Genomic DNA, 72,089 nt, shown 5'->3' with positions numbered 1-72,089 from the left:
GACAGATAAATGAACTTTGCTTTGAGGAGGAAATATCCTTTGATGTAGGAGTACAGGCCTTCATCATTGGATAAAGTACTGACTCAGTGGAAGGACCAAGTAGTTGGACTATGGAAGATGGACAGAAAAAGGAACTTTGCTTTGAGGAGGAAATATCCTTTGATGTAGGAGTACAGGCCTTCATCATTGGATAAAGTACTGACTCAGTGGAAAGGACCAAGTAGTTGGACTATCGAAGATGGACAGCAAAAGGAACTTTGCTTTGAGGAGGAAATATCCTTTGATGTAGGAGTACAGGCCTTCATCATTGGATAAAGTACTGACTCAGTGGAAAGGACCAAGTAGTTGGACTATCGAAGATGGACAGCAAAAGGAACTTTGCTTTGAGGAGGAAATATCCTTTGATGTAGGAGTACAGGCCTTCATCATTGGATAAAGTACTGACTCAGTGGAAAGGACCAAGTAGTTGGACTATCGAAGATGGACAGCAAAAGGAACTTTGCTTTGAGGAGGAAATATCCTTTGATGTAGGAGTACAGGCCTTCATCATTGGATAAAGTACTGACTCAGTGGAAGGACAGGGTAGTTGGACTATGGAAGATGGACAGAAAAAGGAACTTTGCTTTGAGGAGGAAATATCCTTTGATGTAGGAGTACAGGCCTTCATCATTGGATAAAGTACTGACTCAGAGGAAAGGACCAAGTAGTTGGACTATCGAAGATGGACAGCAAAAGGAACTTTGCTTTGAGGAGGAAATATCCTTTGATGTAGGAGTACAGGCCTTCATCATTGGATAAAGTACTGACTCAGTGGGAAGGACCAAGTAGTTGGACTATGGAAGATGGACAGCAAAAGGAACTTTGCTTTGAGGAGGAAATATCCTTTGATGTAGGAGTACAGGCCTTCATCATTGGATAAAGTACTGACTCAGTGGAAGGACCAAGTAGTTGGACTATAAAAGATGGACAGAAAAAGGAACTTTGCTTTGAGGAGGAAATATCCTTTGATGTAGGAGTACAGGCCTTCATCATTGGATAAAGTACTGACTCAGTGGAAAGGACCAAGTAGTTGGACTATCGAAGATGGACAGCAAAAGGAACTTTGCTTTGAGGAGGAAATATCCTTTGATGTAGGAGTACAGGCCTTCATCATTGGATAAAGTACTGACTCAGTGGGAAGGACCAAGTAGTTGGACTATGGAAGATGGACAGAAAAATGAACTTTGCTTTGAGAAGGAAATATCCTTTGATGTAGGAGTACAGGCCTTCATCATTGGATAAAGTACTGACTCAGTGGAAAGGACCAAGTAGTTGGACTATGGAAGATGGACAGGAAAAGGAACTTTGCTTTGAGGAGGAAATATCCTTTGATGTAGGAGTACAGGCCTTCATCATTGGATAAAGTACTGACTCAGTGGAAAGGACCAAGTAGTTGGACTATGGAAGATGGACAGCAAAAGGAACTTTGCTTTGAGGAGGAAATATCCTTTGATGTAGGAGTACAGGCCTTCATCATTGGATAAAGTACTGACTCAGTGGAAAGGACCAAGTAGTTGGACTATGGAAGATGGACAGAAAAAGGAACTTTGCTTTGAGGAGGAAATATCCTTTGATGTAGGAGTACAGGCCTTCATCATTGGATAAAGTACTGACTCAGTGGGAAGGACCATATAGTTGGACTATGGAAGATGGACAGATAAATGAACTTTGCTTTGAGGAGGATATATCCTTTGATGTAGGAGTACAGGCCTTCATCATTGGATAAAGTACTGACTCAGTGGAAGGACCAAGTAGTTGGACTATAGAAGATGGATAGAAAAAGGAACTTTGCTTTGAGTAGGAAATATCCTTTGATGTAGGAGTACAGGCCTTCATCATTGGATAAAGTACTGACTCAGTGGGAAGGACCAAGTAGTTGGACTATGGAAGATGGACAGAAAAAGGAACTTTGCTTTGAGGAGGAGATATTCTTTGATGTAGGAGTACAGGCCTTCATCATTGGATAAAGAACTGACTCAGTGGAAAGGACAGGGTAGTTGGACTATGGAAGATGGACAGCAAAATGAACTTTGCTTTGAGGAGGAAATATCCTTTGATGTAGGAGTACAGGCCTTCATCATTGGATAAAGTACTGACTCAGTGGAAGGACCAAGTAGTTGGACTATAGAAGATGGACAGAAAAAGGAACTTTGCTTTGAGGAGGAAATATCCTTTGATGGAAGAGTACAGGCCTTCATTGTTGGATAAAGTACTGACTCAGTGGGAAGGACCAAGTAGTTGGACTATGGAAGATGGACAGAAAAATGAACTTTGCTTTGAGGAGGAAATATCCTTTGATGTAGGAGTACAGGCCTTCATCATTGGATAAAGTACTGACTCAGTGGGAAGGACCAAGTAGTTGGACTATGGAAGATGGACAGAAAAAGGAACTTTGCTTTGAGGAGGAAATATCCCTTGATGTAGGAGTACAGGCCTTCATCATTGGATAAAGTACTGACTCAGTGGAAGGACCAAGTAGTTGGACTATAGAAGATAGATAGAAAAAGGAACTTTGCTTTGAGTAGGAAATATCTTTTGATGTAGGAGTACAGGCCTTCATCATTGGATAAAGTACTGACTCAGTGGGAAGGACCAAGTAGTTGGACTATGGAAGATGGACAGAAAAAGGAACTTTGCTTTGAGGAGGAGATATCCTTTGATGTAGGAGTACATGCCTTCATCATTGGATAAAGTACTGACTCAGTGGAAAGGACAGGGTAGTTGGACTATGGAAGATGGACAGCAAAATGAACTTTGCTTTGAGGAGGAAATATCCTTTGATGTAGGAGTACAGGCCTTCATCATTGGATAAAGTACTGACTCAGTGGAAGGACCAAGTAGTTGGACTATAGAAGATGGACAGAAAAAGGAACTTTGCTTTGAGGAGGAAATATCCTTTGATGTAAGAGTACAGGCCTTCATTGTTGGATAAAGTACTGACTCAGTGGGAAGGACCAAGTAGTTGGACTATGGAAGATGGACAGAAAAATGAACTTTGCTTTGAGGAGGAAATATCCTTTGATGTAGGAGTACAGGCCTTCATCATTGGATAAAGTACTGACTCAGTGGAAAGGACAGGGTAGTTGGACTATGGAAGATGGACAGAAAAAGGAACTTTGCTTTGAAGAGGAAATATCCTTTGATGAAGGAGTACAGGCCTTCATCATTGGATAAAGTACTGACTCAGTGGAATGGACCAAGTAGTTGGACTATGGAAGATGGACAGATAAATGAACTTTGCTTTGAGGAGGAAATATCCTTTGATGTAGGAGTACAGGCCTTCATCATTGGATAAAGTACTGACTCAGTGGAAGGACCAAGTAGTTGGACTATGGAAGATGGACAGAAAAAGGAACTTTGCTTTGAGGAGGAAATATCCTTTGATGTAGGAGTACAGGCCTTCATCATTGGATAAAGTACTGACTCAGTGGAAAGGACCAAGTAGTTGGACTATCGAAGATGGACAGCAAAAGGAACTTTGCTTTGAGGAGGAAATATCCTTTGATGTAGGAGTACAGGCCTTCATCATTGGATAAAGTACTGACTCAGTGGAAAGGACCAAGTAGTTGGACTATCGAAGATGGACAGCAAAAGGAACTTTGCTTTGAGGAGGAAATATCCTTTGATGTAGGAGTACAGGCCTTCATCATTGGATAAAGTACTGACTCAGTGGAAAGGACCAAGTAGTTGGACTATCGAAGATGGACAGCAAAAGGAACTTTGCTTTGAGGAGGAAATATCCTTTGATGTAGGAGTACAGGCCTTCATCATTGGATAAAGTACTGACTCAGTGGAAGGACAGGGTAGTTGGACTATGGAAGATGGACAGAAAAAGGAACTTTGCTTTGAGGAGGAAATATCCTTTGATGTAGGAGTACAGGCCTTCATCATTGGATAAAGTACTGACTCAGAGGAAAGGACCAAGTAGTTGGACTATCGAAGATGGACAGCAAAAGGAACTTTGCTTTGAGGAGGAAATATCCTTTGATGTAGGAGTACAGGCCTTCATCATTGGATAAAGTACTGACTCAGTGGGAAGGACCAAGTAGTTGGACTATGGAAGATGGACAGAAAAATGAACTTTGCTTTGAGGAGGAAATATCCTTTGATGTAGGAGTACAGGCCTTCATCATTGGATAAAGTACTGACTCAGTGGGAAGGACCAAGTAGTTGGACTATGGAAGATGGACAGAAAAAGGAACTTTGCTTTGAGGAGGAAATATCCTTTGATGTAGGAGTACAGGCCTTCATCATTGGATAAAGTACTGACTCAGTGGAAGGACCAAGTAGTTGGACTATGGAAGATGGACAGAAAAAGGAACTTTGCTTTGAGGAGGAAATATCCTTTGATGTAGGAGTACAGGCCTTCATCATTGGATAAAGTACTGACTCAGTGGAAAGGACCAAGTAGTTGGACTATCGAAGATGGACAGCAAAAGGAACTTTGCTTTGAGGAGGAAATATCCTTTGATGTAGGAGTACAGGCCTTCATCATTGGATAAAGTACTGACTCAGTGGGAAGAACCAAGTAGTTGGACTATGGAAGATGGACAGAAAAAGGAACTTTGCTTTGAGGAGGAAATATCCTTTGATGTAGGAGTACAGGCCTTCATCATTGGATAAAGTACTGACTCAGTGGAAAGGACCAAGTAGTTGGACTATCGAAGATGGACAGCAAAAGGAACTTTGCTTTGAGGAGGAAATATCCTTTGATGTAAGAGTACAGGCCTTCATCATTGGATAAAGTACTGACTCAGTGGGAAGGACCAAGTAGTTGGACTATGGAAGATGGACAGAAAAATGAACTTTGCTTTGAGAAGGAAATATCCTTTGATGTAGGAGTACAGGCCTTCATCATTGGATAAAGTACTGACTCAGTGGGAAGGACCAAGTAGTTGGACTATGGAAGATGGACAGATAAATGAACTTTGCTTTGAGGAGGATATATCCTTTGATGTAGGAGTACAGGCCTTCATCATTGGATAAAGTACTGACTCAGTAGAAGGACCAAGTAGTTGGACTATAGAAGATGGATAGAAAAAGGAACTTTGCTTTGAGTAGGAAATATCCTTTGATGTAGGAGTACAGGCCTTCATCATTGGATAAAGTACTGACTCAGTGGGAAGGACCAAGTAGTTGGACTATGGAAGATGGACAGCAAAAGGAACTTTGCTTTGAGGAGGAAATATCCTTTGATGTAGGAGTACAGGCCTTCATTATTGGATAAAGTACTGACTCAGTGGAAGGACTAAGTAGTTGGACTATAGAAGATGGACAGAAAAAGGAACTTTGCTTTGAGGAGGAAATATCCTTTGATGTAGGAGTACAGGCCTTCATCATTGGATAAAGTACTGACTCAGTGGAAAGGACCAAGTAGTTGGACTATCGAAGATGGACAGCAAAAGAAACTTTGCTTTGAGGAGGAAATATCCTTTGATGTAGGAGTACAGGCCTTCATCATTGGATAAAGTACTGACTCAGTGGGAAGGACCAAGTAGTTGGACTATGGAAGATGGACAGAAAAATGAACTTTGCTTTGAGAAGGAAATATCCTTTGATGTAGGAGTACAGGCCTTCATCATTGGATAAAGTACTGACTCAGTGGAAAGGACCAAGTAGTTGAACTATGGAAGATGGACAGAAAAAGGAACTTTGCTTTGAGGAGGAAATATCCTTTGATGTAGGAGTACAGGCCTTCATCATTGGATTAAGTACTGACTCAGTGGAAAGGACCAAGTAGTTGGACTATCGAAGATGGACAGATAAAGGAACTTTGCTTTGAGGAGGAAATATCCTTTGATGTAGGAGTACAGGCCTTCATCATTGGATAAAGTACTGACTCAGTGGAAAGGACCAAGTAGTTGGACTATGGAAGATGGACAGAAAAAGGAACTTTGCTTTGAGGAGGAAATATCCTTTGATGTAGGAGTACAGGCCTTCATCATTGGATAAAGTACTGACTCAGTGGGAAGGACCATATAGTTGGACTATGGAAGATGGACAGATAAATGAACTTTGCTTAGAGTAGGATATATCCTTTGATGTAGGAGTACAGGCCTTCATCATTGGATAAAGTACTGACTCAGTGGAAGGACCAAGTAGTTGGAGTATTGAAGATGGATAGAAAAAGGAACTTTGCTTTGAGTAGGAAATATCCTTTGATGTAGGAGTACAGGCCTTCATCATTGGATAAAGTACTGACTCAGTGGGAAGGACCAAGTAGTTGGACTATGGAAGATGGACAGAAAAAGGAACTTTGCTTTGAGGAGGAAATATCCTTTGATGTAGGAGTACAGGCCTTCATCATTGGATAAAGTACTGACCCAGTGGAAAGGACAGGGTAGTTGGACTATGGAAGATGGACAGCAAAATGAACTTTGCTTTGAGGAGGAAATATCCTTTGATGTAGGAGTACAGGCCTTCATCATTGGATAAAGTACTGACTCAGTGGAAGGACCAAGTAGTTGGACTATAGAAGATGGACAGAAAAAGGAACTTTGCTTTGAGGAGGAAATATCCTTGTATGTAAGAGTACAGGCCTTCATTGTTGGATAAAGTACTGACTCAGTGGGAAGGACCAAGTAGTTGGACTATGGAAGATGGACAGAAAAATGAACTTTGCTTTGAGGAGGAAATATCCTTTGATGTAGGAGTACAGGCCTTCATCATTGGATAAAGTACTGACTCAGTGGAAGGACCAAGTAGTTGGACTATAGAAGATGGACAGAAAAAGGAACTTTGCTTTGAGGAGGAAATATCCTTTGATGTAAGAGTACAGGCCTTCATTGTTGGATAAAGTACTGACTCAGTGGAAAGGACCAAGTAGTTGGACTATGGAAGATAGACAGAAAAAGGAACTTTGCTTTGAGGAGGAAATATCCTTTGATGTAGGAGTACAGGCCTTCATCATTGGATAAAGTACTGACTCAGTGGGAAGGACCAAGTAGTTGGACTATGGAAGATGGACAGAAAAAGGAACTTTGCTTTGAGGAGGAAATATCCTTTGATGTAGGAGTACAGGCCTTCATCATTGGATAAAGTACTGACTCAGTGGAAAGGACCAAGTAGTTGGACTATGGAAGATGGACAGCAAAAGGAACTTTGCTTTGAGGAGGAAATATCCTTTGATGTAGGAGTACAGGCCTTCATCATTGGGTAAAGTACTGACTCAGTGGGAAGGACCAAATAGTTGGACTATGGAAGATGGACAGATAAATGAACTTTGCTTTGAGGAGGATATATCCTTTGATGTAGGAGTACAGGCCTTCATCATTGGATAAAGTACTGACTCAGTGGAAGGACCAAGTAGTTGGACTATAGAAGATGGATAGAAAAAGGAACTTTGCTTTGAGTAGGAAATATCCTTTGATGTAGGAGTACAGGCCTTCATCATTGGATAAAGTACTGACTCAGTGGGAAGGACCAAGTAGTTGGACTATGGAAGATGGACAGAAAAAGGAACTTTGCTTTGAGGAGGAAATATCCTTTGATGTAGGAGTACAGGCCTTCATCATTGGATAAAGTACTGACTCAGTGGAAAGGACAGGGTAGTTGGACTATGGAAGATGGACAGCAAAATGAACTTTGCTTTGAGGAGGAAATATCCTTTGATGTAGGAGTACAGGCCTTCATCATTGGATAAAGTACTGACTCAGTGGAAGGACCAAGTAGTTGTACTATAGAAGATGGACAGAAAAAGGAACTTTGCTTTGAGGAGGAAATATCCTTGTATGTAAGAGTACAGGCCTTCATTGTTGGATAAAGTACTGACTCAGTGGGAAGGACCAAGTAGTTGGACTATGGAAGATGGACAGAAAAATGAACTTTGCTTTGAGGAGGAAATATCCTTTGATGTAGGAGTACAGGCCTTCATCATTGGATAAAGTACTGACTCAGTGGAAGGACCAAGTAGTTGGACTATAGAAGATGGACAGAAAAAGGAACTTTGCTTTGAGGAGGAAATATCCTTTGATGTAAGAGTACAGGACTTCATTGTTGGATAAAGTACTGACTCAGTGGAAAGGACCAAGTAGTTGGACTATGGAAGATAGACAGAAAAAGGAACTTTGCTTTGAGGAGGAAATATCCTTTGATGTAGGAGTACAGGCCTTCATCATTGGATAAAGTACTGACTCAGTGGGAAGGACCACGTAGTTGGACTATGGAAGATGGACAGCAAAAGGAACTTTGCTTTGAGGAGGAAATATCCTTTGATGTAGGAGTACAGGCCTTCATCATTGGATAAAGTACTGACTCAGTGGAAAGGACCAAGTAGTTGGACTATGGAAGATGGACAGCAAAAGGAACTTTGCTTTGAGGAGGAAATATCCTTTGATGTAGGAGTACAGGCCTTCATCATTGGATAAAGTACTGACTCAGTGGGAAGGACCAAGTAGTTGGACTATGGAAGATGGACAGAAAAAGGAACTTTGCTTTGAGGAGGAAATATCCTTTGATGTAGGAGTACAGGCCTTCATCATTGGATAAAGTACTGACTCAGTGGGAAGGACCAAGTAGTTGGACTATGGAAGATGGACAGAAAAAGGAACTTTGCTTTGAGGAGGAAATATCCTTTGATGTAGGAGTACAGGCCTTCATCATTGGATAAAGTACTGACTCAGTGGAAAGGACCAAGTAGTTGGACTATGGAAGATGGACAGCAAAAGGAACTTTGCTTTGAGGAGGAAATATCCTTTGATGTAGGAGTACAGGCCTTCATCATTGGGTAAAGTACTGACTCAGTGGGAAGGACCAAATAGTTGGACTATGGAAGATGGACAGATAAATGAACTTTGCTTTGAGGAGGAAATATCCTTTGATGTAGGAGTAGAGGCCTTCATCATTGGATAAAGTACTGACTTAGTGGAAGGACCAAGTAGTTGGACTATAGAAGATGGACAGAAATAGGAACTTTGCTTTGAGGAGGAAATATCCTTTGATGTAGGAGTGCAGGCCTTCATCATTGGATAAAGTACTGACTCAGTGGGAAGGACCAAGTAGTTGGACTATGGAAGATGGACAGAAAAAGGAACATTGCTTTGAGGAGGAAATATCTTTTGATATAGGAGTACAGGCCTTCATCATTGGATAAAGTACTAACTCGGTGGGAAGGACAGCAAAAGGAACTTTGCTTTGAGGAGGAAATATCCTTTGATGTAGGAGTACAGGCCTTCATCATTGGATAAAGTACTGACTCAGTGGAAAGGACAGGGTAGTTGGACTATGGAAGATGGACCAGCAAAAGGAACTTTGCTTTGAGGAGGAAATATCCTTTGATGTAGGAGTACAGGCCTTCATCATTGGATAAAGTACTGACTCAGTGGAAAGGACCAAGTAGTTGGACTATGGAAGATGGAGAGCAAAAGGAACTTTGCTTTGAGGAGGAAATATCCTTTGATGTAGGAGTACAGGCCTTCATCATTGGATAAAGTACTGACTCAGTGGAAGGACCAAGTAGTTGGACTATGGAAGATGGACAGAAAAAGGAACATTGCTTTGAGGAGGAAATATCTTTTGATGTAGGAGTACAGGCCTTCATCATTGGATAAAGTACTGACTCAGTGGGAAGGACCAAGTAGTTGGACTATGGAAGATGGACAGAAAAAGGAACTTTGCTTTGAGGAGGAAATATCCTTTGATGTAGGAGTACAGGCCTTCATCATTGGATAAAGTACTGACTCAGTGGGAAGGACCAAGTAGTTGGACTATATAAGATGGACAGATAAATGAACTTTCCTTTGAGGAGGAAATATCCTTTGATGTAGGAGTACAGGCCTTCATCATTGGATAAAGTACTGACTCAGTGGGAAGGACCAATTAGTTGGACTATGGAAGATGGACAGAAAAAGGAACTTTGCTTTGAGAAGGAAATATCCTTTGATGTAGGAGTACAGGCCTTCATCATTGGATAAAGTACTGACTCAGTGGGAAGGACCAAGTAGTTGGACTATGGAAGATGGACAGATAAATGATCTTTGCTTTGAGGAGGAAATATCCTTTGATGTAGGAGTACAGGCCTTCATCATTGGATAAAGTACTGACTCAGTGGGAAGGACCAAGTAGTTGGACTATGGAAGATGGACAGAAAAAGGAACTTTGCTTTGAGGAGGAAATATCCTTTGATGTAGGAGTACAGACCTTCATCATTGGATAAAGTACTGACTCAGTGGAAAGGACCAAGTAGTTGGACTATGGAAGATGGACAGCAAAAGGAACTTTGCTTTGAGGAGGAAATATCCTTTGATGTAGGAGTACAGGCCTTCATCATTGGATAAAGTACTGACTCAGTGGAAGGACCAAGTAGTTGGACTATAGAAGATGGACAGAAAAAGGAACTTTGCTTTGAGGAGGAAATATCCTTTGATGTAAGAGTACAGGCCTTCATTGTTGGATAAAGTACTGACTCAGTGGGAAGGACCAAGTAGTTGGACTATGGAAGATGGACAGAAAAATGAACTTTGCTTTGAGGAGGAAATATCCTTTGATGTAGGAGTACAGGCCTTCATCATTGGATAAAGTACTGACTCAGTGGGAAGGACCAAGTAGTTGGACTATGGAAGATGGACAGAAAAAGGAACTTTGCTTTGAGGAGGAAATATCCTTTGATGTAGGAGTACAGGCCTTCATCATTGGATAAAGTACTGACTCAGTGGGAAGGACCAAGTAGTTGGACTATGGAAGATGGACAGAAAAAGGAACTTTGCTTTGAGGAGGAAATATCCTTTGATGTAGGTGTACAGGCCTTCATCATTGGATAAAGTACTGACTCAGTGGGAAAGACCAAGTAGTTGGACTATGGAAGATGGACAGAAAAAGGAACTTTGCTTTGAGGAGGAAATATCCTTTGATGTAGGAGTACAGACCTTCATCATTGGATAAAGTACTGACTCAGTGGAAAGGACCAAGTAGTTGGACTATGGAAGATGGACAGCAAAAGGAACTTTGCTTTGAGGAGGAAATATCCTTTGATGTAGGAGTACAGGCCTTCATCATTGGATAAAGTACTGACTCAGTGGAAGGACCAAGTAGTTGGACTATAGAAGATGGACAGAAAAAGGAACTTTGCTTTGAGGAGGAAATATCCTTTGATGTAAGAGTACAGGCCTTCATTGTTGGATAAAGTACTGACTCAGTGGGAAGGACCAAGTAGTTGGACTATGGAAGATGGACAGAAAAATTAACTTTGCTTTGAGGAGGAAATATCCTTTGATGTAGGAGTACAGGCCTTCATCATTGGATAAAGTACTGACTCAGTGGGAAGGACCAAGTAGTTGGACTATGGAAGATGGACAGAAAAATGAACTTTGCTTTGAGGAGGAAATATCCTTTGATGTAGGAGTACAGGCCTTCATCATTGGATAAAGTACTGACTCAGTGGGAAGGACCAAGTAGTTGGACTATGGAAGATGGACAGAAAAAGGAACTTTGCTTTGAGGAGGAAATATCCTTTGATGTAGGAGTACAGGCCTTCATCATTGGATAAAGTACTGACTCAGTGGAAAGGACCAAGTAGTTGGACTATCGAAGATGGACAGCAAAAGGAACTTTGCTTTGAGGAGGAAATATCCTTTGATGTAGGAGTACAGGCCTTCATCATTGGATAAAGTACTGACTCAGTGGGAAGGACCAAGTAGTTGGACTATGGAAGAAGGACAGAAAAATGAACTTTGCTTTGAGAAGGAAATATCCTTTGATGTAGGAGTACAGGCCTTCATCATTGGATAAAGTACTGACTCAGTGGAAAGGACAGGGTAGTTGGACTATGGAAGATGGACAGAAAAAGGAACTTTGCTTTGAGGAGGAAATATCCTTTGATGAAGGAGTACAGGCCTTCATCATTGGATAAAGTACTGACTCAGTGGAATGGACCAAGTAGTTGGACTATGGAAGATGGACAGATAAATGAACTTTGCTTTGAGGAGGAAATATCCTTTGATGTAGGAGTACAGGCCTTCATCATTGGATAAAGTACTGACTCAGTGGAAAGGACCAAGTAGTTGGACTATCGAAGATGGACAGCAAAAGGAACTTTGCTTTGAGGGGGAAATATCCTTTGATGTAGGAGTACAGGCCTTCATCATTGGATAAAGTACTGACTCAGTGGAAAGGACCAAGTAGTTGGACTATCGAAGATGGACAGCAAAAGGAACTTTGCTTTGAGGAGGAAATATCCTTTGATGTAGGAGTACAGGCCTTCATCATTGGATAAAGTACTGACTCAGTGGAAGGACCAAGTAGTTGGACTATGGAAGAAGGACAGAAAAATGAACTTTGCTTTGAGAAGGAAATATCCTTTGATGTAGGAGTACAGGCCTTCATCATTGGATAAAGTACTGACTCAGTGGAAAGGACCAAGTAGTTGGACTATCGAAGATGGACAGCAAAAGGAACTTTGCTTTGAGGAGGAAATATCCTTTGATGTAGGAGTACAGGCCTTCATCATTGGATAAAGTACTAACTCAGTGGAAAGGACCAAGTAGTTGGACTATGGAAGATGGACAGAAAAAGGAACTTTGCTTTGAGGAGGAAATATCCTTTGATGTAGGAGTACAGGTCTTCATCATTGGATAAAGTACTGACTCAGTGGAAAGGACCAAGTAGTTGGACTATCGAAGATGGACAGCAAAAGGAACTTTGCTTTGAGGAGGAAATATCCTTTGATGTAGGAGTACAGGCCTTCATCATTGGATAAAGTACTGACTCAGTGGAAAGGACCAAGTAGTTGGACTATCGAAGATGGACAGCAAAAGGAACTTTGCTTTGAGGAGGAAATATCCTTTGATGTAGGAGTACAGGCCTTCATCATTGGATAAAGTACTGACTCAGTGGAAAGGACCAAGTAGTTGGACTATGGAAGATGGACAGAAAAAGGAACTTTGCTTTTAGGAGGAAATATCCTTTGATGTAGGAGTACAGGCCTTCATCATTGGATAAAGTACTGACTCAGTGGAAAGGACCAAGTAGTTGGACTATGGAAGATGGACAGAAAAAGGAACTTTGCTTTGAGGAGGAAATATCCTTTGATGTAGGAGTACAGGCCTTCATCATTGGATAAAGTACTGACTCAGTGGAAAGGACCAAGTAGTTGGACTATCGAAGATGGACAGCAAAAGGAACTTTGCTTTGAGGAGGAAATATCCTTTGATGTAGGAGTACAGGCCTTCATCATTGGATAAAGTACTGACTCAGTGGAAAGGACCAAGTAGTTGGACTATCGAAGATGGACAGAAAAAGGAACTTTGCTTTGAGGAGGAAATATCCTTTGATGTAGGAGTACAGGCCTTCATCATTGGATAAAGTACTGACTCAGTGGAAAGGACCAAGTAGTTGGACTATCGAAGATGGACAGCAAAAGGAACTTTGCTTTGAGGAGGAAATATCCTTTGATGTAGGAGTACAGGCCTTCATCATTGGATAAAGTACTGACTCAGTGGGAAGGACCAAGTAGTTGGACTATGGAAGATGGACAGAAAAAGGAACTTTGCTTTGAGAAGGAAATATCCTTTGATGTAGGAGTACAGGCCTTCATCATTGGATAAAGTACTGACTCAGTGGAAAGGACCAAGTAGTTGGACTATGGAAGATGGACAGGAAAAGGAACTTTGCTTTGAGGAGGAAATATCCTTTGATGTAGGAGTACAGGCCTTCATCATTGGATAAAGTACTGACTCAGTGGAAAGGACCAAGTAGTTGGACTATGGAAGATGGACAGCAAAAGGAACTTTGCTTTGAGGAGGAAATATCCTTTGATGTAGGAGTACAGGCCTTCATCGTTGGATAAAGTACTGACTTAGTAGAACGTACCAAGTAGTTGGACTATGGAAGATGGACAGAAAAAGGAAATTTATTTTGAAGAGGAAATATCCTTTGATATTGAAGGACAAACCTATATTATAGGATAAAGTACTTTCTCAGTTGGAAGGATCAGGTAGCTGGACTATGGAAGATGGGCAGAAAAAGGAATTTACTTTTGAAGAGGAAATATCCTTTGATGTAGAGGTACAAGGCTACTTTATAGGATAAAGTACTTTCTCAGTTGGAAGAATCAAGTAGCTGGACTATGGAAGATGGGCAGAAAAGGGAACTTTGTTTTGAGGATGAAATATCCTTTGATGTAGAGGTACAAGGCTACATTATTGGATAAAGTACTGTCTCAGTTGGAAGGATCAGATAGCTGGACTATGGAAGATGGACAGAAAAAGGAACTTTGTTTTGAAGAGGAAATATCCTTTGATGTAGAGGTACAAGGCTACATTATAGGATAAAGTATTTTCTCAGTTGGAAGGATCAGGTAGCTGGACTATGGAAGATGGACAGAAAAGGGAATTTTGTTTTGAGGATGAAATATCCGTTGATGTAGAGGTACAAGGCTACATTATAGGATAAAGTACTTTCTCAGTTGGAAGGATCAGGTAGCTGGACTATGGAAGATATGTAGAAAAGGGAACTTTGTTTTGAGTAGGGAATATCCTTTGATGTAGAGGTACAAGGCTACATTATAGGATAAAGTACTTTCTCAGTTGGAAGGATCAAGTAGCTGGACTATGGAAGATGGACAGAAAAAGGAACTTTGTTTTGAGGAGGAAATATCCTTTGATGTAGAGGTACAAGGCTACATTATAGGATAAAGTACTTTCTCAGTTGGAAGGATCAAGTAGCTGGACTATGGAAGATGGACAGAAAAAGGAACTTTGTTTTGAGGAGGAAATATCCTTTGATGTAGAGGTACAAGGCTACATTATAGGATAAAGTACTTTCTCAGTTGGAAGGTGACTACCATCTTTCCAGTAATATATATGAACGCTAATTAATTATACATATTTCATATAGTGTCTATGACCTCATAAAATAGGTTACGATGTTTCACTGACCTCACATATATAATCGAAGTGATTCTTTCTGAGTGGGCACACCTTAACGTGGTGAAAGGGTTTGCGTATCGTCATGATCAGCAAAGCTGTACTGGTCACTGGTCAGGGACACTTATACTAGGTTGGTCTGCAGTGAACGGTCAGGCGGAAATTTCCTTTTATCATCTATAAGAGGTGGTCAACATGTTGAGGAAAAATTACCAGACCTCAATCATGAACAAAAGACATGTCTGAAGCCTTTGGCAGGCAGTGGACTAGAAAGGGCTGCATTACATTAAGTATATATATATATATATATATATATATATATATATATATATATATATGTGTGTGTGTGTGTGTGTGTTTATATATATATATATATATATATATATATATATATATATATATATATATATATATATATATAATATATGTATATATATATATATATATATATATATATATATATATATATATATATATATATATATGTGTGTGTGTGTGTGTGTGTATGTGTGTGTATATCTATATATAAAGTATATATATATATATATATATATATATATATATATATATATATATCATATATGCATATATATATATATACATATATATATATATATATATATATATATATATATATATATATATATATATTGTAATAATTTGCTTAATTTTTATTCGTGACCTGCAAAGTAAATTTCATCTAGTTGATTTCAATATATTTTTGTTATGCCACAAAATGAAAATAAGAAAAGACTGGTTAAGGTTATTCTCGCTCCCACCGAAGGTTGTTATTATATAAGTGGTACCTCACCCATGACTTTTTTTTTTTTTTTTTTTTTTTTTTTTTTGTAATTAATCGCCTGGATGGTTAATTGGTAATTAGCTGTTCGTTGCCTGACTCTTTACATGAACCTTTGGCTAAGGATAAAAGGGAGTATGGATTCGGCTCCTTGTCTTGGAGGTTCTCCGACCGTATTCCTTAAAGGATATTTTAAATACCACGGAGATATCTACATTCTGAAAGCCTTGCTGCATTTAAGGACCCCCTTTTCAACTGTATTGTGAAGGATATTGATGGTGTTCTTCCTCCTGATTACAGAAGTTGCTGCCGAAGCTGCAGCCTTGTTTTTGAGACGCCTCCTGTACCCTGATTGAGTGCTCTTCCTATGTGCTGTAGACAGTGTGATATACTGTACCGTTTTCGTCTCTACACTTCGAGACATTCCTGCTGCTCCTGCGAGGGCATCCTGGTCCTGCCTTCATCTTGAAACCTCTGGAGTCGTGAAAAGGCTTGATTCTGTTGACAGTACTGACGTGGGTGTCAGTGTATCCTCCGGCTGCAGACCACCTCGTGATTTCCAGAGCAGTGGATATGACAGTAGTTTGTGATGTATGGTGGAGCATTCCTCTATAGTTTATTTCGTGCAACCACCTTTGATGTTGAGTCAATAGATACGTGATAACTAATTTAAGTATTTGTGTATGTTTAGATTTTTTGAATTTTATAAGCTAGGAATAAGGTTTTTTCTCCCTTTTACTATCATCCTCGTGAAAATTTTCATGGCTTTCTAGAAATAGATTGTTTTCCTTCCTCCTCCTAATAATTACTGCCTCTTGTTCTATCTTATGAATGAGGATGTTTTTAGGTGAATTTTTTTGTACAGCCTCATCAGTTTTTTTTTATATATATATTTGTGGGTTAAACGTAAAATTTCTTTGTTTATAATAAATGTTCAAGTTTTGATAAGTAATTTTTGTTATCCTCAGAGTGTTTTCATTGTGGTTTTCACTGTTTGGAGATCTTGTCCCTTGGCTTTAAGTTCTAACTTTAGTGGCACTGATCATAAAAAGGAAAAGAGCATGTTTCTTTTGCAGCTTATGATTCTTTTACATGGTTGTTTAAAGTTTGTATGTATATATATATATATATATATATATATATATATATATATATATATATATATATATATATATATATATATATATATATATATATATATATATAAACAAATGCATAAGTTTCTAGTCCATAACCTGAAAAAAGCTTCAGACATGTTTTTAATTATGCCTGGAGTTTAGCCCGTTTCATCATATTTTTTGCATTTTAATCAAACCAATTATGTCTGGGGTGTAGTCAATTTTCATCATATTTTTTGCACTTTAATCAAACCAATGTCATTTTATCAAAATATAAAATCCCTACATTTTATATATATTTAATAACTATGTATAATCCTGCCAATTATTGTATATCTAAATCAAAATTCAATTTCAGGATCCAACACTCAACTGACCTTCACACCTTCAAGGCTCGTAGGGAAATGCTCTGAAAACCATGGAGTTTCGATCAGCCAATCACAGGGCTTCAACAGAACCCCTTTGTAAGTCAGTCTCTCATTGACTTAAACTTTCGTTATTTGGCTAAGGTGTTTAGAAGCTGTCCTCCTATTGGTTAGACACTTCCAGTCAATTTTGATTCCAGGGGTATTACCACAACAAATTATCTTACAGAGTGACATATCAAACAATATATTTGACATAAACTAATAATTATGAATTAATTCGCCAAACTAGAAATTTGGTAAACAGCAGAAATTAGATTTATAATAAAACGTGAAATTTAAAGAAAAAAATGACCTTGGCAAACAAGCAAACAAGGTGGTTGGTTCTTCCAATTGTCACTGCTTAAAACTAGAGAACAATATTTTGATTTTGGAGTGTCCTCCTAGAAAAGTTGCTTACCATAACTAAAGTCTCTTCTACCTTTACCAAGAGGAAAGTAGCCACTGAACAATTACATTGCAGTGATTAAATGCTTGATTATTGCAATTCTCTGTACTGTAAATTTTCCAATACACTACTAAAAAAGCTACAAAATGTGCAAAACCGGGCGGCTAGACTGATATAGGCATTAAACTACGGGAGAGAATAACTCCTGCATTGATCGATCTACATTGATTTCTTATTTTTGTAGTATATTTCATTCACTCAATTTTTTATGTATTTCGATGTATTTTTATAATTCTTGCCCCTTTTAACTGAATTTCATTGATTTAACGTAATCATAACTATTGATTTGTGTTTTATGTTCAAATTTTTTAGCTCAGATGATGGGAAATGTTCCCGAAAACTTAGCAAATAAACTGTCCAAATGCTCAAGTATCTGCTTTCCTTCGCCTTTCTACTAAATCTCAAACTTTATAGAAGCGAAAATGCCATTCACTTTATATATATATATATATATATATATATATATATATATATATATATATATATATATATATATATATATATATATATATATATATATATATATATATATATATGTATGTATATATATATATATATACATATATATAATGTCAATAGACATTCATATGACTGTGTAAAATGTTACTCCAGGAAAATAAGATATATTTTTCAATAGTGGGACTTCTCGTTATTATTTTGACGTTGTTGCTGTTTGTAGAAGGATTTATTGTTAATTTGTTCTCTTCATTTATTTATTTCCTCATTTCCTTTTCTTACTGGGCTATTTTTCCCTGTAGGAGCCTTTGAGCTTATAGCAGCTTGCTTTTCCAACTAGGGTTGTAGCTTGGATAGTAATAATAATAATAATAATAATAATAATAATAATAATAATAATAGTAATAATGATAATAATTACTGTAGATATACGAAAGCTGAGAGGTTTTGCGATTGCGATACATAAAATGTTGAAATTTTTTATTTTTATCCTCTTTCACCAACTAGGAATAAATAATAAACATTTATTTATCTTAATTTTATATTTATTATAATAATATTTTAGAAAATAATTGTAAGATATTAATAGTTTAGTTATAATATCATTTGTATCCAATCGCAGTAATCTACAGGTTCAGGTTCAGGTTCCGGGGTGAGGCATAGCCTTTACAACGGCGCCTCTAACGCTTATCTTCTTGTACTGCTTTGTCTTTTCTTCCACATTATGTTTAATACTTCTTTTTTCTTTTCTATATTTGTTTCACTCAATAAAAATAATCCTACTATTTTCTTTGGGTCTTCCTCGTATGGTTGTTGTAGCTCAATTACTTTATTCCTTTCTTTTCTATATTCCTGGCAAAATAACAAAAAATGTATCAAATCTTCCTCCTCATTTTCACAAAAATTACAGTTTATATTCCCTCCATTGTGTCTATTTACAATATTTAGTTTTAACGTATTAGTTCTTGCTCTAAAAAATATCACTGAAGCAAATGTATTGTCATAAATTAACTCTTCCTTAATTTCTTTCTTCCACGTTCTATATATTTCTAGGCTCACTTTACTTTCTATTTCTTCTTTCCACTTTTCAGTATCCCACTTCCTGGTTTCCGTTTTTATTTCTGCCTCGTTCATTCTTCTTATTTGTCTTATACCTAAACTTAATTCTTCCAAATACTTTGCAGGTTGTTTCCACCATCTTCCTTCTTTTTCTTGAATATCCTGGATAATCATTTTCAGTATTTCCTTCTTTCCATTCAGGGTACGATTTAAGTACTGCAGCTTCCCATCCATCACCCTTGTTTTCATAGAAGATGCACCTATCTCCCCTCTTAGAGCAGTATTAGCTGTGCTTTTAGTGGCACCTAAAATCTTCCTATATACCCCATTCTCTATTCTTTGTAGTTTCTCTATTTCAGTTTCTGTTAGATTTATAACATTTGTTCCATACAAAATAGATGGTAAAGCAATACTTTTCCAGAACGTTTTTCCTATCATCACTTTATTGCAACTTTTCTCTATAACTGTATATGTTAGATTAGCTAATTTTTGTGCCTTTTCCATCATTACCCTTTTCTGAGTTTTAAATATATTCCTATTATTATCTAGCTTTATTCCTAAGTAGGTTAATCTTTCTACTACTTTGATTCCCTCTATGTTATCTGGCTTTTCTTTCATATTGTAAATCATAATATTACTCTTCTCTTTATTAATTTCCAACCCACATTTTTTACTAGTTTCTACTAATATCTGAATGTTACGCTTAGCATTATGTATATCATGTGCAATTATTAAGGCATCATCTGAAAAAAATAATGATTCTATCTTTATTAATTGAGTTCTGAAACCGTTTCCTTCCTCTTCTATTTTCTTCATGACAATATACGTAATCAGTTTAAAAAGTGAAGTTGATCCTGTGCAACCTTGTTTAATTCCACTTGTAACCTCCATTTCTTGTTCTATACCTTCTCCTAAGTCAATGCCCGTAGTATCTCCTTGATAAATAGGCCTATTTGCAATTGCACTTATGATTTTGGTGTTAATTTTATATTATTTTAAAACTTCTATTAATACCTCCCTTTTTACAGAGTCAAATGCTTTGCTAAAGTCTATCGCAGTTACTATTAGAGGTTTCTTGTTACTATAGCTCTCTTCCACACAATACTGTAATATAAAGATATTGTCCTCTATCCTGCCTCCACCTGTAAATCCTGCTTGACATTCATTGTCTTCTTCATTCATTCATATGTGGTCTTCTATTTCCTCTTTCACCATCATCATGAATATTTTATAAGAAATATTTAATAGAGCTATGGGTCTTAAGTCTTTTGCCATTGGCCTTCTTTTCTTTTCAATCATCTTTGTTCTTGACTTCTTCCACATATTTGGTTTTTCTTTTTCGTCCAACTCATTTTGATAACATTTCTGTAAGGTTTCAAGACATATTTTGCTTTTTCCTAGTGCCTTATATAGTTCGGGTTTTAGGCCATCTGGTCCTGCCGCTTTTTTTGTCTTTAATTTTCCCAGGCAATTCTTTACTTTTTCTGTTGTGATTTTTGGATTTTTCATTGGTTTTATTTTCCCTTTTGTTACCATTACAAGGTCATAGTGTTCCCTAAGTATGTCCGGGATGTTATATTCATCTATTCTTGTTGTATCTTCCTGATGTGCTATTTCATTTTCATATTCTATCTGTTTTTCTTCATTCCAAACTGAGTCTATTCTATTTTCATGTTTACAATATATAGTTTTCCAGTACTTGATTAATTCCTCTTTTGTTTCTTCCTTATTTAGCTTATTTCCTTGTTCTCCATAAAGTTGTATAACTTTGCCATGGGCTTTCTGTCTGTTCCTTATTCTATCAATATTCTCCCAGAGTTTTTTATTTTTATCCATTTTTATTTCTTCTGTTATCTTTTTATCTAATATAGTAATTTCCTTCTTTATCGTTTCTTGCACTTCCCTCTTCTTTTGATCATATCTTTCTTGTAATACATATTTTTACTTCGATATTAGATTAATTTCTTTTCTTTCTGTTCAAATCCTTCCTTCTCTTTATGCCTTTTCTTATTTCATTGTTCATCCAGGGTTGCTCATGTACCTTTTCTTCATTGAGGACTTTCCTTTTATATAGTCTTGCCAATTTTTCTTCTGCAGCCTCTTCTATTATTAGGTCCATTCCTTCTATTCTGTCTATTTGTCTATCTCTTACAATTTCCTCTACTCTTGTAGTGTATTCTCTTGAACTATTTTCATCTGTCCTAAAGTATTTTACTTCCTCCCATCTTCCTTTATTAAAATTTTTATTCTGGTCACTCATGAATTCCAGTTCTATAGTGATCGGATGATGATCTGAGATGCCAAAGTTCAATTTTTTCATCGTCTATATTAATTTCCCTAAAGTTTTTATACATTTGTTCATTTACTAGTTTACTAGTACGTAGTCTATTACACTTTTTTGTTGGAGTCTTTCCCATGTATAAATCCCTTTACATCTTAAATCTCCTTTCAATAGGACTAACCCATGGTCATTCATCCAATCGAGAATCATTTCCCCGTTCCTGTCTAAATTCTATTTCCCAATAGCATCAGTTGATGAAGCTAAAAGAAAGATACATGAAATAATGAATGACATTAAGGCTTGGATGTTAACAAAAAAGCTCAAGCTCAATGAAGATAAAAGTGAATGGACTGAGCCAAAATTAATCAAAATATCTAAAAGAATGCCTGAATAAACTAGAAATAGAAACAAATGTTAACATAAGACACATGACTGACAAACATAGACTATCTGAACCAAGAACAAATAGTAAATTTGGTGAAAGGGCTTTTAGCTACTGTGCGCCTAGACATTATAATAAACTACCAACTGAAATGAAGGACCTAAAGGGGGCAACTGAATTTAAGAAGAAACTAAAGACATTACTTTTCACAGGATCATATAATTTAGAAGATGCTACAATCAAAGAATTGTATAAGTTATAATGAAAATGTTTCGTTAGATTATAGCTATTCACTCCGCAAAATAAGTTTGCGGCCACTCTGTCGCATAACAGATAGCTTGCAAAGCTCCTAAGCTTAAACCTAATACTGTAATTAGGCTTATCTTATACCATAAAAATATCGTTAATACAGTTATTAATCTTTATTTTTTTCCATTCTACCGTGATATCAGATAGAATAACATCTTGCTATCATTGTAATTAGAATTTAGTTCTTTAATGTAGAGTAACAACTTTGAGATAAAAGGAAGAAGAGGAAGCGTCGACCTCCCGCACGATGTAAACAAAGCTTCAAATCAAACTTCAAAGTCAAACAGTAGTTTTGAAGCCGATCTTGATACGTATATCTTTGCATATAGTGACGCGTGTCTTTGCTAATAAGCAAATATATTTTATTAATAGTGAAAAGAATACTCTACGATCTACGTTTCTAAAGCAGTGTGAAGCAATTCAAGATCTTTGGTGGACCAAAATCGAGACAGAAAGAAAAGGTAACGTGGAGAATGGCATGATGGCAAGCGATTCTTTTCATATTGTCAGTTCGTTTTCCTATATGAAATAATATTTATCTTGGTCTAATATACGATATCATGGAGCTAGTTTTAAGATTTAACGTAATATTTAGTTTTACATTGTCAGGAAGGAAGCTGGTTTGGAAGCAACCTCAGGATTGAGACTTAGTTTTAGGGTAAACTTAGGATACGGCAGTCCAATGGGTGTCCAGAAGGGTTCATATAACCCCCTGGTAGGTAAGGATGTAAGGATATGGCTCCTAGGTTAGGTTATGGGGAAGGATCTCAAGGTTAAATGGTCTTATTGTGTTTGATTCCTTTTTAAAAAAATTTTTTCCAGTAATCCTATATAGAATTTTAAAATGTCTAAAATGAGATAAATATGGCTTTCTCCCAGTTATTTACATTAAAACAGTTCAAAGTAATCCACAAATACATCAGAAACAGCATATTTTCTTCATTAGGAATATTGTGCTACAGTAAATATTTACCCACATTTTAATTACTGACGTGGTCTGTACCAGCAACTACAAAGCCTCCTATATAAAACTTAAGTAGCAACTTAAGATTTTAATTATCCTGAAGACAAAAAGAAAAAGATTTGACAAGCAAATTCTCGGAACATTTTATGCAAAGGAAGACCGCAATTTAAAAATGAAATTTGGAACGGCTAAAAACCCTTTGGAGCCTATGTATATCAGCGGCCAGTTCCTCCTCCTTCCATAGAAAATGGAAATCAACTAAACTAAACTTTCCCACCTAACCTACAAGCCGTGTCCTTACCTACTTATCTAACTTGGGGATAACGCCCCCACTGCGACCTCCCTTAGACTGCCGTATTCTAAGTCAGCCTCTATCATACATACAGGTGGCCACTATCATACATACACCGCAACCCTTGTAATATTTGATGATCATTTTAGGATTTAAGCTTGTATAGTCACATGGTAAAGAAAGAATTCAATGTGTGTCTACGGGTTAGAGTTGTAAGTTAAGGACGTGATGTCACAGATAAAATTGACAGGAGAATTATTGGGTCCTTTGATTGGCCAGACAGTACTGTATTGGTTCCCTCTCTGGTTATGGCTCATTTTTCCTTTGCCTACACATTATTATTATTATTATTATTATTATTATTAATTGCTAAGCTACAACCCTAGTTGGAAAAGCAGAATGCTATAAACCCAGGGGCCCCAACAGGGAAAATAGCCCGGTGAGGAAAGGAAACAAGGAAAATTAAAATATTTTAAGGACAGTAACAACTTTGATATAAATAATTCCTATATAAACTATAAAAACTAACAAAACAAGAGGAAGAGAAATTATATAGAACAGTGTGCCAGAGTGTACCCTCAAGCAAGAGAACTCTAACCCAAGACAGTGGAAGACCATGGTACAGAGGCTATGGGACTACCCAAGACAGTGGAAGACCATGGTACAAAGGCTATGGCACTACCCAAGACTAGAGAACAATGGTTTGATTTTGGAGTGTCCTTCTCCTAGAAGAGCTGCTTACCATAACTAAAGAGTCTCTTCTACCCTTACCAAGAGGAAAGTAGCTACTGAGCAATGCAATTGCAGTGCAGTTGTTAACCCCTTGGGTGAAGAAGAATTGTCTAGTAATCACAGTGTTGTCAGGTGTATGAGGACAGAGGAGAATCTCTAAAGAATAGGCCAGACTATACAGTGTATGTGTAGGCAAAGGGAAAGAACTGTAACCAGAGAGATGGATCCAATATAGTACTGTCTGGCCAATCAAAAGACCCCCATAACTCTCTAGCGGTAGTATCTCAACGGGCGGTTGATGCCCAGGCCAACCTACTACCTACTAAATAGTCTGGCCTGCTTGTTCCAATTTCTCCTCTATCCTCAGACACCTGACAATGCAGATTAATTAACAATTCTTCTTCCCTCAAGGGGTTAACTAATGCACTTTAATTGTTCAGTGGCTATTATCCTCTTGATGAGGGTAGGAGAGATTGTTTAGCTATGGTAAGCAGCTCTTCTAGGAGAAGGACGCTCCAAATTCAAACCATTGTTCTATGGCGAAGGAATTGGCAATTGCGCGGTGTTGATCGCCCGGACTCGTCTACTTTGACTAAGTATTGGTTATGTTGTCTTGTTTCCACGACGATACCTGTTCTGTCCCATCGCCCCCTGGCATTGCTTGCCTGATTCTGCAGCCGGACCCGGTCTCCTGGTTTCAGAGGTGGCAGCTGCCGGGTGTTGGGTGTCAGTTTGTCTACCTGCTTGGTGAATCGGTAGCGCAGGGCTTCCTCTTGGCGTTCCCATGTGTCCCACCATATTGGGTGGACTGCGCCACAGGTAGCAGATCCATGAGGTTTTTTCCGAATATGATCTGTGATGGTGACATGCCGGTTTCCTGGTCTGGTGTGTTCCTGTATTGGAGTAGGCCTGCTGCTACAGCTTCAGTATCTCGGCTGCCGTACGTATCGGTGTGTGATGTCAGGAGGTGTTTCATGGACTTAACTGCTGCCTCCGCCCGCCCATTTGACTGGGGGAGGTACTTAGATGAGAGACGGTGTCTGACTCCCCAGCGCTGCAGTAGGCTCTGGGTCTCCTTTGCAGTGAATTCAGGTCCCCCGTCGGTGCTTAGGTCCTGAGGCACTCCGAAGGTAGCGAAGTAGTGCAGGATAGCTTTGCTGAAACCCCTGGCCCCTGTACCCGATGTCACAATGTAGGGCCAACTGCTGAATCTGTCGACGATGACCAGGTAGCCAGTGCCTTTCATTTTGAAGAAATGCGCTGCAATGGCTTGAAATGGTTGGGTTGGGACGCTCGGTTGTGTCGGCGGCATGCGTGGTTGTGAGGGTGACATCCCCCAACATGCTTGGCAACTGTTCCTTGTGTTTTTGATGTCTTTGGTGAGTCCTGGCCAAAACACAGAACACTGAGCTCTGTTTTGCGTTTTGTTGGTTCCTTGGTGGGCCGCGTGTAGGGCTCTCAATATCTCACCCCTTAGTGCCGAAGGTATCAGGACTCTTTTATCCATCATGATGACGCTATGCACTGTCGACAGCCTGTCCCGGTACTGCCAATATGGTTGTAGCTCTTCAGTTAGTTCGTCCCTTGTAGATGGAAACCCGTTTTCAATGAATGGTATCAGACTTTGCAGGCATGGGTCCACAGGGGTGCTCCCTTTGACTCTTTCCCATGTCACACCGTTGTCAACCGTACCACTGCTATCACAGCAGCTTCCATGTCGTCTAGGTGGTTGGGTGTCGAGCGAATGGCACTTAAAGCCGTTATCACCTCCGATGTGTCTGGCTGTGTATTGGGTGAAGGGTTCCTTGATGTGGCGTCTGCTTCGGGTGTCTTTTCCTGGCACGTGAATGACTCTGTATCTCCACCTTAGTGTTCGCTGCTTGAGTCGGAAGAGCCTTGTGTTCGTGATGGTGTCTAGCTCTTTGTCCCCTAGAATTTTCACGAGTGGCTTGTGGTCCGTTGCTATTATCAAGTCTTTGCACCCCATGGTGAAGAATCGGCTGTCCTCGAGTGCCCATGCTACGGCAATTGGTGCATACCGCTTTTCTGTGTCCTTGAGAAATCTCGATCCTGTTAGGGTGGACTTCCAGCCATCTGGGCAACATCCTGGTGTGAGGGCCTCACATGTAGCGTTTCTGACGCAGCCAATACCCGATTCCGACTTTTGACCAATCTGGGTTAAGGCATGTTGGTTTGTCTGGGTTGAAGATCTCGACCCCCTTCTGGATTTCGTGTATAATTGTTGCCTTCGACCTATCGAATGCGTTCTTGAGTTCCGGGCCCCACTGGAAGCATACCTTTGGGCTGAGTAGGAGCCTGAACGGTTCCATTAAGTCACTTGTTGTGCTATAGTGTGATACCTGGTTTACTAGTCCGAACCATGCCCGAATGTCTGTGATGTTCTTTGGTCTTGTGAGCGCTGCAATTGCGTTCTGGTATTTTGGTAAGGGTTTTACCTCAATTTCTCCAACCTGGAATCCTGCAAAGTTCACCTCTGTAGATGAGAATTGAAACTAGGCTGGGTTGAGAATGACGCCGTTCCTTCCAACGAGTTCCTAGTAATTTATGACGCGCCACCGGTGTTCCTGTAAGTTTGAGTCCCACAGTAAGGTGTCATCGACGCATTTTGTCTTTCTTGGGACGTCCGCAATAATCTCATCATATCGTTGTGTGTACGTGTCCTGCGATGCGAGAAAGCCCATGGGTGCGCGACGGTAGCGGAATGGTCCCTGCTCAGCGAGGAAAGTTATCTTGTGTCTTTCCTCTTCGCGAATATCAATGGAGTGAAATCCGTTCCATGCGTCAGTGACCGTTTTGTATACACTAGGAGGTACTGCTCTGGCTTGCTTTATGGGTGGGTTGGTGTGATGAGTTTTTCAAATGCAATGTCGATTTAGGGGCTGTAAGTCCACAGTGCGGCTTGGTGTCATCTTTTTTTTGTGTGAGAACCATGTTGTGTAGCCAGGTCACTGGTGTGTTAGGTGGTACGGGTTCAATCACACCCGGTGCTACGTCTGTTTCCAGTTGGGCCGCCACCTCTTTTTGCTAGTGTACCGGTATGTTTGGGGGTCTCTTTGTCACCGTTGGTTCCGCCTGAGGGTCGATGATCCTTATCTCCATGGGTGGTCCGGTCATTGTTGGCAGTGGCTGGTGTGGACAGGTGTTGAAGGTTGACGATGCATATCGTTCCAGTCGCCACGCTTTCATATTTTCGGTAAACTCTGCTGACGGTTTGAACATCAGGTTAGCTGGTTGCCGGGAAGGTGGAGTGCGGCGTGAGTATCCGCACTCTGCGAGCGAGTTGCTGCTGTGGGACTTCCCTTCGTTTAGGCATACTGCGACCCTACCTGTGGCATCAATCCTGGGAAAATCATGGTCGATGATGCCAAGCTTCGTCATAGCTGCTCAGCTGATGTGAAACTTGTTGTCGGTGTCCGTGACATGCACCGTGGCAGTTGTTGCGATGTGCGCTCCTTGCTCATTCTTGCCTGATAGTATGAGGTGTATGGAGCCGAGCACATTGGTTTCCTGGTTGTTGGCTTCGAAGATGCGTCTGTCAGCTGGCTAGAGGTGTTGCTGGTGTAGACCCATATTCAGGCACGTCTGAGCCCCGGAGTCCGCAACCGCCATAATGGATGAGGATTTGTTCGGCGTCTTTTTGTTGTAAGCAGCAGGGTTCCCCGATATGCGGATGGGTATCATTGGGTGAGGTAAAACTTTGTTTGAGGAGTTCATCCCTGACGCGTATACTTTGTTGTTTTCCGCTTCTGTGTCCTCTTCTTGTGTGCGATAGAATAACGCCTCTGCTTCAGTACCTGCCGATAATTGCTGCGGCTTCCGTTGTCATTGGACATTTTCCCTCCAGCATACTAGGCACGACTTGAACTCCTTTACTTTGCCTCTCACTTTTCCGAACTTTGGAGTGAGGCGTCCGCACTGGCAACGAAACTGATGTCTTGAGGTGTCTTGTTCGTCGCCCTTTTTCGGTTTGGTTGAGAAGGGTGTGTGTTCGTTGTCATTTTCGCTTGTTTCCTGTACCCACTGGCTGATACTGATGGGTTTGCACTTAACGTGGCCCAGCTAGCTATTTCCTGGCTGTCGATGAGTGTAACCGTTTCGCTTAGTGTCTTGTTATCGACCTCTGGGGTTCCCAACACATCTCTTTTGATTTCTTCATCTGCGAGGCCGTTTACCAGGATCAACTTCACAATCTTCTCTGTGTAGTCGCATGTAATCGTCTCTGTGCAGGTGTTGGACTTGCTTACGCTGGTGATGATCCATTGACACACATTGGCCACCCCGCGCAACCCTGCCACATATTGCCTTACAGGTTCACCAGGGGCCTGAGTGGTTTGTAGTAGTGTCGTCCTCCTTACGCTTAAGGCCACACTCAGTACTGCCAGACGTTTTATTGGCACTAGTACGTCCACCTCGGTCTTTGTTGCGATGGCGGGGTCCTCTCTGAATAGGGCGGCTTCAAGTTCTGGTTCACAACATGCGAGTAGGTGAGCTGTTGTCTGGTTAGGTGCTAAAGACGTTCCATCGCGAAACATTTCCCACCGCTTTGTGGAAGCAGCCCAGTCATCTTCGCCGACGCCTTGTTTCAGTTTTGGGCGGTTAATTTTGGGGGGTTTCTGGCATGACGAGTTTTCGTCATGGTGGTTTTTCTGATGTAATTGCATCAGTGCTATGCACGTTTTCATATCATCCGTCTGCTTCATCTCCGTGCACCCAGGAGCCTCACACCTCAATGACGTGGCCATGTCTATATGTCGTGCGTTCTTGTCTACAATGTTTCTTCAAACATGGTCAATAACACATTCGTGCATTTGATGACTTTATTTGAGGTACATGCAACGAATGTTTGAAGCTGAGAAAATAAATGTACAGTACGTAATTACACACTTGTAATGGTTATAAAAATGAAATAGGCTACCATACCTGTGATAGGCCATCCTGCTACATACATATCTATACATATAAATATGATCTTCCTGTGGCATGCATGGATATGGGATATGCACTGTCATATATATTAATCTATGTATGTACACTGTGATGCGTGCTTATATTTACTCCCAGACCTGCATGAAATTACTCATTGGGAGAACTGTAAAATATGCCCATGATTGGCCTATCCAAATGTGTGACTCTCATGAGGCAGCTATTTACCCCGAAATATAAATAAAACATAATGCCCCCTCTGGGCTCATGATAATAATGCACCGTCTTATATTATTACTTAAAATAAACCAAGATAATATTCCTATGATCATTGTAGTATAACAGTTCCGGTAGCTGAGGCTTCCCTCGCGAATCTGTTTATATCCCTGTTTACCTTTTGCGCCCCTAGGGGGCGCACATGCCGCTTGCCCGCCAGATTTGACCTGTCCTAACTCATTATTCCACAGGTAGGGCCATAACCTCTGTACCATGGTCTTCCACTGTCTTGGGGTAAAGTTCTCTTGCTTGAGGGTGCACTCTGGGACACCATTCTTTTTTATTTGCCTTTCTCTTATTATTATGAAGTTTTTATAGTTTATATATGAAAGATGTATTTTAATGTTGTTACTTGTCTTAGAATATTTTATTTTAATTGTTCATTGCTTCACTCGTAGTTTATTTATTTCCATATTTCCTTTGCTTTTTGGGTTATTCTTTCCTGTTGGATCCCTTGGTATTATACCATCCTTCTTTCCCAACTAGGGTTCTAGCTTAGCTGGTAATAATAATTATAATAATAATAGTAAATGCTAATAAGAAACGATGATTATGAAATGGTAACAACTCTATCTTTGCACATCTTTACCTCAATCTCTATCTCTGCAGTACCCTTACGGGCTGCAGTTTATCAAGAGTTTCAGTCAAGCAATCAGAAACAAACTGCTATACCCCTCTCTCTCTCTCTCTCTCTCTCTCTCTCTCTCTCTCTCTCTCTCTCTCTCTCTCTCTCTCTCTCTCTCTCTCTCTCTCTCTCTCTCTCTCTCTCATTAAATAGTAATGTACTGGTGGCATTATATATTAAGGTAATACAGTAGTTTGCTAGTTTTCTATAATCCAGAAGACAAGAAGAGATACACATAAATTTATATATATATATATATATATATATATATATATATATATATATATATATATATATATATATATATATATATTTATATATATATATATACACACACAGTATATATGAATGTTAGTGTATGTCTAAAGCCTTCTTCATCATTCCATAATAATCTAGAAATAATAAAGTATAAATATAAATTTTTCAATATTAATCTTACCCGATAATCATGTAGCTGTCAACTCCGTTGCCCGACAGAAATCTACGGACGGGATACGCCAGCGATCGCTATACAAGAGGGGGGTATACTCACCAGCGCCATCTGTGGTCAGGTACTCCAGTACTTCTTGTCAACACCACCTCAATTTTTCCTCTGTCGTGCCGCCGGCAAGACCTACATGGATACGCTGTTGTTTTTGGAGTCTTTGTTCACGGTTTTGGTGAAGTATTGCTCTAAAATTTAGCCTTCGCTATACAGGAAGCTTTTCCCTTAGCTTAGATAGCTTTTAGAATTAAATTGATTTATTGGTTAACGATCTTTGCTTTACTTTGGAATCCCCCCTTGACTGTTCTCTAAATTCAAGATGTCCGACCACTCTCAAGCTCCTAGGCAAAGGCGATGTAGTGTTAGGACTTGTAGTAGGCGTCTTCCGAAGGCCTCGGTTGATCCTCACACCGTTTGTTCCGACTGTAGGGGAAAATCCTGTCAGTTGGAAGATCGATGTGGGGAATGTGCTGGGCTTTCGGAATTCGATTTTAATGAATTCCTCAAGTATACGACTAGGTTAGAGAGGGAAAGAGTTAGGAGGAGTTCTTCTCGCTCTTTGGTTTATTCCTCCCCCCATGATCCTCAACCTTTTCCTTCCCCTGTAGTGGTGACCCCCAAACCTATTACGAGTGCTCAGCCTGATATGTCGGATATGTTACGTGCCATTCAGGCTCTAGGTGATAAGGTGGAGTCTTTAGTGAGTGACCACAATCTTCTCTTGGCAGATGTCAAGGAACTTAAAGTGAAAAGTGCAGTGGGAAGTGTTAGTGCCAGTGCTGTGCCTAGTGTCAGTGTCAGTGTTGCGCATGAGGATACTTCTGTGCGTGCCAGTCGTCCTCCCAGTCCGGGACCTCTTGCAAGCTCCCAAGCCCAGGGGAGAAGCAATGTCGAAGGGCAAAAGGGTTCGGCAGGCCTTGATCGGCGCACAGTTGTATCCTCAGTGGTTGCGGGCGTATCTGATAGAGATCGTCACTTCCACTCCCAGACGATTGAGCTCTTAAATTCCTCGTCTGCGGAAGAAGTTTCCAGGAGGAAACGCTGGACCCAGGTCTCACGACCTCTTAAACGTAAGGTCCAGACCGAGCGAGTCCAACAGCCCAGGTGTAGCCACTGGGCCAGTTCGGACTCGCCGCAGTCATCTGATGACTGCACACCTCCTAAGAGAGGTAAAGCGATGCCTCAACAGGCCTCTGCTCCAACTTCTGTTGATCCCAAGTTGTCTATGCTGCAGACAATGCAGTCTCAGCTTGCGGTGTTGATGCAGGAGTTTCAGGCAGAGAAGGTTAGCACACCTCCTCCTGCGAGCGCTCCTCCACCTCTGCGCAGTCCACCCTGCCAGACGTATGATGTTGAGGCTCCTCCTGCCTCCATGCGTGAGCTGCCGCATTGAGAGTTGCCAGGTACCAGCGCTATGCAGCAACCTCCACTTTCCTTGAGGCAGGAGCCTCTTGGTATGCGGCAACCTCCTCAACCCTTGAGGCAGGAGCCTCATGCTATGCGGCAACCTCCTCTACCCATGAGGCAGGAGCCTCATGCGTTGCGGCAACCTCCTCCATCCATGAGGCAGGAGCCTCATGCGTTGCGGCAACCTCCTCCATCCTTGAGGCAGCAGCCTCATGCTATGCGGCAACCGCCTCAACTCTTGAGGCAAGAGCCTCTCTCTGCGCAGCTACCTCCTCAACCCTTGAGGCAGACGCAACCCTTGAGGCAGGAACCTCATGCTATGAGGCAGCCACCTCAACGCATGCAGCAGCCGCATTCTTCGCAGCATGAGCCTCTTCCCATTCAACATAAACCGCATACCATGCAGCATGAGCCTCATGCCTTACAGCATTCGCTTCTGACCACGCTTGCTCCTCAGACCTCCGCAGAACCTCCTTCATCCCAGCCTCATGACTTTGTCATTGCCAGCCCTCATCCTCTTCAGCAGAGACTTGATGATGGATCCGCAAGTGCGCATGCACCCGTTCTACAGGATTCAGCCATTCAGCATACCGCTTTACCGTTACCTCTCGCTTCTCAACTCTTAGGTGATGAGGTTTCTGAGGATGAAGCTGCTCACCTGGATGATCCTTCTTCTGATGTGGAGGAACACAAGTCGTCGCCACCTTCCTTAGACTTTCGTAAGGTCCTGACTCTGTTCAGAGAGTTATACCCTGAACACTTTGTTTCTGCAACCCCTCGTTCTCCTCCATCCGAGTTTTCTCTAGGCATGCAGCCTATTACGTCTGCCTACACCAAGCTTGTCCTCGCCAGATCATCAAAGAGAGCTTTGAGGATTTTAGGGGATTGGTTGCAGTCCAAGCAGCAACTGGGAAGGACATCTTTTATGTTTCCTCCTCCTAAGCTGGCTTCTAAGTTGGGCGTCTGGTATGCCACGGGAGAGGAACCAGGCTTGGGGGTCCCTGCCTCTGCCCAGGCCGACTTCTCAAGTTTGGTTGACTCTCCCCGTAGGTCGGCTATGAGACGCTCTAAGGTCTGCTGGACTTTTTCTGATCTGGACCACTTGTTGAAGGGAGTCTTTCGCGCCTTTGAAATTTTTAATTTCCTCGACTGGTGCCTGGGGGCCTTGAGCAAGAAGACTGCCCCTTCTGACAAAGACTCGGCCATGCTGATCATGTCCTGTATGGACAGAGCAATTCGCGATGGTTCTGGCGAACTTGCTTCTATTTTTGTCTCAGGAGTCCTCAAGAAAAGGGAACATCTATGCTCCTACTTATCTAATGGTATCACCCCTTGCCAGAGGTCACAGTTGCTGTTTGCTCCTCTCTCCAAGTTCCTGTTCCCGGAGGAGCTAATCAAGGAGATGGCTGCGGCTCTTATCCAGAAAGATACGCATGACCTCATGGCCTCTTCAGCACGTAAGGCTAAAATCGTACCTTCAGTGCCGAGAACTTACCGCACCCCGGTGGCTGATACACCTGCTACCAGATTCCCAGCCGAGGAAGTTCCCGTGCAGACAGTCACAGGGGCAAGTCCAAGAAAGGTGCCAAGTCCACGAAAAGCAAGCTTTGACTTTCCTCCTCTCCAGACAGCTGTAGGAGCCAGACTCAAGACCTTCTGGCAAGCCTGGGAAAGAAGAGGTGCAGACACTCAGTCTGTCAAGTGGCTAAGGGAGGGTTACAGAATTCCGTTCCGCCGCAATCCCCCTCTGACCACATCTCCCATCAACCTCTCTCCCAACTACAAGGAGAAGGACAAGAGGCTAGCGTTACATCAAGAGGTGTCGCTCCTGTTACAGAAGGAGGCAGTGGTGATAGTCCGGGACCATCAATCCCCGGGCTTTTACAACTGTCTCTTCCTGGTGGCCAAGAAGACAGGAGGTTGGAGACCGGTGCTGGACGTCAGTGCGCTCAATGCTTATGTCACCAAGCAGACGTTCACAATGGAGACGACGAAGTCGGTCCTAGCAGCGGTCAGGCAGGAGGACTGGATGGTCTCGTTGGATCTGAAAGACGCCTACTTTCACGTTCCCATCCATCCAGACTCCCAACCTTTTCTGAGATTCGTCTTTGGAGAGGTTGTGTACCAATTCCAAGCCCTGTGCTTTGGCCTAAGCATGGCACCTCTTGTGTTTACGCGACTGATGAGGAATATTGCGAAATTCCTTCACTTGGCAGACATCAGAGCCTCCCTTTATTTAGACGACTGGCTTTTAAGAGCCCCCACAAGTCGTCGCTGTCTGGAGAGTCTCAGATGGACTTTGGATTTGACCAAGGAACTGGGTCTCTTGGTCAATTTAGAGAAGTCCCAGCTCGTTCCTTCCCAAACCATCGTTTACCTGGGAATGGAGATTCAGAGTCGAGCTTTTCGGGCTTTTCCGTCGGCCCCAAGAATCAACCAAGCCCTAGAGTGCATCCTGAGCATGCTGAAGAAGAACCGGTGCTCGGTGAGACAGTGGATGAGTCTAACAGGGACTCTTTCATCGTTAGCCCTGTTCATCGAGTTAGGGAGACTCCACCTCCGCCCCCTTCAGTACCATCTAGCAGCTCACTGGAACAAGGATATGACGCTCGAGGCGGTCTCTATTCCTGTTTCCAAAGAGATGAGGGCTACTCTAACGTGGTGGAAGAGCAACATTCTTCTCAAGGAGGGTCTCTCATTAGCTGTTCAGACCCCCGACCTTCATCTCTACTCGGACGCATCAGACTCGGGCTGGGGCGCGACATTGGACGGACAGGAATGCTCGGGGACATGGAACCAGGAACAGGAAACGCTTCACATCAATTGCAAGGAGTTGTTGGCAGTTCATCTGGCCTTAATGAACTTCAAGTCCCTCCTGCTAAACAAGGTGGTGGAGGTGAACTCCGACAACACCACAGCCTTGGCGTACATCTCCAAGCAGGGAGGGACTCATTCGAGGAAGCTGTTCGAGATAGCAAGGGACCTCCTCATTTGGTCAAAAAGTCGAAAGCTCACGCTGGTAACGAGGTTCATTCAGGGCGATATGAATGTCTCGGCAGATCGCCTCAGCAGGAAGGGTCAAGTCATCCCCACAGAATGGACCCTTCACAAGAACGTGTGCAGCAGACTTTGGGCCCTGTGGGGTCAGCCAACTATAGATCTGTTCGCTACCTCGATGACCAAGAGGCTCCCATTGTACTGTTCCCCGATTCCAGACCCGGCAGCAGTTCACGTGGATGCTTTTCTGCTGGATTGGTCCCACCTCGATCTGTATGCATTCCCGCCGTTCAAGATCATCAACAGGGTTCTTCAGAAGTTCGTCTCTCACGAAGGGACACGGCTGACGTTGGTTGCTCCCCTTTGGCCTGCAAGAGAATGGTTCACAGAGGTACTGCAATGGCTGGTCGACGTTCCCAGGACTCTCCCTCTAAGAGTGGACCTTCTACGTCAACCTCACGTAAAGAAGGTACACCCAAGCCTCCACGCTCTTCGTCTGACTGCCTTCAGACTATCGAAAGACTCTCTAGAGCTAGAGGCTTTTCGAAGGAGGCAGCCAGAGCGATTGCCAGAGCAAGGAGGATATCCACTCGCAGAGTCTATCAATCTAAGTGGGAAGTCTTCCGAAGCTGGTGCAGAACCAATGCAGTTTCCTCTACCAGTACCACTGTAACCCAAGTTGCTGACTTCCTGTTACATCTTAGGAATGTTAGATCTCTTTCAGCTCCTACGATCAAGGGGTACAGAAGTATGTTGGCAGCAGTTTTCCGCCACAGAGGCTTGGATCTTTCCTCCAACAAAGATCTGCAGGACATCCTTAGGTCTTTTGAGACCTCTAAAGAACGTCGGTTGTCCACTCCAGGCTGGAATCTAGACGTAGTCCTAAGGTTCCTTATGTCATCTAGATTTGAACCTCTCCAGTCAGCCTCTTTCAAAGACCTTACTCTCAAAACTCTTTTCCTCGTCTGCCTTGCAACAGCCAAAAGAGTAAGTGAGGTTCACGCCTTCAGCAGGAACATAGGATTCTCATCTGAAACGGCTACATGTTCCTTACAGCCCGGTTTTTTGGCAAAAAATGAGCTTCCTTCACGTCCTTGGCCTAAATCGTTCGAAATTCCTAGCCTTTCCAACATGGTGGGTAACGAACGGGAGAGAGTACTGCCTATGTCTAAGAACGCAGTTTCTTATTACATAAGGCTTCTGATTAGAGAAGCTCATTCTCACATGAAGGATGAAGACCTTGCTTTGCTGAAGGTAAGGACACATGAAGTGAGGGCTGTGGCTACTTCAGTGGCCTTCAAACAGAACCGTTCTCTGCAGAGTATTATGGATGCAACCTATTGGAGGAGCAAGTCAGTGTTTGCATCATTCTATCTCAAAGATGTCCAGTCTCTTTACGAGAACTGCTACACCCTGGGACCATTCGTAGCAGCGAGTGCAGTAGTAAGTGAGGGCTCAGCCACTACATTCCCATAATCCCATAACCTTTTTAACCTTTCTCTTGAATGCTTTTATTGTTGTTTTGGGTTGTACGGTGGGCTAAGAAGCCTTCCGCATCCTAGTTGATTTGGCGGGTGGTCAATTCTTTCTTGAGAAGCGCCTAGGTTAGAGGTTGTGATGAGGTCCTTTAGTATGGGTTGCAGCCCTTTATACTTCAGCACCTAAGAGTTGTTCAGCCTCCTAAGAGGACCGCTGCGCTCAGTAAGGAAGACGTACTTATTAAAGGCAGAGTAATGGTTCAAGTCGACTTCCTTACCAGGTACTTATAATTTCATTTGTTATTTTGAATAACTGATAAAAATGAAATACGGGATACTTAGCTTCTTGATTAACATGTACACTGGTTTTCACCCACCCCCCTGGGTGTGAATCAGCTACATGATTATCGGGTAAGATTAATATTGAAAAATGTTATTTTCATTAGTAAAATAAATTTTTGAATATACTTACCCGATAATCATGATTTAATTGACCCACCCTTCCTCCCCATAGAGAACCAGTGGACCGAGGGAAAAATTGAGGTGGTGTTGACAAGAAGTACTGGAGTACGTGACCACAGATGGCGCTGGTGAGTATACCCCCCTCTTGTATAGCGATCGCTGGCGTATCCCGTCCGTAGATTTCTGTCGGGCAACGGAGTTGACAGCTACATGATTATCGGGTAAGTATATTCAAAAATTTATTTTACTAATGAAAATAACATATTCATTTGCTACATATACCCATTCAAGATATTCTTATAAATTTTTCTTTTTCCTTTGTGCAAGTGGGCCTTTATGTTGTAACTAAGAGGCCAGGTGAGTGCAACTGACTTTATTTCAGAAGATAGTGAGTTTATATACAAGACGGTCCGTGCAAGAGCCCGTTAGGGTGTAAATGAGAAACGAGGTGAATGCAACTGACTTTATTACAACAGATAGCGAGTTCATATACGAGAGGTTCCAGACAAGAGTGTCACAAAAATTCAAATAGACTCGTTCATGTAAAGGCAGTCTTAAACAGGTTCTGTTAATAGTGAGGGATAGAACGATATATAAAAAACAAAAGACGAAAATACCGTTACTGTGTACTAGCATGTGTGAAACACATGCAGTACATGTCTCCCCCCCCTAAAAAAGACATACCTCTGATATGGGGCACTCTGCTCTTGAGAGGCTCACTGTAGGTGGGTCATCTTGTGGGAGATATGCAGGTTTTATGTGATCAATGGAGACCCAATGTTCTTTGCCACAAATGTGAATTGAGAAAGCCTTCGGATTGCGATGGATCACGAGGAAAGGGTTCTATAAGGGGGCGTTAGCGGTGGCTTGTTACTGTCTTTGCGCAGGAAAGTGTGCATTGCAGAGTGCAAATCTGTCGGCATGTGTTGCTTAACTGGGGGCTTATAAGTCTGTCAGCATAGAGGGAATTTTCCCACAACGGGACGTTGCCGCTTGAGATTGTCAGGGGAGGTTGCAGATGGAAATAATTCGACAGGGACGACCATGTACCATTTCAGCAGCAGGGACATCCAGGGCGTCTTTAGGAGTGGTTCTTAGTCCCTGTGAGATCCAGGGAAGCGGGTTAAACCACTTGGAGTCATTGGAGAGGGACATCAAAGCTGCTTTGATGGTGCAATGAAAACGTTCAACCATTCCGTTGGCAACAGGGCTGTAGGCGGTTTTGTGATGTAGGGTGATGCCCAGGAGATTTGCTAATGATGTCCACTATTGAGAATTGAAAGTGGTACCCCTGTCAGAAGTAATATGCTCAGGGGTACCAAATCTCACCATCCACCCTGAGAGTAAGGAAGATGTACATAAGGCGGACGTTGCAGTTTCCATGGGAATGGCTTCAGGTCAAAGAGTGGAGCGGTTGGTGACTGTAAACAGATTACAATGTCATTGTGATGTGGGTAGTGGTAGGGAACCTACTACGTCGACGTGAACGTGGGCAAAACGACTTTTTGGCTGATGAAAGGTCCCCACTCCTGAATCAGTATGTTGATGTACTTTTGAAGTTTGACATGAGGTACAGCCAAGGACCCAATTCTTAGCATCCTCATTAGTGGCGTGCCAAATGAACTTCGTCTTTAGTTGCTGTGCAGTAGATCGGCGCTAGGGATGTGAAAAGCCATAAGTGATATCAAATACTTTTCGGCGCATGGGAGCAGGTATCGATGGTCGTGGTCTATCGGTACTGATGTCACAGAGGAGGGTGGCGTTGGAGTCATCGAGGGCGACGTCTTCCCAATGGAGGGATGTGCAGGATGTCCTACATGCTTGGTACTTTGGATCCATTTGTTGTGCTTCTGCCAAGGCTTTATAATACCATCCCAGGTAAATGGCGACCAATGTGTTTCTTGAAAGGGCATCGGCTATGGGATTCATTTTCCCAGGTATGTGTTGAAGGATGCAATTGTATTCAGCCAGGGTGGAGATATATCGGTGTAGGTGGGTGGATCAGGCGTCGGACTGTCTAGTGAAGGTGTGCACCAGAGGCATGTGGTCCGTGCGAATGACGAAGGATGTACCTTCTAAGAAATGGTGAAAGTGACAGATAGCTTAATGCACCGCCAGCAATTCGCGGTCGAACGTTGAGTAACTGGATTCCTCTTTGGACAGTTTTCCGTTGAAGAAGACCAATGTGCGTGGTGAACCATTGACCACCTCCCTGATTACTGCACCAATAGCGACATCGCTGTTTTCGGTGGAGAGAAGGAGAGATGCATGTGGCACAGAAGAAATGAGAGTAGCAGCAGTTGATGTGGCATTCTTTTCATTGCAGAAGGCCTCTTCTTGAAGGGGACCCCTCTTGAGGTTTTTTGGCATGCCCCTAAGGGAAGCGTAGAGGGTTGTAAGAGTGGTGCCGATGGCTGGCAGGAAACGGTGATAGTAGTTGATCATGCCCAAGAATTCTCGTACTGTATTGCTTTGATGATCGAGGGCGTGGGGAAGTTCTGAACGGCTGCTATCTCCTCAGGGAGGGGGTGGACTCATTCAGGAGTGATGCGGTGCTCTAAGAATGATACTGTACTTTGTTGGGGGCCAAAGGTACACTTGTCGCACAGAACTATAAGGTGGCACTGTTGTAGGCGGTGGAGCACGATGCGTAGGTAACGGAGTTGTTCCTCTTTGGAGGAAGAGAGCACAAGTACTGTATTCAGTCAACGTAACATACACAGAAGGGGAGGTCCCCAAAGATGCCTTCCATAGGGGGTTGAAAAGTGGCCCCAGTATTATGAAGGTCAAAACAGGAGTAGCTGAAGATGCATGTACCAAAGGGGGTGGTGTTGGTGATCTAGGAGATGGCACCTGATAATACCCCTTTAGGAGGTCGAGCATGAAGAAAACCTTTACTTTGTGCTAGTAAGAGGTCACATTAGCTATGTTTGGGAGCAGATAGTGATTTGGTTCTGTCTGCATGTTCAAATGCTTGTAATCCCCCCATATGGACACGAGAGCCATCTATTTTCAGGATGATGTGTAAGGGTGCCGATCATGGGCTTGAGGCTTTTTGTCAAAGGCCCAATTCTTCCATTTCAGCGAACATTTTAGCAGCTGCCAAATGATCTGATGTCAGATGCCTGAATCTGGCTAACACTGGGAGCCCCATTGTCTTGATATGGTGATAAATACAGTGTTTGACAGGAACTGTGGGAGTTTGGTGAAGTTCTGGATGGAAGACTTCAGGGTACGAGTGAGGGGATGAGCGTAGTCATCCGTGGAGAGTGAGGTTGGAAGGGGTGGGTTTAAGAGGTGTTGACGAGTAAGAGTCTGCGTTGAATAACCGTTAATAAAGAAGAGTCTGTATTGACTAACCGTCGGTGAGTGACATCAACCAGGAGATGGAAATGTTAGAAGAAATCTGCTCCCAGGATTGTCAATGAAACGTCAGCAACGAGAACTTCCAATGATATTTGGCGCTTCTAAACGATAATGTGAGGGTCTTGTATCTGTAGGGGGGCATCGCAGATCCATTGACAGCTACCAGGCGGGTGCCTATACCTGCATCATGTAAAAAGAAAAGATTAGTGACAGGGGAGGCCATTGCCACAAGCGGTGACCTACTTATACATTTTTTGGCTTCTGACAACCGTTCGCAATTTCTTCTCAGCAGCCATGTATCTGAATGATAGTGGCATAACTGTTGTCGATGGGCGTCAGTAAGTAGCAGTAGAGGTTGTTGGTTGGGGCGTGAGTGAGTTGTGGCATATATGGTTGGTGGGCGGCTTTGTCGTCGCTCTGACACATCACGGTGTGGCCATCTAGGTCCTACTGTATTCACTTCGGCTTTGGTCGATGTTGAATAGTTGTCCTCTTCGTCAGGAGTAGAGCTATTGATGGAGGTCTTGAAGGTGGTGAAGTAGCTGTTCATAAGGACGTCGACTTTGGTCATCAGGTCCTTCATGGGCAAAATATTGTCATCGGATATGGTAGTGTGTAAAGGTTTGCGTAGGCGTCATACAAGGGCACAAAGTAAGGTCACCTCTCGGGGAAAGCCATCTGTGGCGGGTTGTAGGCGAGCAATACTGGTCATTTCACTTCTTGATCCCCCAATGGTTGTTGAGAGAGCTGAAAAAGTTTGGCTGTACGGGCGATTGGCGATGGTGAGTACTGCTCCAGGAGGTATGTTATGAAGGCACCATAAGCTATTTTTCAATATTAAACTTACCCGATAATCATGTAGCTGTCAACTCCGTTGCCCGACAGAATTCTATGGAGGGATACGCCAGCTATCACAATACTAGAAGGGGGTGTACTTACCAGCGCCACCTGTGGCCAGGTACTCAATCATTTGTTGTTGACACCTCCTCAATTATTCCTCTGTCGTGCTTCCGGCTAGACGTTCTGGGATACGCTTATGGTCTTCGAGTTTATTCACGGATATTTGGTGAAGTATTCTCTCAGATTAACGGCTGTCGCTTTACTGGAATCCTTCTTATATTAGCTAGATAGCTTTTATATAATACTGATATAACGGTTAACGAATTTTGCTTGTTTTTGGATCACCCTTTGGCTAACTCTTTGAATACAAGATGTCTGACGTTTCGCAAGCCCCCTCCCATAGACGATGTAGGTCTTGCAATAGGCGTATTCCGAAGGCCTCGGTAGATCCTCACACCGCTTGTTCTGACTGTAGGGACAGGCCCTGTCTTTTAGAAAATCGATGTGAGGAATGCGCCGGACTTTCGGAATTGGAATTTGTCCGTCTTTTAAAATATTCATCTAAGTTAGAGAGAGGTAGAGTTAGGAGAAGTTCTTCTCACTCTTCTATGTTTTCCTCACCTCATGATCCCCTACCTTTTCCTACCCCTGTAGTGGCTACCCCCGAACCTACTGTGTGCCCTCCGCCTGATATGTCAGTTGTTTTGCGTGCTATTCAGGCTTTAGGCGATAAAGTAGAATCAGTGGTAAGTGACCATAAGTCTCTGATGGCCGAAGTTAAAGAACTGAAGGTCAAGAGTGCAGTGGGTGGAATTAGTGCCAGTGCTGTGACGAGTGCTAGTGTCGGTGCAGTGCCAAGTGCTAGTGGTGCCAGTGTGGTGCGTGAGGATTTTTCTGTGCGAGCCAGTCGTCCTCCCAGTCCGGGACCTCTTGCAAGCTCCCATGCCCAGGGGAGAAGCAATGTCGAAGGGCTTAAGGGTTCGACAGGCCTTGTTAGGCGCACAGAACTATCCTCGGTGGTTGCGGGCGTGTCTTCCTTAGACCGTCACTCCCACCTGCAGACGATTGAGCCCGTCTTATTCTCGTCCGCTGATCAACTAGCAGGGAAGAAACGTTGGTCTCAGGTCTCGAGACCGCTTAAACGTAGAGTCCAGTCCGCGAGTGCTCAGCCAGGTTGCAGTCATTGGCTCAGCTCTGACTCGCCTCAGTCATCTGTCGACTGTACTCCGCCCAAGAGGAGTAAGGTTCTGCCAAAACAGAGCCCGACTGTTAAGACTTTACCTCAGTCTGTTATCGTTTCTGCCGATCCCAAGTGGACCCTGCTTCAGTCCATGCAAGCTCAGCTTTCGGACTTGATGCGTGAGTGTCGGGCTGAGAGTGTTGCACCTCCTCCTCCGCCTACACTCCCTCCGCCTGTTCTCGCTCCGCCTGTGCTCGCCCCGCCTGCACTTGCTCCGCCTGGTCGCAGCACCATCTGCCAGGCGTACGATGTTGAGCCACTTTCGGAGTTCGCTGTTCCCAGTGATGTTCAGCCTCAGCCTTCTTTAAGGCAACCCTTGCTTTGGGATCAGGAGAGTTATTCCACTCTTCCTCCGCCTCCCCTTGCTGCTCCACCAGTGGTGCAACTCTCGGTTGGGGTACAACAACCTCTCCCCTCCGTGAGTCTGTCTGCTCAGCCATCGCTGCAGCGAGCTCAACCCTCCTCAAGGCAAGCTCCTCTACACCCTGGACTTGCGCCTCAGGAGCCTCAGCTTGCGAGAACTTTACCTTGTTCTGCGCAGCCTCAACCTCATCATGCTCCGCTCATCTCACAGGAACAGGAACGGACTACTCCGCCTCCGTCCTCCGCTCAGCTTGTGCAATCCTTGGGTTCAACCTCTCTTGCTAGGAGTCAACCTCCTTCACCCATGCGCCTGCCTTCTGCTTCGTCTGTTGGTCAGCCTTTGCAGTCTGAGCCTCAGGTTTTCCCTCAACAGTCCCTGGAAGAGGAAACCACTGTTATTGTTCCTACCCGTTCTGACTCTGCGGTTCAGCATTCTGGTCCGATCGCTTCGCTACCCTCTGCTGATGAGGTGTCGGATGATGAGGAGGCACACCTTGATCCCTCATCAGACGTGGACGAATCTAAGCTTTCTCCACCGTCGATTGATTTTCGTAAGGTCTTGGCTCTACTCAGGGAGATTTACCCAGACCACTTCGTCTCTGCTATTCCCCGCTCTCCACCATCTGAGTTTTTGCTGGGCGTACAACAAGCTAAGTCCAACTATACTAAGCTTGTCCTAGCTAGATCCTCCAAGAGGGCTTTAAGGATCTTAGGAGAGTGGCTGCAGTCTAAACAACACCTTGGCAAGACTTCCTTCATGTTCCCTCCAACGAAGCTCGCTTCGAAAGCTAGCGTTTGGTATGCCACAGGGGAAGCACCAGGCTTAGGAGTACCTGCCTCTGCCCAGGCTGACTTCTCAAGTCTGGTGGACTCGCCTCGGAGAACTGCTATGAGACGCTCGAAGGTTTGTTGGACCTTCTCAGACCTGGATCATTTACTAAAAGGGTTGTTCAGAGCATTTGAAATGTTCAACTTTCTTGACTGGTGCCTGGGGGCCCTCAGCAAGAAAACCTCTCCTGCGGACAAAGATTCTGCCATGCTATTAATGTCCTGCATGGATAAGGCCATCAGAGATGGATCGGGTGAGCTAGCGTCGTTATTTGTATCAGGGGTGTTGAAGAAAAGGGAACAACTGTGTACCTTCCTTTCCGCCAGCATTACACCTTGCCAACGGTCACAACTCCATTTTGCTCCACTCTCAAAGTTCCTCTTTCCCGAGGAGCTAGTTAAGGACTTGTCTGCTGCCCTGATACAAAAGGACACGCACGATCTTGTAGCCTCATCGGCTCGTAAGTCTAAGGTTGCCACCTCAGTCCCCAAGACTTATCGCTCCCCAGTGGCTGATACCCCGGCTACGAGGTTCATACCGCCCTTTCGTGGTAGAGCCCCCAGCCGAGGAAGCTCCCGTCCAGACTCTCACAGGAGCAAGTCTAGGAAAGGATCCAGGACATCTAAGGGAAAGAACTGACTCTCAGATTCTCCAGACAACAGTAGGAGCCAGACTCAAGATCTTCTGGCGAGCCTGGGAGAAGAGAGGTGCAGACGCACAGTCTGTCAGTTGGCTGAGGTACGGTTACAGGATTCCATTCTGCCTCAAACCACCTCTGACCACATCGCCCATCAACCTCTCTCCCAACTACAAAGAAGAGGACAAGAGGCTAGCATTGCAACAGGAGGTGTCGCTACTTGTGCAGAAGAAGGCAGTGGTTATAGTCCGGGACCATCAATCCCCGGGCTTCTACAACCGTCTCTTTCTTGTGGCCAAGAAGACAGGAGGTTGGAGACCGGTGCTGGACGTCAGCTCTCTCAACGAGTATGTCACCAAGCAGACGTTCACGATGGAGACGACCAAGTCGGTCTTAGCAGCGGTCAGACAGGAGGACTGGATGGTCTCGTTGGACTTGAAAGATGCATACTTTCACGTTCCCATTCATCCAGACTCCCAACCTTTCCTGAGATTCGTTTTCGGAAAGGTTGTCTATCAGTTCCAAGCCCTGTGTTTTGGCCTAAGCACAGCTCCTATGGTCTTTACTCATCTGATGAGGAATGTAGCGAAATTCCTACACTTATCGAACATCAGAGCCTCCCTCTACCTAGACGACTGGCTGTTGAGAGCCTCCACGAGTCGTCGTTGTCTGGAGAACCTCAATTGGACTTTAGACTTAATCAGAGACCTAGGTCTATTAGTCAATATAGAGAAATCTCAACTCATTCCCTCCCAATCCATTGTGTACCTGGGAATGGAGATTCAGAGTCAGGATTTTCGGGCTTTTCCATCGGCCCCCAGGATAAACCAAGCCCTAGAGTGCATCATGAGCATGCTGAAGAGGAGCTATTGCTCAGTGAGACAGTGGATGAGTCTCACAGGGACCCTCTCATCACTGGCCCTGTTTGTCGAGCTAGGAAGACTCCACCTCCGCCCTCTTCAATTCCATCTTGCTGCTCATTGGGACAAGGGCTCGACTCTAGAAGCAGTCTCTATCCCTATCAACCAAGAGATGAAGACCACTCTCCTGTGGTGGAAGCACAATCTCCTTCTCAAGGAGGGTCTATCATTGGCCATCCAGACCCCCAATCTTCATCTCTTCTCAGATGCATCGGACTCGGGCTGGGGTGCGACCTTGGACGGACGGGAATGCTCAGGAGTATGGAACAAGGAACAAGGATTACTCCACATCAACTGCAAGGAACTGTTAGCAGTTCATCTAGCCCTGTTGAACTTCAAGTCCCTCCTGCTAGGCAAAGTGGTGGAGGTGAATTCAGACAACACCACAGCCTTGGCTTACATCTCCAAGCAAGGAGGGACCCATTCGAGGAGCCTTTACGAGATCGCAAGGGACCTCCTCATTTGGTCAAGAGGTCTAAACCTCACTCTGGTCACGAGGTTCATCCAGGGCGATATGAATGTTTCAGCGGATCGCCTCAGCAGAAGGAATCAGGTCATTCCCACGGAATGGACCCTCCACAAGAGTGTGTGCAACAGACTTTGGACCTTGTGGGGTCAACCTACCATAGATCTGTTTGCCACCTCCATAACCAAGAGACTTCCGCTTTATTGTTCCCCTGTTCCAGACCCTGCAGCGGTTCATGTGGATGCTTTTCTTCTGAACTGGTCCCATCTCGACCTGTACGCATTCCCTCCGTTCAAGATAATAAACAAAGTTCTGCAGAAATTCGTCTCGCACGAAGGGACACGGCTGACGCTGGTTGCTCCCCTTTGGCCTGCAAGAGAATGGTACACAGAGGTACTTCAATGGCTAGTCGACTTCCCCAGGACTCTACCTCTAAGAGTGGACCTTCTACGTCAACCACACGTAGACAGGTTGCACCCAAACCTCCACGCTCTTCGGCTGACTGCCTTCAGACTGTCGAAAGATTCGCTAGAGCTAGAGGCTTTTCGAAGGAGGCAGCCAGTGCAATTGCCAGAGCTAGAAGAGTTTCCACTCGTAGAGTCTACCAGTCTAAGTGGGAGGTCTTCCGAAGCTGGTGTAGAGCCAATTCAATATCCTCTACCAATACCTCTGTGATCCAAATAGCTGACTTCCTTCTACATCTTAGGAATGAGAGATCCCTTTCAACACCTACGATTAAAGGATATAGGAGCATGTTGGCCTCAGTTCTCCGCCACAGAGGTTTGGACCTGTCTTCCAACAAGGACCTTCAAGACATTCTCAAGTCTTTTGAGACGTCTAAAGAACGTCGTCTTTCCACTCCAGGCTGGAATCTAGACGTAGTCTTAAGGTTCCTTATGACATCTAGGTTCGAACCTCTCCAGTCAGCTTCCTTCAAGGATCTTACCCTCAAGACTGCTTTTCTCGTTTGCCTTGCAACAGCTAAGAGAGTCAGTGAGGTTCATGCCTTCAGCAAGAACATTGGTTTCACAACCGAATCTGCAACATGTTCTTTTCAGCTTGGATTCCTAGCAAAGAACGAGCTTCCTTCACGTCCTTGGCCTAGATCGTTCGAAATACCTAGCCTCTCCAACATGGTAGGTAACGAGCTAGAAAGAGTTCTTTGCCCTGTCAGAGCTCTCAAATATTATCTGAAGAGGTCTAAACCTATTCGAGGACAGTCAGAAGCCTTATGGTGTGCCATCAAGAAACCCTCGAGACCCATGTCCAAGAATGGGCTTTCGTACTATATAAGGCTTCTGATCAGAGAAGCACATTCTCACTTAAAGGAGGAAGACCTTGCATTGCTGAAGGTAAGGACCCACGAAGTAAGAGCTGTAGCTACTTCGTTGGCCTTTAATAAAAACCGTTCTCTGCAGAGCATAATGGATGCAACCTATTGGAGGAGCAAGTCAGTGTTTGCATCATTTTATCTGAAAGATGTCCAGTCTCTTTACGAGAACTGCTACACCCTGGGACCATTCGTAGCAGCGAGTGCAGTAGTAGGTGAGGGCTCAGCCACTACATTCCCTTAATCCCATAACCTTTTTTAACCTTTCTCTTGAATACTTTTATTGTTGTTTTTTATGGTTGTTACGGTAGGCTAAGAAGCCTTCCGCATCCTTGGATTTGGCGGGTGGTCTATTCATTCTTGAGAAGCGCCTGGGTTAAAGGTTTGGTAGAGGTCCTTTAGTAGGGGTTGCAACCCCGTGTACTTTGGCACCTTTGGGTTGATTCAGCCTCCAAGAGGAACGCTGCGCTCAGTAAGGAAGACGAACTTTAAATAAAGAGGCAGAGTAACGGTTCTATTCGACTTCCTTACCAGGTACTTATTATTTCATTGTTATTTGAGATAACTGTTATATGAAATATGGGATACTTAGCTATCCTTTAATCTTGTACACTGGTTTTCACCCACCTCCCTGGGTGTGAATCAGCTACATGATTATCGGGTAAGTTTAATATTGAAAAATGTTATTTTTATTAATAAAATAAATTTTTGAATATACTTACCCGATAATCATGATTTAATCGACCCTCCCTTTCCTCCCCAGAGAGAACCAGTGGACCGAGGAATAATTGAGGAGGTGTCAACAACAAATGATTGAGTACCTGGCCACAGGTGGCGCTGGTAAGTACACCCCCTTCTAGTATTGTGATAGCTGGCGTATCCCTCCATAGAATTCTGTCGGGCAACGGAGTTGACAGCTACATGATTATCGGGTAAGTATATTCAAAAATTTATTTTATTAATAAAAATAACATTTTGGTGTTCCCTTGTCGCATATGTTTATTTTCTTTTAAGGCAAAGCACCGTCACAAAACCTTCGGTCATGTCGATGGTCATTTCTGTACAATCATGTAGTCAATTCAATACAACTCAAGTAAATTCAAAGAATGAGCCAAGTGTTGAATTACTTTTAGACATATTTTTGACTTAACTCAACCTAGTGTGAATAAGTCATTTTTCTCTTGTTGTAATTTCAAGATTATTTAAAATATTGGTAAAGTAAAATTAATTTTCTTTTTAATAAAAAACTCAGTATTTTAATGACTTTGTGTGTATTTTATCGTAAAATATCACGGAATTAATATAATTTAGTTATGATTGATTTAAATTCCCAAAGCAAACTGATTGATTCCAGAAATTAATAATTGAATTGAAAATATATTAAAATCAATTTTTCAATATTAAACTTACCCGATAATCATGTAGCTGTCAACTCTGTTGCCCGACAGAATTCTATGGAGGGATACGCCAGCTATCACAATACTAGAAGGGGGTGTTCTTACCAGCGCCACCTGTGGCCAGGTACTCAAGTACTTCTTGTTGACACCTCCTCAATTATTCCTCTGTCGTGCTTCTGACAAGACGTTCTGGGATACGCTTATGTTCTTGGAGTATTTTCACGACTTTGGTGAAGTATTTCTCTTTGATTTCGGCTGTCGCTTTACTGGAAACTTCTATTTTAGCTTAGTTAGCTTTTGGAATTAATTTGATTAATTTTGGTGACGAAGAGAGTATGAACTCTCGTTCACCTTTCAATGGCCGACCCTTCCCTTAGACGGAAGTGTTGGTATCTAAGAGAGTATAGACTCTCTTTCTTAATTTTGCTTAACAAAAGTTATAGATTATTTTATATCTCTCCGCCTCTTATAGGCCTCTTCGATTAACTTCCTTTTATTATAAACTTATTAAAATTAATTTTTATATTTGTTTATATTCGACCTTCCTAATAGTAGGCGGTCTTTTCTTGGTACCGAAGTTAATTATCGTGAGCCCGTCATTTCGGTTTTACCTGTTAACATATTATGCTATTTTAAGGTCTTTGAAAGAATTTCTTTGATAGTCTCGTACTTTTTCAAAGTTGAACTAACGTTTTGTTTGTCTCGGCAGTTGTTGACGTTCAGAACGTTTCAACTTGCACTCTATCGTTACGATAGAGAAAGAATGTTCACGGTTTCACATTGCAGTAAGAGTAACCGTGTCTAGCGTTTTGTTCATTCTTTCTTAACTTAATGGTTTTGATCCTAATAAGGAACTTTTCTTTTTGGGAAATATTTCAGTTTTTTCCTTTAACAATAATATGTTTTAACGATATATATGATTGGGCTCTTCTCTCAGGTTCTAAGTCAAGAGAGAGAGAGAGAGAGAGATAGAGACGGAGGGAGAAAGAGGATAAACGTTTCCCTCAAGCCTGCCAGGCGTACGAGTAACGTCGTTATCGTTTTGCTCTTATCCCTTGTCTCTTTAGGGGAAGAAACTAAACGTTTCTAGAGTGATCTAGTGTTTAGTCTCTTTCCAGCCACTGAATTTTCTTTCATTAGATTTTTCTGTTACATTGTAATTCTGTTTTCGCAATTACTAACTTTTGAGAAGGATAGAATTGCGTGTTTCAGGTACAAACCACTTAAAGTTTCGAGTTCAGTGAAATAAGTGCAAACAGAAATCAAAGTGATAAGTGATTAGCGCAAAGTATGTCAATGTTATGCGTGAGGGTACTTTTGTGCGCGCCAGTCGTCCTCCCAGTCCGGGACCTCTTGCAAGCTCCCAAGCCCAGGGGAGAAGCAATGTCGAAGGGCAAAAGGGTTCGGCAGGCCTTGATCGGCGCACAGAAGTATCCTCGGTGGTTGTGGGCGTGTCTTACCGAGACCGTCACTCCCACCCGCAGACGATTGAGCCCTTATTTTGCTCGTCTGCAGAAGAGATTTAGAGGAGAAAATAAAGGCAGAGTAACGCTGGTCTCAGGTCTCAAGACCTCTTAAACGTAAAGTCCAGACCTATGCCAGACGTACGAAGTAAAGTTCAACAACCCGGATGCAGTCATTGGGTTAGCTCTGACTCTCCTCAGTCATCAGTTTGTCGGGCTGAGAGTGCGCCTACACTCCCCCCGCCTATGCTCGCTCCGCCTGATCGCAGTACCACCTGCCAGGCGTACGATGTTGTGGACTCTACTACAGTCCATGCAAGCACAGCTTTCGGACCTGATGCGTGAGTGTCGTGCTGAGAGTGTTGCACCTCCTCCTCCTCCTGCACCGGTGGTGCACCAACCGCCTGCACCCGTTCAGCCTGTGCTGCACCCGCCTGCACCGGTGGTGCACCAACCGGCTGCACCCGTTCAGCCTGTGCTGCACCCGCCTGCACTCGCTGCACCCAGTCGCAGCACCATCTGCCAGGCGTACGATGTTGTGGACTCTACTACAGTCCATGCAAGCACAGCTTTCGGACCTGTTGCGTGAGTGTCGGGCTGAGAGTGTTGCACCTCCACCTGCACCCTTTCAGCCTGTGCTCAACCCGCCTGCACTCGCTGCACCCAGTCGCAGCACCATCTGCCAGGCGTACGATGTTGAACCTCTTTCTGTGTTCGCTGTTCCCAGTGTTGTTCAGCCTCAGCCTTCTTTAAGGCAACCTTCGGTTTGGGATCAGGAGGATTACTCCACTCTTCCTCCTCCTCCCCTGGCTGCTCCACCGGTGGTGCAACTCTCGGTGGAGGTACAACCTCTTCCACCTGTGAGTCAGTCTCCTCAGCTGCTGCACCGAGCTCAACCCGTGCACCCTGATCCTGCGCCTCAGACACCTCTGCTTGCGGGAACTTTACCTTGTTCTGCGCAACCTCGGTCTCTTCACGCTCCACTCATACCACAGGAACAGGAACTTTCTGCACCTTCCACTGTTGTTGTTCCAGCTCGTTCTGACTCTGCTGTTCAGCATACCTTACCTCCATTTTCAAACCATGGCAAAAATATGAATCATGAGTTATGAATGTAAGGTAAACATTATGTTGATTTTTAAACCCCATGCAAGCATGCATAAAGCACTCTAGCACTGGTCATGGAATTTCTGAGAAATGTTAAACGCCATGCACACGCTCTGCTTTCCTTACAGCAGGCTCTGCTTACAGCAGGCTCTGCTTACTACATGCTCAGCATTCAGCATGCTCTGCATTCAGCATGCTCTGCATACAACATGCTCTGCATACAGCATGCTCTGCATTCAGCATGCTCTGCATACAACATGCTCTACATACAGCATGCTCTGCATACAGCATACTCTGCATTCATCATGCTCTGCATACCTTACCGCATGCTTCTCAACATATCTTGGGTTGTTGCCAACTCACTAGACTGTCAAGCAGTTTCATAACGTTGCCTTCTAGTCTGCTGCTTTTGCACCAGTGAACCCTCACTCAGAGAACTTAGCTTTTCTAGGGTAAGGTCCCTGTAGATGAGAAAGTTCTTTTCTCCCTCCTTCTGATATTCCCTTGAGGACTCTGTCATTTGGAGGGAGCCTTTAGCTGCATAACCTCTTATGGACTTTTATTTAAGCATAACATGCTTACAGGGAAGGTAATGGTTCCACTTCAGCCGCTAATCCCGTCTGTTACCACACCTGCTCCCATAGACCTTGAGCTGTGTTGCATGACATGCAGTCCAAGCTTAGTCCTTGTTAGAGGTTTTTTGTTTACGGAGTCAATGTGTCACGGGGAAGACGTTCAACAACCAACAGAAGGGACTTGTTGTGACGCAGTGCGGCAACCTCAGCAACCCGTTAAGGAGTTGTCTGTACGACCCAGATAGTCTAGACAGATTCGGGTTGTCACTGTACTTCCTCGCTTGCCCATGATTGTCAGTTTACAGACTGTGCAGCAGTATCATGATCTTGTGTCCGGCTCCGTCAGACGACTGGCTTTTAAGAGCTCCCACAAGTCGTCGCTGTCTGGAGATTTTCAAATGGACTATGGATCTGACCAAGGAACTGGGCCTCCTGGTCAATTTTGAGGAGTCTCAGCTCGTTCCATCCCAGACCATTGTTTCCTTGGGTATGGATCTTCAGAGTCGAGCTTTTCGGACTTGTCCGTCGGCCCCAAGGATCTTCCAAGCCCTAGAATGCATCCAGAGCATGCTGAGAAGGAACCGATGCTTAGTCAGGCAGGGGATGAGTCTAACAGGGACACTTTCATCGCTGGCCCTGTTCATCGAGTTAGGGAGACTCCACCTCCGCCCCCTTCAGTATCATCTAGCTGCTCACTGGATAAAGGACATGACGCTAGAGACGGGCTCAGTTCCTGTTTCCGAAGAGATGAGGTCTACTCTAACGTGGTGGAAGAACAGCATTCTTCTCAAGGAAGGTCTACCTTTGGCTGTTCAGACCCCCGACCACCGTCTCTTCTCGGACGCATCGGACACGGGCTGGGGTGCGACACTGGACGGACAGGAATGCTCGGGAACATGGAATCAGGAGCAAAGGACACTTCACATCTATTGCAAGGAGTTGTTGGCAGTTCATCTGGCCTTGATAAACTTCAAGTCCCTCCAGCTTAACAAGGTGGTGGAGGTGAACTCCGACTACACCACAGCCTTGGCTTACATCTCCAAGCAGAGAGGGACTCATTCGAGGAAGTTGTTCAAGATCGCAAGGGACCTCCTCATTTGGTCAAAAACGAAAGCTCACGCTGGTAACGAGGCTCATTCAGGGCGATATGAATGTCATGGCAGATCGCCTCAGCCGTAAGGGTCAGGTCTTCCCCACAGAGTGGACCCTTCACAAGAATGTTTGCAGCAGACTTTGGGCCCTGTGGGGTCTGCCAACCATAGTTCTATTCGCTACCTCGATGACCAAGAAGCTCCTCTTGTATTGTTCTCCGATTCCAGACCCAGCGGCAGTTCGCGTGGATGCCTTTCTGCTGGATTGGTCCCATCTCAACCTGTATGCATTCCCGCCGTTCAAGATTGTCAACAGGGTACTTAAGAAGTTCGCCTCTCACAAAGGGACACGGTTGACGTTGGTTGCTCCCCTCTGACCCGCGAGAGAAGGGTTCACCGAGGTACTGCAATGGCTGGTCGACGTTCCCAGGACTCTTCCTCCTAGAGTGGACCTTCTGCGTCAACCTCACGTAAAGAAGGTACACCCAAACCTCCACGCTCTTCGTCTGTCTGCCTTCAGACTATCGAAAGTCTCTCAAGAACTAGAGGCTTTTCGAAGGAGGCAGCCAGAACGATTGCCAGAGCAAGGACGACATCCACTCTCAGAGTCTATCAGTCTTAATGGGAAGTCTTCCGAAGCTGGTGCAAGGCCAATGCAGTTTTCCTCAACCAGTCCCACTGTAACCCAGATTGCTGACTTCCTGTTACATCTAAGGAACGTAAAATCCCTATCAGCTCCTACGATCAAGGGTTACAGAAGTATGTTGGCAGCGGTTTTCCGCCACAGAGGCTTGGACCTTTCCTCCAACAAAGATCTACAGGACCTCCTTAGGTCTTTTGAGACCTCAAAGGAACGTCGGTTGTCCACTCCAGGCTGGAATCTAGACGTGGTCCTAAGGTTCCTAATGTCATCAGGATTTGAACCGTTCTAATCAGCCTCTTTTAAGGACCTCACATTAGAAACTCTTTTCCTCGTGTGCTTAGCAACAGGTAAAAGAGTAAGTGAGATCCACGCCTTCAGCAGGAACATAGGTTTCACATCTGAAACGGCTACATGTTCCTTGCGGCTCGGTTTTTTTGGCTAAAACGAGCTTCCTTCCCGTCCTTGCCCTAAGTCGTTCGAGATCCCAAGCCTGTCCAACATGGTGGGGAACGAACTAGAGAGAGTACTTTGCCCTGTTAGAGCTCTTAAGTACTATCTAAGAAGGTCAAAACCATTACGAGGACAATCAGAAGCCTTATGGTGTGCTATCAAGAAGCCTTCTCTACCAATGTCTAAGAACTCAGTTTCTTACTACATCAGGCTTCTGATTAGAGAAGCAAATTCTCATCTGAAGGAAGAAGACCTTGCTTTGCTGAAGGTAAGGACACATGAAGTGAGAGCTGTGGCTACTTCAGTGGCCTTCAAACAGAACCGTTCTCTGCAGAGTGTTATGGATGCAACCTATTGGAGAAGCAAGTCAGTGTTCGCATCATTCTATCTCAAAGATGTCCAGTCTCTTTACGAGTACTGCTACACCCTGGGTCCATTCGTAGCAACGAATGCAGTAGTAGGCGAGGGCTCAGCCACTACATTCCCATAATTCCATAACTTTTTAACCTTTCTCTTGAATACTTTTTATGGGTTGTTCGGTCGGCTAAGAAGCCTTCCACATCCTTGTTGATTTGGCGGGTGGTCAATTCTTTCTTGAGAAGCGCCGAGGTTAAAGGTTGTGATGAGGTCCTTTAGTATGGGTTGCAGCCCTGTATACTTTAGCACCTTTGGGTTGATTCAGCCTCCAAGAGGAACGCTGCGCTCAGTAAGGAAGACGAACTTAAAAAAGAGACAGAGTAACGGTTCAATTCGACTTCCTTACCAGGTACTTATTATTTCATTGTTATTTGAGATAACTGTTATATGAAATATGGGATACTTAGCTATCCTTTAATCTTGTACACTGGTTTTCACCCACCCCCCTGGGTGTGAATCAGCTACATGATTATCGGGTAAGTTTAATATTGAAAAATGTTATTTTCATTAGTAAAATAAATTTTTGAATATACTTACCCGATAATCATGATTTAATTGACCCTCCCTTCCTCCCCATAGAGAACCAGTGGGACCGAGGAATAATTGAGGAGGTGTCAACAAGAAGTACTTGAGTACCTGGCCACAGGTGGCGCTGGTAAGAACACCCCCTTCTAGTATTGTGATAGCTGGCGTATCCCTCCATAGAATTCTGTCGGGCAACAGAGTTGACAGCTACATGATTATCGGGTAAGTATATTCAAAAATTTATTTTACTAATGAAAATAACATAATTCGTGCTTTTCGTAAAACGTATATTTGAATTATGCATAATTTTTGTATTTGTATATTAATAAAACTTTTTATAGAAAGATGACAAATGTCTTAGTTTACGATTTTTGTAAAATAGATTTTGGAAACATTTTTACATATAACTTCTATTTGGTTTTGAAATTAGGGTTGTAGCTTAGCTTGTAATAATAACAACAACAACAATAACAACCACTTGGATTGTATCGAATCGACTTACCGTAATATAGATGTATGGAAATGAATTTCTTCAACATGAAATTTTAATGAATTTAGAACATTCGACTCGATTCTAATGCAGTCTCCCCTCTTACAATTTATCAATTAATAAGCAGAGGTCATTATAAATGTAAATAGTCTTTATTTTATATTGTATTTATCCATATTTTGGCAGTTTTTTTTGGTGTACCTCGTGTGAGAGAAGATGAGATTATGCTGATTTACGTTTTAGTTGTGTCGAGTTATACAAAATAAACGTACATTTGCAAGAAGTTTATTTTTTGTAATATAATTATGTATTCTAGAAATTAAAGGTACCTAGTATCTTGAACAGGTTAAAAAACATCCTATAAATCAATATTCATTCTTAATTATTGTTGAATAACTAGACCAGATTAGTAATTTATTCTAAAACGTTTGTTCTAGGTCTGATTTAAAGATAATATTAAGAAAATTAATGAAGGCACCTTTTATACCTAATGAACTAAGTTTCAGGACATTATAGATAATTGAACTTTTACAGGTATGTAGATAATACCCTCGACATGCAGTCTACTCTGTTGAATCCCTCTCAAGTGGATCCCCTCTCGAGTGGATCCCCTCTCGAGCAGACCCCCCTCAAGCGGATCCCTCTCGAGCAGACCCCCCTCAAGCGGATCCCTCTCGAGCAGACCCCTCAAGTAGATCCTTCTCGAGCAGACCCCACTCTGGCGGATCCCTCTCGAGCAGACCCCTCAAGTAGATCCTTCTCGAGCAGACCCCCCTCAAGCGGATCCCTCTCGAGCAGACCCCTCAAGTAGATCCTTCTCGAGCAGACCCCACTCTAGCGGATCCCCCTCGAGCAGACCCCTCAAGCGGATCCCTCTCGAGCAGACCCCTCAAGCGGGTCCCTCTCGAGCGGACATCCCCACAAGTTGACACCCACAATGGGACCACCATAGGCAATAAGGTAAGTCAGAAATCAACGAAGCACATCATCGTAGTTTCTAGATTTGTCCTTCCCCAAAGTTTGTTTAAACATTAATTTGTTTATTTACAGGGACATTTTCTAGTACATTATAGTACTCAGTGCTTCATGGTGAGGGAAGTATTCATTTAGTATAAACACACTCTTTCTTGCCCCATCATTTTTTGTTATCTTTTTGTCTAGTTGGAAAGATATTCCATAAACATTAAGCACCAGTTCTACTAGGGTATCCTTTAAGTTTGTGTTATCACATTTTAGTTTCAGGTCATCATAAAGTGCATTATAAACTAAAGATCACATAAAAATAGTTTTCATAGTAATCCAGGAGCTTTTAAAGGATCTAGTGCGCTATAGCTATTTCGATGCACATTTCCAATGTGCAGGAATTATGTGAAGTTAAAATTACTCTTAAAACATGTCCACCTTGAAATCAAAAGTTATTACTAGATTATCCATAAACAATCAGTTGAGTGATTTACAGTATTTTTCAAAGACAATGTATATAAAAAAGTTGAGTATGGCTGCAATTCCTGGGCTATTAATTCTTGCTAATTCCTGGCTAAGTAATTTATACTAATTCACAATGGCCTTCGTCCTATCAATCTATTGTCTGTGGAGTACAGTAAACTGGAACTCCTTTTCATCCTATGTTCCAGGATATTCAGATTGTGGCAGTTGTCGGTTGAAGATGGCCATCAGCTAAACATTTTCCCAGTTATTTAATTCTATCCTGATGTTGTTAGTTTCGTGTAGATGGGGGTTAGGAACGAAGTAGTTAGGGTAAGAACAGGTGTAAGAAATGAGTTAGAAGCTAGAGTGGATATGAATGTGTTGAGGTGGTTTGGCCATCTTGAGAGAATGGAAAATGGCTGTCTGGTAAAGAAGGTAATGAATGTAAGAGTTGATGGGAGAAGTACAAGAGGAAGGCCAAGGTTTGGGTGGATGGATGGAGGGAGTGAAGGAAGCTCTGGGTGATAGGAGGATAGATGTGAGAGAGGCAAGAGAGCGTGCCAGAAATAAGAATGAATGGCGAGCGATTGTGACGCAGTTCCAGTAGGCCCTGCTGCTTCCTCTGGTGCCGTGGATGACCACGGAGGTAGCAGCAGTAGGGGATTCTGCATTATGAAGCTTCGTCTGTGGTGGATAATGTGGGAGGGTGGGCTGTGCCACCCTAGCAGTACCAGCCGAACTCAGTTGAGTCCCTTGTCAGGCTGGGAGGAACGTGGAGAGGAGACGTCCCCTTTTTTGTTTCATTTGTTTGATGTCGGCTAACCCCCAAAATTGGGGGAAGTGCCTTAGTATAAGTATGTATGTTGTTAGTCTGATTCTTGGTGACGTATACAGTCTGTCGTCGCAAGATTTCATACAGTTAGGACTTTTTTTACTCGTCCGACGAGGTTATGAGTGAGGTCAAGAGAGGCTTAACTATTCCATTATTAACCGAGTTTCTTTTCTGTAGTTCTTATCTGGATTTCCTATACTGGACCTCTTATTGAAAGTAAGTTAAACAGATTGAAGCTGGCTTTCAATTACTATTGATAAGGCTAAAGGTTTAGAGGTTGCTTATGAATGGCAGAAGCATTGAACAAGTTGTCCTAGATACGGACCATATATACATATAATCAGCATCCACGCACCCTCTTCACCCAAGCTAGTACCAGGAAGGGCCAGGCAATGGCTGCTGATGATTCGACAGGTAGACCTATAGGCTCCCCCTGACCCCGCAACCTTAGCTCACAAGGATGGTGGGGTTGCAGACACTACAAAAAAACAAGAGAGCTTGAGCAGGTCTTAAACAATTGGGTACCACATCCCTTTACTTAAATCCTTCTGATTTCTCCCTTCAACCCTTTCATTCTTGTTTAATTTCTCGCTTCCTTTGTTTCACATCTATTATAAATCCAGAAAACTATATTTTCTCATCAAACGTAGAAAAACTAAGCACCCTCTAGATTCTTCAAATCCACAACTGAGGACTCGGAAGGGGTGGGAAATGGGGAGATGAAATATTAAGCACACTGGTCTTCATATGTCCTTTTGAGTTCTCTTGCTTGAGGGTACACTCGGGCACACTATCCTATCTAATTACTCTTGTTTTGTTAAAGTTTTTATAGTTTATATAGGAAATATTTATTTGATTATTACTGTTCTCAAATTTTTTTTACTTTTTTTTCCATTCCTCACTGGGCTATTTTCCCTGTTGGAGCACCTGGGCTTATAGCATCCTGCTTTTCCAACTAGGGTTGTAGCTTAGGAAGTAATAATAATAATAATAATAATAATAATAATAATAATAATTATAATAATAATAATAAAAGCATTTTCACTTGTCTATCCATTCACAACAGGCTATTTGTCAAGACCCTTTGATTCTTTGCCTCCAAATACTATTTTCGGTTTTAATAATTCCTGTTATGGAGAGATTACTCATTACTAATAACTTTGTTCTTTTTCAGGTCTCTGGCTGTTATTTCCACTTCTCACAGGCCTGCTATCAATAGATTCTTCTAAGATAATAGAATACGTTCTATTGTTCTATTGGACGAATGGTGAGTCTCTCTTTAATTCTTTTTAGAATTATCAACACTAAAGTTGCATGTGATTTGAATACAGAATATCTGAAATATGATTATTACAAAATTAGTAATTTTCTTCAGTGGTCTTTTCATTTTTGAAATTGATTACAAAAGTAATTTTTAACACCATAGTACTGTAGTCAAGATTATTTTTCATTGCATAACCCTTTTACCCCCAAAGGACGTACTGGTACGTTTCACAAAACCCATCCCTTTACCCCCATGGACGTACCGGTACGTCCTTGCAAACAATTGCTATAAAAATTTTTTTTTCATATTTTTAATAATTTTTTGAGAAAATTCAAGCATTTTCCAAGAGAATGAGACCAACCTGACCTCTCTATGACAAAAATTAAGGCTGATAGAGCAATTTGAAAAATATATATTGCAAAATGTGCTGGGGAAAAAATAACCCCTTTGGGGTTAAGGGTTGGAAATTTCCAAAGAGCCTGGGGGTAAAAGGGTTAAACAGTGTTCAGTATAGATTATTTGAACTGATATAACAGTAAAGCTTCAAAGGGGTGTTTATCAATTTTAACACACTAGGACAACTTTGCTAAAGATCCTTACAGGTTTGAAAAGTAGGACAAGAGATTGTAATATCCTTATTCTCATATGTTTCTTTTCCCTCAGGTTGATCAAATATGAAAAGGAAGTCAATAGATTGAATGGAAGAATTGTGAGGAAGAGTTGAATCCATATCATACATCGATGATGGTCTAAGCCAGTTTGCCATCTGGTTTCAGAGCTTCTAAAGGTAAGACATTGAACTTGGTAGAGTTGTTCTATTGATTTGGGTAAAGGCAAGAAATATAAAGACAGCTTATTTTTGATGGTATGAAATAGAATGTGGTCTTAAAACTTTTTTTCTTTGAAGCAGTATTTTGAAGCCTGATATAATGTGGGTCAAGTGGTTAAGTCTACTATTAGGTGTAACGATAATATTCTTATTGTTATTGCTTGCTAGACTACAACCCTAGTTGGAAAAGCGTAATGCTACAAGCCCAGGGGCTCAGGGAAAATAGCCCAGTGAGGAAAGGAAACAAGGAAAAATAAGATATCTTGCGAACAGTAACACCATTGAAATAAATATTTCTTATTTCTTAAACTATAAAAACAAGCAGAATGCTATAAGCCCAGGAGCTCCAACAGGGAAAATAGCCCAGTGAGGAAAGGAAACAAGGAAAAAATAAAATATCTTACAAACAGTAACAACATTGAAATAATTATTTCTTATTTCTTAAACTATAAAAACTTTAACAGAACCAGAGGAAGAGAAATAAGATAGAATAGTGTGCCCAAGTGTACCTTCAATCAAGAGAACTCTAACCGAAGACAGTGGAAGACCTTGGTACAGAGGTTATGGCACTACCCAAGACTAGAGAACAATGGTTTGATTTTGCAGTGTCCTAGAAGAGCGGCTGACCATAGCTAAAAAGTCTCTTCTACCCTTGCCAAGAAAAAGTAGTCACTGAACAATTACAGTGCAGTAGTTAACTCCTTGGGCGATGAAGAATTGTTTGATAATCACAGTGTTGTCAGGTGTATGAGGACAGAGGAGAATCTGTAAAGAATAGGCCAGACTATTCGGTGTGTGTGTGTAGGCAAAGGGAAAGTGAACTGTAACCAGAAAGAAGGATCCAATGTAGTACTGTCTGGCCAGTCAAAGGACACCATAACTCTTTAGCTGTAGTATCACAACGGGCGGCTGGTGCCCTAGCCAACCTACTACCTTAGAAATAAAGAACAAAATACTTCTGAAATAAAACTAAGATATTGAAGGTACTGTTGATAGGAAAGCTTCAATATAAAGTACACTTCACTAAGGTGAGAAGTGACAGTTTGTTGAACCTCGTGTTGGAACCGAATGGACTGACGATTTAGTTCTCTGCAATCTGGAAATATTGATAATTATATTATATTCGTCTTCAGCTTTCATTCATGTTCAGATGTGGTATAACCCGAAGTGGATAATGTGGGAGGGTGGGCTGTGCCACCCTAGCAGTACCAGCTGAACTCGGTTGAGTCCCTTGTCAGGCTGGGAGGAATGTAGAAAGGAGACGTCCCCTTTTTTTGTTTCATTTGTTTGATTTCGGCTACCCCCCAAAATTGGGGGAAGTGCCTTGGTATATGTATGTATAACCAGAAGTTACATCCTTTATCAACGTAATTTTTCTCTGATTCTCTTTCAAGATTCCGTCTATTAGAAGTATGGAATCAAATAGAATTTAGCTAACACAAAACAATCTAATGTGGGATTTTTGCCTTGAATTTTCGTTTTCATTACAAAGTTATTTGACAAGATTTAATGCAATCATCAATTTTGTTAAGGAAAATGAAAGTAACTGCTAACGGCACAAATAGTTCAAGATATGCTTTTGCATCGTGCAATATAGGAGGAATTGATCAAAACTATGAATTATATAGGGTTAACCCCATATCGAGAAACCTTTTGCATAGATTAATGTTGCATGTCAATTTAGTGTTCCCAGAATTTGCAACTTTGAACCCCACAAATGACTTATTGTGCTATAGATGTTGCCTTTTTATCTTGATTGGAATTTTTTTTATCCAATCCAATTGAGCTAGACCATATTTTAGGAATCAAAAGCTTGCTTATAGATACATGTTTGTCGTGAATTTGAAAATCCTATAGATGATAAAATTCTTTGAGAACTTACATACATACATATACCAAGGCACTTCCCCCAATTTTGGGGGGTAGCTGACATTAACAAATGAAACAAAACAAAAAGGGGACCTCTACTCTCTACGTTCCTCCCAGCCTAACAAGGGACTCAACCGAGTTAAGCTGGTACTGCTAGGGTGCCACAGCCCACCCTCCCCTGTTATCCACCACAGATGAAGCTTCATAACGATGAATCCCCTACTGCTGCTACCTCCGCGGTCATCTAAGGCACCGGAGGAAGCAGCAGGGCCTACCGGAACTGCGTCACAATCGCTCGCCATTCATTCCTATTTCTAGCACGCTCTCTTGCCTCTCTCACATCTATCCTCCTATCACCCAGAACTTAAGGTAAAGATATACTGTACTGTAGTAGCAAAAATGCACGCTGGGCATTATTAGCAAGGGGAGAATTCTACATATTGTCACCCTCATAAACTAACTGCCTAAGTCATTTTCTCCACGTGTTGGGAAATAGAAAAAACCTTCTCATTTCCTAATTCTTTATATCATTGTATTGAGCTTCAATTAACAAATTCTAATTCACAAATTCCTCTGCTAAGAATTTGTGAATTGAAAATCAAGACAATGATATAAAGTATTAGGAAATGAGAAGGCTTTTTTTGAGTTCCCAACAAGTGGAGAAAATGACTTAGGCAGTTAGTTTATGAGGGTGACGATATGTAAAATGTTTAAATGATAGCATGCGCAGTTACAGTAACGGACTAAATAGAAATTGATTGAAGTACCTTCAAATAAACAGTACGGGTTACAATATGCCACTTTTTTTGCTGTTTTTAGTGATAGGAACATAAATATAAGATGTTTGAGTCCTTGTTGTACCTCGTTATCCATGTTTAGAGATACCAAATTATTTTAACGTGTACAGTATGACAGTATTAACTGATTTCATGTTATTTCAGAAAATCTGCTGCCTTGAGCGAAATCTGAAAGCAGCCCAGAGAATCGTCTCAATTGAAAACTCTTCGAGAGGAGGCCGAGTGTTCTCAGCGGGACGTGGCCAGTCGGTTATCAGTTCCGAAACCGATTCAAAGGTTTAAGTTGACAGATGATTGCTGAGATGGGAAAGAGAAGTCCCTCGCTTCCCTTGCGCTCTTTCAGATGCAGATCCATTTTCTCTGTCACTGTTAAAGGATGTTTTGTCCCTTTCATATGTGAAAGTAAACTTATGCACAGAAGTCCAAGGGGGTGGTAGGGGTACTCTTGAGGGATGCTTGAGCTCATGTTTTCACTCATGTCTATGAATTTGTACGTGAATAACGTTTTATGTTATTGTGTTATGGAATGTGCAGTAGAATGTGTAATGTCAAATGTAATTGCCAAAAAATCATATATTTCTTCTATGAATGGTCAAAGAAACCTTACTTGGTGTAAGCATATGTCGATTGCTTTGTTTTTGTGTGATGTTTAATACTGGATGTGTTGGTATAGAGAATGTACAATGTTTGTTCAAGCTCATAGAAAACCTAGATTTTTTAATTTAATTTTGAAAATTTTTCTTTAAGCAAAATTTATGTGATGGTTAAATTTTAATTCCAATATTTTGAACTGGCCAATTTCATGTAAATTTCATGGTGTGTTATTTTGGAAATTGAACTCGTTGAGTATTTTTTCACAATGAGCTGGACTTGTCATTTTTCATTTTAATTTGATTGACTATCACGTTGATTTTTTATTGTTTACATGAAAATTTGTTTTACAAATTTAAATCCTGCCAGATGTCTTTAAAGGTAAAAACTTGAAATAGTTTGCGTTCAATTAAATCAATAGTTATTCCTTTGGTTGAGTGTATGGGAATACTTTTATTACTTGTATGACACATGCCGTCCCTTCGAAAGGTGGTACCAGCTTGGGGCTTAAAGAGCTTTTCGTCTTGAGTTCGACATTCATATCCTGTACCTGAAATAGGGATAAATACTGCTGTGGCCATTTTTAAGTCTGTGGGGAAAGCCTTACAAATTTATAACATTGTCAGTAACTAGAAAGATGCGGTTAAGTGAATTTTTATTCAAGTTAATCAGTCTAGGTTGAACATATACCAAGGCACTTCCCCCAATTTTGGGGGGTAGCCGACATCAACAAATGAAACAAAACAAAAAAGGGGACCTCTACTATCTACGTTCCTCCCAGCCTGACAAGGGACTCAACCGAGTTCAGCTGGTACTGCTAGGGTGCCACAGCCCACCCTACAGTATGGCTCTGAGAAATGTTAGACTTCACGGAAAAAAAGTCTGATTGTTTGGAACAAAAACTATCTTTGTTTGGAACAAAAACTATCTTGTTCCTGAATTGCTATGAGAAATTTGACCTAACTTCTCAGATGCATTTGTAGCCGAAGTCTTAATTGACATAGAAGCGTCTTGAATTGTCTGGCAAAACTTAGAATCAATAGAGAAGTTATTTTACTACTTTACTTTTCAAATGTACATAATTTTTTATTGCCAATATTGCTTAGGTAATGAAAACTAAATGATAGTGAACCGTATACTGTATATATGTCCCAGATGTTAATTGGGAAAGCATTGGTGCTACTATTTGAAGGGAGGATTTTCCAGTTTTGTTACCCAATTTGATCTTTAATTTTCTTTTTGCTTGGCGATTGATCACGTGGAAGGCACACACCTGTGTTTTCCTTGGATTGGCATTGAGGTGCCACATTTTGTTGTAGGAGAGGGTAGTCAGGGCTTTAGACATAATTTCTTCGATGGTAGTAAAGGAGTCCGATTGTCTAAAAATGCACAGGTTGTCTGCATATATGTACCTGCAGATGCTCAGGCACTTAGGCTGGTCATATGTTTAGATCTTAAATGGTGTTGGTGCCAGCACTGACTGTTGTGGAAGGCTGTTGTTATGTATCTTCCATCTGCTTTTCCTGTCGTCTGTTTCTACAAAAGATTGCTGATTGGAAAGTAATGATTCAGCGATGCGGGCTATGCTGGTATTCCCCATAGTTGGGCCACCTTCAGAAATATTGCTCTATAGTTTACAGTAACATATGTTTAAGGCTGACAAAGACTGTTCCGGTGATTTCCTTCTAAAGCCTGTTCTCAATGTATTGCATCACGTTTCACATCTGACTGCGGCAGGATCAACCTCGTCTAAAACCAGCTTGGTTTGACGACAGTGGTGCTTCGGTAGTTGGTTGGATATGGGCTAAGATCATTCGTTCGTTTAAGTTGTACTGGATACACATTAAGGATATAGGTCAATAGCTCTTGGGGGATGAAGGATCTTTCCCTGGTTTCAGCAAGGCCGTTACTCTCGCTCTTCTCCAGATCTTTGGGATTTGGTAAGTCGTTGCACAGGAATTGAATAGCAACAGGAACCGTGATTATGTTTTGTCTCCAAAATGTAAGATAATTTTTATTAGGTCATCTACGCCAGCCGTTTTCTCTGGTCTGAGAAGTTTCATAGCAGCATTAGAAGTTTTATTCCAGCTGTTACCAAGTTGTGGAATGATCTTCCTAATCGGGTAGTTGAATCGGTAGAACTTCAAAAGTTCAAAGTTGGAGCAAATGTTTTTATGTTGACCAGGCTGACATGAGTCTTTTTATAGTTTATACATGACATATCTGTTTTTGACATTAATAGTTTGTATAAGACATATCTGTTTTGACGTTGTTACTGTTTTTAGAGTGATTTATTGTTAATTTATTCTCATAATTTATTTATTTCCTTATTTCCTTTCCTCACTGGGCTATTTTTCCCCTATTGGAGGCCTCGGGCTTATAGCATCTTGCTTTTCCAACTAGGGTTGTAGCTTGGCTAGTAATAATAATAATAATAATTTAGTTCTTTTAAGGTGAACAGTTGCAAGGTGTCGTCACGGTTTTGCATGATATGGTCTATGCCCTGTCTCATTTTTGTTAGGTAGCCACTCATTGTTGTGAGGCTTGCTGTTCAGCAGCAGTTGGTGCGCTACCTAGTAGGGGTCTACGGCAGCTAATCTAGGCTGGGGCTTTTCCCAAGTTCAGTTTCTCAATGGTTACCCAGGCTTTTTGGCTTTTATAGTTCATGTTTATGGAAGGAATGCGTTCGTGCCAGCATTCTTTTTTGTCACTGATTGAGGCAAGAAGTGCCTCTCTGAAGTTCCATGGTACTTTTAGGAAAGGGATCTTCGTTATATGCCTGAATGTAATTCCTGTACTGCTTTCTGGAGTGTTCGTTGAGACCTGTTACTTGTCATTTTGTCTTCTGAAACTGAGCCTTAGGATTCAGGATTCCTTGTCTTTAATGTTTATCTTTAGGGTACAAAGTTTGCGGCTTAGCTTATGGTTCCTTGTCTTGTAAGATATCATGAGTTTAGTAAACTATTAGTTTTCAACTGTTTTCATCAAGTTTGTTCAAGAGTAATAGAACTATTCTTTAGTTGGATTCAGAAAGAATTTGTCCCGTACAAATTTTAGTCTTTAGTAATCTTAGCTTAAGATACTTTTGGGTCCAGAAATTACAGATGAAGTTTGGCAAATTTAAATTCAGAAAGTCTTTTACTTATTGTCATATTGCCTTGAGAATTCATAGTCTACAATATTATTTACCTTCGTAATATAAAGTTCGAAGCTTGGGATATGTTCATTGGTATTCATAAGAAATTTAGTTAGATAATATTTCTTATAGATTTGTGTTTTTCATTCATTTTATAGGAAATCTGAGTCTGTCTTTTAATCCTGGATTCAGAAAGTTAATGTTCCGTACTGGATTTGGTCCGGGAAAGTCTGTTTATGATACTGATGGGTATAGTAAATATAGATAGATTTTGATTTATTTAATTGAGTGTGTCTTAGATCAGATATTACCAATTGCATAATCACTACTCTTGAATTAGGTTATTCATCGGAACTTCACTACAATTCCGTTAACAAATATTAACTGATATTAACTCTCAGTTATATAACTCTTAATGCTGAACAAGCATTGATAGAAAAAGCTAGTCTTCTAAGACTATAAGAGAATTATAAAAGGGCTTATAAAGTTGCTTATATAGCAGTGTTTCAAAGAAATATTTACTGATACATGATACATCAGAAACGTTATGGCATCGACTGACTTTCTGGATGTCCTTGTTTTATCGGTTTGTGAAAACTTTTACCGTACAATATTAGTTTTGTCTGTGATTTTTCCTACTTTCAACCCACTTTCTTTTGAAAAAAGCATATTTCTCCATAGTTGTTATGCCTGAACTGTCAGTTTTTACTTGCAATGGCACAGATAGGAAGGTATTTGGCCAGAATGCACTTTAATTATTGGTCCAAAAATATGTTATTTGTCATTGAAAATTACTTTTGGAAAGTTCCACACAATAATTCCATTCATGAAAATCTCATACCTAAAAGTTTTTTCAAATTTCTAGTTTTTAGTTTTCAAAATTCTGCTTGTTTTTCTATATACCCCCTAACATTTCTTCTGAGTTTTATTTGTATGAAAACTAGATTTTACAGCCATGAAAGTCATGTGAAATAGTTTCTTAGCTCAGAAAGTTTATCTTAAGTTTGTGTTCCTACAATTTTATAGATTCTGCGTTGCATTCTGCCAATGAAGTAGAGAGATTCTTGCAAATGGTAGAGGGGATTTTGTCCAGCAATTGTAGGCTTACATGATGTTGCATAGAAATGGGAGTTCTTGACTGAATTTTATTTACCAAGTTTATTTTACATATACCAAAGGCCCCAAAGGCACTTCCCCCAATTTTGGGGGGTAGCCAACATCAACAATGAAACAAAACAAAAAGGGGACCTCTACTCTCTACGTTCCTTCAGTCTAACCAGGGACTCAACCGAGTTCAGCTGGTACTGCTAGGGTGCCACAGCCCAACCTCCCACATTATCCACCACAGATGAAGCTTCATAATGCTGAATCCCCTACTGCTGCTACCTCCGCGGTCATCTAAGGCACCGGAGGAAGCAGCAGGGCCTACCGGAACTGCATCACAATCGCTCGCCATTCATTCCTATTTCTAGCACGCTCTCTTGCCTCTCTCACATCTATCCTCCTATCACCCAGAGCTTTCTTCACACCATCCATCCACCCAAACCTTGGCCTTCCTCTTGTACTTCTCCCATCAACTCTTGCATTCATCACCTTCTTTAGCAGACAACCATTTTCCATTCTCTCAAAATACTTTTGGATGATTTTGGTTGCATAATTAATGTCTTTAAAGACTGCTTTTCTTGTTTCTCCACACAAAAGTCTTCAATGCGATGATTTGTTTGACGTATACTTTCTCAAAGTCTTGAGAATCTTGAGACGTAGTCAGTATTGTCAAAGCCGTGGTACCATGACACGAAAAACAAATGTCTTTCATCCTTTTCGGAAAGACTTTTTATCATTATAGTCGGTCTTTTATTTACTACAGAGTATATTTCAGATGATTTTGGTTGTATTATTAATGTCTTTAAAGACTGCTTTCCTTGTCTCTCCAAACAAAAGTCTTAACCCTTTCACCCCCAAAGAACGTACTGGTACGTTTCACAAAACACATCCCTTTACCCCCATGGACGTACCGGTACGTCCTTGCAAAAAAATGCTATAAAATTTTTTTTTTCATATTTTTGATAATTTTTTGAAAAAATTCAGGCATTTTCCAAGAGAATGAGACCAACCTGACCTCTCTATGACAAAAATCAAGCCTGTTAGAGCAATTTAAAAAAAATAAACTGCAAAATGTGCTGGGAAAAAAATAACCCCTTGGGGGTTAAGAGTTGGAAATTTCCAAAGAGCCTGGGGGTAAAAGGGTTAAATGCACCGATTTGTTTGCCATGCATATTCTTAAAGTTTTTAGAGAATATTGAGGCATAGTCAGTACAGTGTGTTGTCAAATCCATGCCATCTTGTCACGAAGAACAAGTGATCTTTAATCCTTTCCGCAAAGTCTTCATATCATCATAGTGTCTTTCTAATAAGTAGGAGCTTGTTATGCAGTTTAGAGCCACATATGTGAAAGCTTTAGAACCCATAGTCCAGACATCTTAGCTCTAATAGCTTAGTATTGAGATAGTTTTATTTACAAAACATGTATTCTAATAAGTTTTTATTACCTATAAGCTGTATTTTCAAGACCAGGTGTCTCAATGACTGCCAACTTTTTCTTGTATCTAGAAGGTATGTCTATTTGAGATTGCTTTTTGTCCGAGTTTTGCCGTTCGAGATTTATTTACCAGGAAAGTCTTTACAGCTTAGGAGTGCTGGCAGCATATGCTAGAAGATGGTTATGGTTTTGTATTCTGCTAGAAATTTTGGATGCAAAAGGCGACGTATTTAGAATTAGCTTTATACTGTAATTAAAAGAATTGGCAATTTGTAAGTAGAAGGGATAGCAGAATCTAAGATGAATAAGAGACGACGGACAAATTAGATACGCTTTTAAAAATGGCATTACTTCTTTGAAGCAAAATTGATACGTAAAAATGAGTAGTATTTCCGTTAGATTTTCCTTGAAGAAATAAGATGAATGCTTAAAGATGGTTTTTGTAGTTTGAAAATTATCAGCTGGTAGTCATTCCAGAGGTGACTTGAATATTATGCCTAAATTTGAAAGCTGCAAATGTTTCAGGAAGTCTGCTCCATACCAACGATAGTACGTGGTCCTGAACATGGCAATGATAATTCCCTAATCGATAAAATGAAACAGGCAATATTCATGAATTTATACTCCTTTTCTAATAATCTAGACAAAACTCTTTCTATAGTCTTCTAACTGTTATTGACAGCAATAGGAAACATGAATTATCTTTTCCAGACCTGGTGTAGTGATCTACTAGAAAGTTTTTCATAGTTTTATAGCTTTGTTCTGATAAGTAATACATACATACATATACCAAGGCACTTCCCCCAACTTTGGGGGGTAGCCGACATCAACAAATGAAACAAAACAAAAAAAAGGGGACCTCTACTCTCTACGTTCCTCCCAGCCTAACAAGGGACTCAACTGAGTTCAGCTGGTACTGCTAGGGTGCCACAGCCTCCTACCCTCCCCCGTTATCCACCACAGATGAAGCTTCATAACGCTGAATCCCCTACTGCTGCTACCTCCGTGGTCATCTAAGGCATCGGAGGAAGCAGCAGGGCCTACTGGAACTGCGTCACAATCGCTCGCCATTCACTCATATTTCTAGCACGCTCTCTTGCCTCTCTCACATCTATCCTCCTATCACCCAGAGCTTCCTTCACTCCATCCATCCACCCAAACCTTGGCCTTCCTCTTGTACTTCTCCCATCAACTCTTGCATTCATCACCTTCTTTAGCAGTAATAGAACACCAAACTTTACCCGTTGACCTGTTTTAGTAAGTGGTATTAGATAGCAATTTAGTCTTGTGAAACTCGTAAGATGAAATATTGATTAAAGAAAAGCCTTAAGACATCAAAACAAATGTTCAAAAGTGGGACAATTCTATCTAACAATGGTATGAATTTTGTAAGGCCGATCTCACAGACACTGAAGAGGCCCTGAGGTTCATGAGTATTTACCTGATTTAATCACTTACATGGAATGAGTGTCGCGATCGAAGTCGATCCAGTTGTTTAGGTCACTTGTCTGCTTTTGAGGGGGAAGTGCATGTCTTGATGTAATTAATTGTATTGTTGTAACAGACTGAAGGATGACTTGTAATTTTGAATAAAACTTAACGTTGATTAACCCGTTTTACCCCCAGGCTCTTTGGAAATTTCCAACCCTTAACCCCCAAGGGGTTATTTTTTCCCCAGCACATTTTGCAGTATATTTTTTTTTAATTGCTCTAACAGCCTTAGTTTTTGTCATAGAGAGGTCAGGTTGGTCTCATTCTCTTGGAAAATGCCTGAATTTTCTCAAAAAATTATATAAAATATGCAAAAAAATAAAAAAAATTAAATAGCATTTTTGTTGCAAGGACGTACCGGTACGTCCTTGGGGGGAAAGGGATGAGTTTTGTGAAACGTACCAGTACGTCCTTTGGGGGTAAAAGGGTTAATGAATAGATTGTGTTGATGCAATTTAACAAAAAAAAAATTCTAACTTAATCGTGTGAATTAACTATTAAGTAACTCGTTTAGTTCTTAAAATATAATCTATAATCAACAAATTTGGTTGAGTTTTACTAGCTAGTTAATTGTTGTTGAAAAATTTTGATTTGCAAATGGTAGGTGACTTCTCCAATATAATTTGTCATTTCCCTGTTAAATTCTACTTCCAGTAGTCAGTGTTAGTGACAAAATTGAAGTCTTTTTGTGGTTACAATACTTATGGTCATAAAATTAGTTAAATTTAGTCGTGCATCTTGACAACTTGACACCGAATAGTCTGGCCTATCCTTTACAGATTCTCCTCTGTCCTCATACACCTGACAACACTGTGATTACTAGACAATTCTTCTTCACCCAAGGGGTTAACTACTGCACTGGATTTGTTCAGTGGATGGTAAGGGTAGAAGAGACTCTTTAGCTATGGTAAGCAGCTCTTCTAGGAGAAGGACACTCCAAAATCAAACCATTGTTCTCTATTCTTGGGTAGTGCTATAGCCTCTGTACCATGGTCTTACACTGCCTTGGGTTAGAGTTCTCTAGCTTGAGGGTACACTCGGGCACACTTTTCTATCTAGTTTCTCTTCCTCTTGTTCTGTTAAAGTTTTTATAGTTTAAATAGGAAATATTTATTTTAATATTGTTACTATTCCTAAAATGTTCTATTTTTCCTTATTTCCTTTCCTCACTGGGCTATTTTCCCTGTTGGGGCCCCTGGGCTTATAGCATCCTGCTTTTCCAACTAGGGTTGTAGCTTAGCATTTGAAAATAATGATAATAATAATAATCAGGATGCTGGAAAATGTTAGAATGGGATGTGTAAAGTAACCGTTAACTTGCTAATTTCAATATAAAAAAAAAATTATGCAGATCACGTTAATTAAAATCGTGAGAATTAACGTTAAGTAAGCCATAAGACTTTACTCCATGAATATAATTCAAATTTAATGAAAACAATTTAGTTTGCATAAATCTAACATTAATGGTTAAGCTAACCTAACCTAACCTAACCTACCTATCGAACATTTAAACTTGATACGTGAATGGGAAAATAACCAAAGCATTGAAGTAATTTTGCTTTGGAAAATATAAGATTTACTAATATAATTTCATAAATTTCTAAATGTAATGAAACTACAGCTAAAATCAATGCTAAGATGATAGTCAACAATCAGTAAAAACTAAAATGGGAAAATGACAAGTCAAAAAAAGCTCGGGGAAAATGCAAATATAGATTTAAAATATTGATTTATTTGTAAATGAATTGCAGTATGTAAGAAACTTAAGTATTAAAATATTAAAAAAAAATAGAGTTCAGCATAAATGATCTATGAAGGCGAAGTCAAAATTAATCTGCCAAAAGATCTAAGTCCAGAAAGATGATTTTAATCTATAAATAAGCCATTTATTAGTAAAATTACTGGTTTCCATTGATGTTAGTTTAATTTAAGTTTAAATTATTAATTATTAAACCAATTATCAATAAAATTAAAGTAAAATCGACAAAATCAAAAGGTAAAAAAGAAAAAGAAAATGGGAATCAAAATTGACAGCTATATTATAAAAAAAAATGTCTTATTTTTTGGAAATTAGAGTAAAATTCTTTATTAAAATATGCAAGTTCATAAAAACAATATCTAAATTAAAACTAATTTGCAAAAATCGAAAAAAACGAAGGTATTCAAAGTCTATATCTATATATCTTTTATTTTTTTTTTTTAAATCCCAGCTCTGGGTATATTATTTTTTTGTCTTAAATTCATTAAAACACCAAATTTACATGGAAAGGCCAAGAAAATGTATTTGGAATAACGAAACCAATCACTTAAATTGTAAATTAAGAAATTA

At 41.6% G+C, this 72,089-nt stretch overlaps 1 long non-coding RNA gene across 1 annotated transcript; it reads left to right on the top strand.

Annotated features, from left to right (window-relative positions):
• The first annotated feature begins 22,419 nt into the window (after positions 1–22,419).
• Positions 22,420–63,366, top strand: LOC137638220 (uncharacterized). The gene is made up of 5 exons (XR_011043899.1): positions 22,420–22,635; positions 55,519–55,944; positions 58,419–58,511; positions 59,172–59,295; positions 62,148–63,366. It is a non-coding gene; the product is annotated as an uncharacterized lncRNA (long non-coding RNA).
• Positions 63,367–72,089: the final 8,723 nt, after the last annotated feature.

This window comes from Palaemon carinicauda, chromosome 3 (genome assembly GCF_036898095.1).
Source record: "Palaemon carinicauda isolate YSFRI2023 chromosome 3, ASM3689809v2, whole genome shotgun sequence".
NCBI classification, from domain to species: domain Eukaryota; kingdom Metazoa; phylum Arthropoda; class Malacostraca; order Decapoda; family Palaemonidae; genus Palaemon; species Palaemon carinicauda.
The sequence above is the reverse complement of the archived record's forward strand: the minus strand, read 5'-3'. Positions and strand labels throughout refer to the sequence as shown.